The sequence below is a fragment of the Emydura macquarii genome, unplaced genomic scaffold, assembly GCF_026122565.2.
Source record: "Emydura macquarii macquarii isolate MOO-44397 ecotype Brisbane River unplaced genomic scaffold, CSIRO-AGI_Emac_v2 contig_1348, whole genome shotgun sequence".
NCBI lineage: Eukaryota > Metazoa > Chordata > Testudines > Chelidae > Emydura > Emydura macquarii.
The window spans coordinates 7,285,947-7,358,035 of NW_027131485.1; the positions used below are offsets into that span (position 1 = coordinate 7,285,947).

Consider the following 72,089-nt stretch of genomic DNA (forward strand, 5'->3'; position numbering starts at 1 on the left):
GAGGAAGAGAGCGGATGAGAAACTTCTGTGTATGTGACTGAGGAGGAAGAGAGAGTTGTAAGGGAATTCAAGGTGATCTGAGGGGAGAAGGATCACATTGTATTTTGCCAATTTACACTTGAAATCAGCGAGGTCCTGTACAAAGAAAAATGGAAGCAGGGAGTTTGAGGAATGTGTCAAACGTGGCAAAAAAGGCAGAGAATTTGGAGAAGTAGAGTTGCTTAGTAGAAAAATGAGAGAGCTGAAAGAGGAGAAAACTAATTTGTAATGGAGAAGACACTTTGGTCACATGATTTCCACCAGAGAGACACTGCAGCATGAGATCAAGAGCAGAGGAAGTGGATGTTGGGGATGAGTCAGGGCTGAGGGTTGGCAGGGTAGATCTTGTGCTGGGGTGGGGTGAGAGGCAAAAGAATCAAGGTGTGGAGGTCAGTGAAGCACGGAGAAAATCAAAGGAAGAAAGGAAAAAGAGTCAGGGAAAAGGCTGAGAGCAAACAATTTAATGCTGATGGAGTGGAAGTCACAGAAAGGCTGAGTAATAGAACATGAGGTTGGGGGCGCTGATGGGTGATGTTGAAAAAGACCACCTGAAAGTCAAAGAGCGGAGCCCCAGCAACAGAGGTCAGAGAGAGCAGAGCTTGGTGAAAACCAAGTTCAAGCCCTTTTGATGAGTGGGAGAGTTGAACCATGGCTGTGGGTTGAATGAGTACGAGTGAGGAAATGTGCAGCTAAGGGGTCCAATGGGTCATCAACAAGGATGAGTGAGAGAGACAGAGGAGAAAGGAGAGCAAGTCTGGAGTTGAAATCAGAGAGGAAGGCTGATGGGGACAGTAAAAAGGAAGGGGGAAAGGAGAGGAAAGTCAACTGCAGTTCTGCTCAAGAGAGGAGGAAGATAGGGAAGAGGAAGGGGTTGGAAGTGGCAGAAAGAGGGGAGGAGAAGCTCAACATCCTCATCTGGTCTGATCCAGGGTAGGGAGTGAGCAAGAATGAGGGTAACTGCAGAGGCAGACAAAGGGATCACTGTGAGAGCCAGGAGCTGGGCGGAGTGAGATATTAAGAGGTCATGGATGACTGAGATCTTTTTAGAGATGGAGTGGATTTTCCAAAGATGGAAAGCGAAGAGGAGGAGGAAGGGGAAAAAGAAGGATGGGCATAAGTTTAGGAATGGTGGCATGAGTGGGGCGGAGACAGGTGTGGGACGTGGAGAAAGTGGGGATGGAAGGAAGGCCAGCGTTGAGGCAAATGTCTCTAGAGCTGAGGAGGGAGGTGCCAGAGGATGTGGATGTGGGATCTGGATTTGTGCTGGTGGGTGTTACTTGACCAACTGGGATCTGATATCAGTGCGTTCAGGAATTGACATGACACTCGTTCGATATTGACAAAGGCTTTAATTACTACACTTATAAAATGAGCCCCCAAACCAAAAGTCCAGTATATATTAGCTGCAAAAGCAATATTCCTCACTAATGCATGAAAGAGGCGGTGGTTTCAAGTCTTGACAGCTTCTCTGAGAGCTTGGATCCATAGTCCCAGAAAAAAGCTGGGCAAGATGACAGTTCTGTTTCTGGAATGATTTCTCAGTCTTGAAGGCGAGGTGCACTTGCTAGTGGGATTGTTTCCCTTTTTATACTCTTAAATTCAGTGTTTTCAAAGCATTTTTGGTAATTACAAGAGAGAACAAAGGAAGTTTAAACAAAAACAAAAGGGGAAAGACTTACATGTTTCTAAGAAGGTGTTAGCCACCTGGATTTTGTTTAATCAACATTCCAGCACTTGTTTGTCACAAAGTTCCACCCTTTCCTAACAAAAGAGTGGTTAGGGTTTGTTGAGTTGAGAATAGATTGATACTTGAGGTGGCACCCATCAGAAGATAGGATCATAAGGTATCCTCCAAAGCTACCAAGCCTATGAGGTATAAATGAGTTAATTACAGAATAGAATTTCATTAGGGAGGCTGGTCAGTCAAGAGGGACCCTTAATCATAGAAAAAGCACCTTGATGACATACTTAGAGGAGAAAAACAGCACCTGTGATGCAATAAGAAGCAATCGCTTCTTTTCAAAAAGGAATTCCAGCCGCCACCATACTTTTGCAAAATGCTTCTTATTAGTAATATCTGGTAGCTTAATTTTATAAGTAGGCCCAGCCTAGCTTGAATTTTATAGTCCACAGTGAGAGAGGGGCAGAGTACATAATGGAGCTACTTCTATTCCAGGGATCCAAAATCCAAGTGGTGACAGATAACAGACGAGAAGGAGCTAAGTCATCTTTGCTTGGTCAGGAAACCATTCAGTTCTGGACTTGATAAAAGACGCAGTGTTTCTGAGCAACTTTTGCAAGGATACCCATCTAGGGATACCCATCACTAGACCTATTTACCAGGTACCAGAGCAAAAATTGCCAAGTGTTCCGCTCCAGACTAGGCTCCCTGGAAATGCCTTTCTTTTCTTCTTCGAGTGCTTGCTCATGTTGATTCCATTCTAGGTGTGTGCGCATGTTACCAGAATCTTTTTCCCTTAGTAGTATCTGTAGAGCTGGCTCTGGTGCCCTTTGGAGCCTGTGCACATGCTGCGGTATATCAGGCGCCACCGGCCCTACGCCCCCTCAATTCCTTCTTTCCACCTGTGACGGTAGCTGGAACTGTGCTGCTTGCTATCCCAAGTGCTCCCATTGTTCCCTCTAGTAGTTTGTTAGATTTTTGGAATCGTTATTGTTAGTTAAGTGCTGTAAATAGTAGTTAAGCTAAGTTTTGTCCCATTAGGGACCTTTGCCCTGGAGCGGGGCATGACCCGGTCTCCAGGTTTCAAGCCCTGCATCTCCTGCAGCAAACCCTTCCTCCTTAGTGACCCCCATGACAGTTGTCTAAAGTGTCGGGGGGAATCACACAAGAAGGAGAAGTATAAGATCTGTAAGACATTCAGGCCACGGACTCAAAAAGAGAGGGAAATCCACGTGGAGGCAATGCTGAGACCAGCCTCTGAGCCGTCCCGCTCTACCTCGCTGCCGAACATCGCATCAGTGCAGAGCGCCCCACCGGCACTGGACCCGCTGCGGCACCGCACCTCCTCTTCTCTGTCGAGGAAGAAATAGCGATCCGACGGGCTGCTCCCCTGCATTGAAGAAAACCAGGGATGCAAGGTCAAGCGTGGGACCCATATTAGACCAGCCAATTGAGGGACAATAGGAGAGGAGCTCACCACACAGGAGTGTGAGCTCACCAAGAGAGCCACCCCGACTCCTGGGAGTGGAAGGGGGCCTGTCCAGATCGCAGTGCCATCGACATCGGAGGTGTTTCAGGCAGTGCCCTGCCTCTGCCTCCTACCCCTCAGTCTCTCTCAGTGCTGGCAAAGGAGAAGCCTCCGATCTGTAGGGGGATCCCACAATGGGTTGTTCTAAAGAGCTGCACCGCTCCCCCGAACAGCGGCATATATCCCCTCAGACCAGGTCACCGCAGAGGGAGTCCTCATCACGGCACAGGTCCCCGAGAGCATGTTTATGGTCCCCATCTCTGAGATGTTCCACAGTTACTGAGCATCATCGACAGACTGTCTCTGTTGCCATCGTGGTACCAGTCCCTGTCTGCGGCACTGAGCGCTTCGCGTTTGGAGGGACGGCACCGATCCTGCTCTACATCTTGTAGGTGTTTGCTGGATGGGAGTCGGCACTGTTCACGCTCCCTGGCAGTGAGGAGTTTGCTGCTACACGGTGCAGAATCCAGTCACCAGTGTGGGAATTTTCAACTATGGAAGATCAACCGATACTGGGTCACCCATCTTCAACGCGGCACTGGTTCCACTCATCCTCCAGGCATAGATCCTCATCATAGATCCAGCCATTGCCCCCTCACATGGTCATCGGGCAGCGAGTCCCCTTCCTCACGGTAGGACAGATAGGTTACCACCTGCTATGGGTAGCACCATCCCCCAAAGGCACAGGAGCGGGGTCCCTGCCCATCAGCTCCTGGTTGACCTCAGGGCCAGTGGCCAGTGCAGTGGCTGTATTGGGGACCCTGGGAGTTTCCGGTGGCCCCGGGACCATAACCGTACTCTTACAGATCCCCTGGCAGGCAGTCCGCGCTGGTAGCCCTGGAGGGAGCTCACGTTTTGGCGTCAGAAGAGGATTCCGACCCCCAAAAGGGGACTTCTGCGCCAGCTCCCTGGCAGCAGGAGGAGATGTTGCCACTTCCTGTGCCAGCACAGTCATCATCGTCTCCAGACGAAGCGGTCACGACAGGGCCGTCTGACCTTCTGGATGATTTTGGGGCCCATCAGGAGCTCCTTAACAGGGTGGCCTCGAATTTAGGCTTGGAGGCTGAGGAGCTCAGGGAGACCTTGGATAACTTCTTCAATGTGCTGGTAGCTGTGGCGCCGGTGCAGGTCACCCTGCCAGTACACGAAGAGGTGCTTAAAGTGGTTAAATCCCTGTGGCAGACGCCATCTTCCTTGCCATTGACTTCAAAGAGGGTGGAAAGAAAGTACTATGTCCCTGCCAAGGGCTTCAAGTACTTGTTCACTCACCCTTCTCCGGATTCCTTGGTGGGGCCAGCCTAGCTCAATTCCCAAAAATAAGGACAACAAAAAGCTGGACTTATTTAGGAGAAAAGTTTATTCAATGGCGAGCCTACCATTCCGTATTGCAAACCAGCAAGCACTACTGGGCATGTGCAATTACAACCTTGCACTTTGGGGAGACTTTGGGGAGACCTTGCCCCAGGAGCAGGCCCCAGGAGCAGGCGCTGGACTTTCCACCATCCTAGAGGAAGGTCGAATGGTGGCCAGAACTGCTCTGCAAGCAGCCTCGGATGCAGCGGATTCAGCTGGGAGATCTATGGCCTCTGTTATCTGCATGCGCCAGTGTTCACGGTTGCAGTCTTCTGGTCTCTCCCAAGAAGTTCAACAGTCCATACAGGACCTTTCCTTCGACGGAAATGATTTGTTTTCTGACCACACTGATGTTCAGCTTCACAATCTGAAGGATTCAAGGGCCATGCTGCGCTCCTAGGGCCTTTATACACCTCAAGCCTTGAGGCGGCAGTTCTATCCCCAACAGCAGCAGGGGTACCAGACCCACTCTTTGCCCCCTGCAGAAGGAAGGACAAAGATAGAGGGTTTAGGAGGTGTCGATCGACTGCAGCTTCTGCTTCAGCTACCCAGCTGGGGCCTTCCAGGCACTCAAATGGTCAGTGCTAATTCTTTTGAAGGTGCACCCAAGGACACGTTCCAGTCTCTGAGCAGGATCCTCCCTCCTGACCATTCCTCAACCGACTCGCTCCCTTCCTATCCGAATAGGCCAGGATAACATCAGACCGTTGGATCCTTGGCATCATTTCAGCGGGATATGTCCTGCAGTTCTCTTTCACCCCCTCCTCACAACCCTCCCTCCCTGTCACTCTTCAGGAACCCCTCTCACGAGCAACTTCTTGTGCAGGAGGTGGAGAGTCTTCTTGGACTGGGGGCTATAGAGGAAGTTCCGCCAGACATGGGGGGGAAGGGTTTTACTGCCAGTGCTTCCTCCTCCCCAAGGTGAAAGGGGGTCTCAGGCCCATTCTAGACCTGTGTTGTCTCAACAAATATCTCGAGACTGAAGTTCCGCACGGTCTCCCTAGGCTCCATCATCCCTTCCTTGGATCCAGGCGATTAGTATGCCGCCCTCGACCTAAAGGACGCATACTTCCATATTGCGATCTTTCCTGGCCACAGACGTTTTCTCCACTTCATGGTGGCTTGTTCCTTCTACCAGTTTATGGCTTTATCCTTTGGCCTCTTCTCTGCCCCAAGGGTGTTTACAAAGTGCATGGCAGCGGTGGCTGCGCACCTAAGGCACCAGGGCATGCATATCTACCCACATCTGGATGACTGGCTGATCAGACAGGTACCAGTCTCAGGTCCGGAGCAGTCTAGACCTCATATGCATCACCTGCTGCCATCTGGGCCTGTTAATAAACGAGCAAAAATCAACGTTGATGTTGATACAGAGGATAGAGTTTATTGGAGTGGTTTTCGACTGCCCAGGCCAAGGCTTTCCTACCCCAGCCCTGTTTCAAAGCCATGTCTGGCCTTATTACACGCCTTCACGTGTGTACCCTCACAACAGCCAGGACTTGCCTGCAGCTGCTGGGCCATATGGCGGCTTGCACGTACATGCTGAAGTTCACATGCCTAGGGCCAAGGCCATTCCAAACATGGCTGGCCTCGACGTATGCCCCGAGCAGACACTCTCTGAACCAAGTGGTCACGATACCTCCCCACATCTTGTCCTCACTGGGCTGGTGTCAAGAACCCCGCTCAGTAATGCAGGGTATGCCGTTCAAGGAGCTAGCTCCCTCAATCACTTTGGTGTCAGACGCTTTGGACTTGGGGTGGGGGGCCCATATCAACTCCAACCACAGCACTCAGGGGATTTGGTCGCAAGAAGAGCGGAAGATGCACATAAATGTAAGAGAGCTAAGGGCGATATGCCTAGCTTGCAGGGTGTTCCTTCCTTTCATCTTGGGCAAAGTAGTATGGGTTCTGATGGACAATACTGCCGCAATGTACTATATCAACAGGAGGGAGGGGCTTGCTCACTGGTCCTCAGCTGGGGGGCAGTGTGTCTGTGGAATCTTGCAGGGAGCCACGACTTTCACCTCATAGCCTCCTACCTCCTGGGCATCAAGAACAATGCAGCAGACCGCCTCAGCAAGTCCTCTTTACCCTGCCACAAGTGGTCGCTCCACCCAAGGTTGGCCAGTATGATTTTCCGGAGGTGGGGTTCTTCCCAAGTGGACCTTTTTGCGTCCAAGTTGAACAAGTGTCACCAGTTCTGTTCGATTTGTGGGCTCGGTGATGGGTCGCTGCCAGACGCCTTTCTCTTACAGTGGACAGGAGCTCTGATGTATGCATTCCCGCCCATCTCGTTATTACACAGAGTCCTACTGGAGATCAAGAGAAACAGGGCAGATATTATCCTGATTGCACTGGCGTGGCCCAACAACATTGGTTCAGTACTCTGCTGGAACTGTCACTCGCCCCCCTGCTAGAGTTGCCCCGTTGGCACGATCTCCTCTCCCAGGACCAGAGTCAGCTCCTGCACCCAGATCTGGAGTCTCTGCAAATGGTGGTGTGGAGACTGAATGGCTGAACCCTGACCAACAGGCATGTTCATCACAGGTTCAGCAGATCCTGATGGGCAGCAAGAAACCTTCCACTTGGGCTTCGTACCTTGCTGGGCAGCACCCCAAGGATTTCTGCCTGAATGGTCATCAATTCAGGCTCTTTTTGATTACTTGCTGCACCTTAAGCTTCAAGGCCTAGCAATTGCTTCATTGAGGGTTCACCTGGCGGCCATCTCCACATTTCACCCTCTGATAAAAGGGAAATCAGTTTTTTCCACGCTGTAATGGTTAGGTTCCTGAAAGGAGTACAGAGCCTCCATCCTCAAGTTCAAGCCCTACTATCCCTTTGGGACCTGAACCTAGTTTTGTCCAGGCTCACGGGCCTCCCTTTGAGCCTTTAGCTACCTGTCCATTGTTGTTGCTCTCCTGGAAGGTATCCTTTCTAGTAGTGATTACCTTGGCGAGGAGGGTAGCTGAGATTAGGGCACTTACCTCAGGACCACCATACACGATCTTCTATAAGGATAAGGTCCAGTTGCGGCCTCACCCTGCTTTCTTACCCAAATTAGTGTCGCAATTTCATTATAACCAGGATATATTTATTTCAGTGTTTTTTCCCGAGCTGCATGGCTCGGAAGAGGAACAGAGGTGGCGCACACTTGATGTTAGGCATGCTTTAGCATTCTACATTGAACGAACTAAGTTGTTCTGGAAGACCACGCAACTTTTTGTTGGGGTGGTGGATAGGATGAAAGGCTTTACCTGTCTCTTCCCAGCGAATTTCCTCTTGGATAACTTCCTGCATCAAGTTTTGTTATGAACAGGCGAACGTGCCTCTGCTGGGGATCATCACAGCCCATTCCACCAGAGTGCAAGCTTCCTTGGTGGCCTTTGTGGCACAGGTGCCTGTACAGGACATCTGTAGGGGTGCTACTTGGTCTTCAGTGCACATCCCATTACACCATCGTTCAACAGGCATGGGATGATGTCAGCTTCGGCAGAGCAGTGCTGCGAATGGCTCATCTATGAACTCTGGGCCCATCTCCAAGGTACTGCTTGTGAGTCACCTAGAAGGGAATTGACATGAGCAAGCACTCGAAGAAGAAAAGACGATTACTTACCTCGTAACTGTTGTGCTTTGAGATGTGTTGCTCATGTCCATTCTATTACCCACTAGTGCCAGCCCTACAGATACTGCTAAGAGAAAAATATTCCGGTAACCATGCACACATGTAGAATGGAATCAACATGAGCAACACATCTTGAAGAACAACAGTTACAAGGTAAGTAATCCGTCTTATCCCTTGGGTACCAGGACTACTCTGTCTTCCACCCAGTCCCTGTGATACTGACAGTCTGAGGAAACTAAAGCAAGATGCTGAATACAGGATCATGATGAACCTCTCACTGCAGGCCCCCCCCCAATCACTTTGCTTGCTGTGCCTAACATAGTTTCATAGAACAACAGTCAGATCCTACAACTGGACACTGCATTGTTGTTACATCTGATACCCTGGATACTAACTGGCTAACAAACATCTACTAAAAGAACATGTTCAGCTGAAGTTCAGAACATTTTGCTCTAAAGCATAAAAGCCTCAACTAGACTGACTTAAGCCTAAGTGGAAGAAGTTTTTTATTGTGGCATCTCAGCTCACTGTCACCACTACCACTACTTCCACCTCCTCGTTTTAAAAATCTATCCATTTTCACATAACACTTTCAACCTGAGCACTGTGCTTGCATGCATGAGGAATTGACATAAAACGCCTAATACTCATATATGCTGGTTATGTTACTGGATATAATATAGCATACTGTTTAAATGTAGTGGTTGTGTGTAGAATATTCTTGTATTATGGTAGGGCAGGGTTTTTCAACGTGGAAGTCATGAGCGCTATGGGGTTACAGAGAGCCAGAGCTCTAAGATGAATTGACATAACCCTGGGAGACCTCCACCTACCCCCAGCAGTATGTCATCCCCTTATTGAGAACCACTGATCTAGGGCATAGGCACAGTTCCCATACTAAAAGAATTCAATCTTAGGCATGTGTGCACTAAGAGTAAAATTCATGTAGACAACACATCCTGAAGTTCTATAGTTACTGTAAGGTAAGTAATCAGTCCCTCTCTTTATTTGCCTTCTGGTGCCTGAGTTTTTAGGATACACTCAGCTCATGACTTCAAGCTTCTCTCCAAAATCAGGAAGGCTTAAAAAATTTTAAATGAAAGTTAAAATTTTTGCATAAAGCCCCACCTCCTTAGAGACAAGTGATTAAGTCAAACATCAAATCTCATCATAAAAGAATACAATATGGTACTACTCAATCAATCTGATGATTTTTGGAGGCCTAATTCATGGTTTTTGAATGGTTGAAGTTTAAGTTCAGACTATTCTGTGGTTATATATCCATTTTGTTTATTCCTCTGTTGACTTTCCTTCTGGATGTTGGCTTCATCCACTTCACTATGGCCTATAGCTGCTTTTCTATTTGCTAAAAGCAGAGGGACTGCTATGGTTGAACTCTGCAGGGTGTTCAGGAATGGCTCTGTCCACACTACCTCCCAATGCACTTTACTGAACACTGGAGCCTGAGGGATGTGTTGTTTTCAGTGTAGGTGCCCGAGGGGGCTGCCCTACCCAGGAGCAAGTGTCAGCCAGCCCCCTCATGCTTTGTGCTAATTCCACAATGCCGACTTCCCCCTTCTGCATCTGCTCCTGCTTTTCTTTGTGCATGAGTCGCTTTTGGTAAGCACAGGCCCACAGCCCACCCCACCTTCTAGGACAGTGGTCCCTAAACTTTTTTGGTTCTCTCCCCCCTCCCCCAAACGGGTGCGTAGTGCACCCCCTCAGGAGCCATGGGGGGAGCCTGCAGCCGTGGTCCCAGCCAGAGCTGCAGTTGGGGACTAAGGCTGGGGCCAGCGCTGCGGCGGGTGTGGCCACCCAGGGCTAGGAGCAGAGCTAGGGGTAGAACTGGGCTGGGAGCTTGCCTTGAACTCCCTCCCTGCCCCTTCGGGGGGAAGGGGGCTGGGCTGGGCCTCGTGGATGGCCCCCAAATGTTCTGCCGTGTAACTACTGGGGCAGGCACCCACGTCAGCTGCAACGCTGGAGGGCAGCTGTGAATGGGGGGGAGGGGTCTCTCCTCCGTAGATGGGGGGAGGGCGGCTGTGAATGTCGGAGTATCTCCCCCCGCCCCCCGAAATGTGGGGCGCCTGTGAGGAAATCTTCCCATTTTACCCCCAGCAAGACAAAAATGGACAGGAGAGGGAGACTGGGGGGGGCGACACTAGCGAGCGGCTACTTAACTGCTCCCCCGAGGAGATAAGGAGAGGGGAAGCCGCTCCCTGATTGGTCGCTGTTTGTATTCAAACAACAACTGCCATCCAGCAGACTGCCGTTGTAGTTGGGCGGAGAGGGCGCTCTGGGATTGGCCGGACCTTGCGTTTGAGTCGGCCAATCACCTTGGCGGGAGCCAGCAGCTCCTCCCTCCCCGGGCGCGGCTGCCGCATCCCCCTGGTCCGCGCCCGTAGCCCCTATCCTGGGCACGAGGTGGTGCTTCCCAGCCGCAGGTCGGAGGCGGACGACGGAGGCTGGTGGCTGCGCAGTGCTGCGCTGTTTGACGGCTGCCGTGCAGCGAGAGGGGGGGCGCGGCCAGAGAGGAGGCGGTGGAGAAGCAGTAGCGGCTGCCGCAGCGTGAGCGCCCCACGGACGCGCACAAAATGGCGGAGGGAGACAATCGGAGCGCTAACCAGCTGGTGAGCAGGTCCTGCGGGCGGCCTGGCCTGGTGGGGCTGGGGTGCACGGGGCCCCGCAAGGGGGCGTGAGCATCCGCGGCTCCTTGCGCCGTCCTTCTCTCTGTTCCCCGGGCGCGGTCTGGGCTCGCGGGGAGGGACGGGAGGTGGACGTGGGGCTGTTTCTCCCCTCCACCCCCCATCTTCAGCCCCCAGCCGGGCGAGGCGAGCAAGTGACCAGCGAAACTGCTCCCCCGCGCATCCCGCAGTGACGGGGTCTCGGCCTACCCTTGTGCGGGTGGCCGGGCCTGCCCACGGAAAGGGTGTTGGGGGCTGGGTGGGACCCTTTCGCGGACAGAGGCGGGGCTCTCTGCGGTGGGGACAGAGTCCTTTGGCAGCAGGCCGCGGCTGTCCCGTGGGCGCTGGCCGAGCGGGCAGAGGGCGTGGGCTCGGAGAGGTGGGCAGCCGTCAGCTTCCGTGTGCCTGTCTTCCCCGCCCTCGCTGACCCCCTTAGTCCGTCTAAAGACCCCTCTGCCCATCTAAGCACCGGTGGCCGAAGGCCTCCGCATCCTTTGGGGGATCCTTTGGTCACTGCCCGCAGAAAGGCTGAATGCGCCGGGCAGCTTTGTGGTGCTAGCAACTGCCTCGCTAATAGAGGGGACAGAAATGAGCCCAGCGCTTTCCTCCTCCGCAATAAACAAACGCCACGCACGAGGCCTGGACCTTTTGTAATTGGCCCCGCCCTGTGTGCAGTTTTAAAACCAGTTTTTTTTTCTGTAGGGTTTACGAGGGCAATGCACACAGGCTTGTTTTCTTAGCTTGTAAACTCTCTGGGAGAAGCTACCTGCCTTGTTGTCATCACCGAGCCTCTCTTGAGGGTTGTTCACAGTTCAGTGTATTCTGGGTGTGACTCGGTGTTTGACGACTGTAAGAGGACACCAGGAGGTGCTGGGTGGTCAGTAGGACAGTTTAATGTTAAGGGAGGGATTATATGTACAGCTGCAAAGCTAAGAGTGGAAGAAGTGAAGATGAGGGGTAGGTGATAGCAGGAGAACAGGGGAAGGATTAGTTCAGTTACAACACTGAATGAAAGGTGAGGCATGCTAATATTATGGTGAGAGCACTAAAGAGAATGCTAAACTATAATTTTGAGGAAGTGTAGTGGAAAGGAGGCAGTGGGAGTGGAACATGAGAAAGTAAAACTTTGATAGTAGAGTAAAACCAATCAATTCTGGTAGGCACTGTGGCCCTGCAGTTTGCCTGACTTTGAGTTGACAGTCCTCATTTTGAGACCTTCCTCTAAACATCTATTAAAGAGATGGTAACTAGAAATCATGCAGTTTAAAATTTAAACAACAAAACTGAGAAATAATTATGGATACTCCCTTGGGCATGTGTGTTTTATACCTATATTTTAAGACTTATCCATTTGGAATTTTTACAGTGTAAGTTGAAAAGAGGAAAAATTACTTCTTGAAAATATAGGAGGAAGTAGTGAAACTGACTAATATAGGTGCTGCTAAATGCACAAACTAAAACAAAACTGGAAAAATATTCTCATTCACTTCTGAGAAGAGAACTGAAACAATAGGCAATTTGAATTTACTGTCAGTCAATATACAACCTCATGGCAGAGGAATCCTCTAGTCTTGAAGTCTGATATTTTAACCAGAGTGACTAACCCATTTGTCATTATTAGTACTAGAGCAGAGGGTTCCCAAACTCTGTGGTATAGGATCTTCTTGGAAGTGACATCCCAAAAGCTCCTTTTTAAAAAAAAAAAAAAAAAAAGAGAGAGAGAGAAAATGTTTCATGTACAATCATCACCTGCACTGCAGCACTTTAGAAAATGCTTGGGAAGCAAAATGCACTTGCGTGCTTTGAGCCATAATGGTGAATGACTTGCTAATCATACTGGCATAATAGCTTGGTTTAGTGGTGTACGCAGTGGATGTGTGGATGGGCACTGTATGCTGTCACATGAGTGGGTGATTTTTTTATTTTTTTTTGGCTCTGCTAACTTTCATTTTCCATCAAGCTGCACAACTTGAGCTGTTGAGGTGAACCTGCAAAGTTTCATATAACACTATCAGAGCTCATCTTCAAAAAGAGACACAAATACAGGGCTGGTTCATAATAGCTGCAAAACACACAGCTGTGGAGATTGGTGAGATAAAAGTGCTGTCCCAAATAAAGCCATGGCAGAGTAAGCTCCTTCTGCACTCCCTGCCCTGCAGAGGCTGCAGATTGGGACCTACAGGACTAGGAGGCCTGGGGCACATTGAAGATTTCCTCCTGTCTTCCCAGGGAAGTGTGTGCACATGTGTGTTTGGGGGTGGGAGAGGAGTGGTGGCAGGGGGATATCGGTTGGGCCAAACTGTCTGGTGGATAAAAGGCAGTTGTGAGACTAAGGAGAGCCACATGGCTCTTCTGCAGCTGAACTGGTTAACTGCAATTTGAGCAGCCTCCTAACACTGGGTGGGAGTCCCTGTGCAGTTTGCCCAGGATTGTAGGTTTGATAGGACTCTGCTTGGGAGGGAGCTGCAGCTGCTGAGGAGCTAGAGGCCACCTGGAGTAGAAGCTATCTGATGCCCAGGTAAAGCCAAGACTCCCTCACTTCTCTGCCCCTTCCTTCTGAGCCTCCTGCCCCTTTTACTTATACATAAACACACACCCTTTTTCTCATCAATGGCACTTTTAAAAAATTTTCTGAGAGCTAATCAAAATGTCTTGTATCTTACTGAATTTTTTTCATTTAAAAAAAAAGGAAGCAAAGTGAACTTTGGCTCTCACACAGCAATAATCCAAATAAGAATTAACAGGAACATCAAACAAAAATTAGGCAAGATAGTCAAGCCATTGACAGTAGCTCAACAGCATATCAAAATATATTAAGACATCATTTATTATATACTTACTTGTTTCTTGTAATTTGAATAATAAAAAAGGCCTAGTGATGGTTTCATTGTGTTTTTGTTGTGCTGTTTACAAACTTGAGAAAAATGATGTTATACTTATAAAACTTTTAGATGAACTTTTTTGTTGGAAAATATTGAAATGTATCATTCTGATACAACTTTCATCAGGAAGGTTTCTTAAGTCCAGAACTGAAGTTCTAGTCAAAATCAGAGACCTTGCCCTCCAGAATAGCCAATAACCCTGGTTATGGCACTCTCTTGGGTTGTGGGAGACCCATATTCAACAAGTCCCTGCTCTGCATGATTCACACTGGGTCTCCCTCATCAGGTGAGTGTCCTAAGCACTAGGCTATTGATTATTTCAGAAATATGTATTGGGGAGGAGAAAGGTCTTGCTTTTATTTTAGTTTGGAACAAAAACATTGAAATCTGAGAATTTTTTATTTTCTAGCCAGCTGCTGGGAAAATCTCAGTCTCGCTGTTTTGATTGAAACTGAGTGTGTATAGTTTTATCCCTTACTGTTTTGGAACTGACTGAGGAGAATTGTGATATAAAAATGTTTTTCTAAGTGAAAAAAGTAACTTAACCATATGTTGTATCTTAATAAAAAACTTAGTTTAGAGTGGCTATACCGCCCAAGGTCCTTATTTAATATAATTTTTATATATATAATAAGCACTTTACATGCAAAAATTATTTAGTTTCCTAATGAGTGATAAAGTGTTTTTTTTGTTTTGTTTTGTTTTGTTTTTTAAATGCAGGCTGCAGAGACTGCCAGTTTGGAAGAACAGTTGCAAGGATGGGGAGAAGTAATTCTGGTATCTGACAAAATCCTTCGTTGGGAGAGAGCCTGGTTTCCACTTGTATTGATGGGTGGTATTTCGTTTGCTTTTCTGTAAGTGATCAGAGGATGTTGCGCTCACATCTTCAGATAGCAAAAATGTAGTGAAATGTAGCAAGTCTTTACATTTCTAAAGATGCACCTGTGCAGGATTCTTATTTCAAAATCTCTCTTTATGCAAGTAAAGTGGAACTCCCCAATTTCTAAAGATTAATCTTTCTGAGAGCATTGGTAACAGGAAGGAGCACAAGCCACATTGCACGCACAGAGACTAGTGGCAGCTCTGATTATGTAATCCCAAAAACCTCAGAGGAATCTTGCTGCTGTGCTTCAGACCTTTGTGTCACCAGTAATTTAGTGCTATTGTCAAAGCACTTCAGATCTTTGTACTTAAAGTTCGATCAATTTCAGACTGCTTGTTTTCTTAGAATGTCACTGTCTCAAACTCTCAAAAGATGGGGCAGAATGATGTACCTCGCTGATGAACAGATTCATTCTATTTTGTGCCATGGGGTTAGGCATGGAGTGCAGGGGTGTCAGACATGTGCCTACAGATGTTATAACATTTGAGTACTCAAGATGACATACCTCATAGAAGACTTGTATCCCCTGGAGGCTTTCGTAACTGTCAGGAAGCTGGCCAAGAGAGCATTCTCTTGGAGTGGGGAGGAGAGAGCAGTGTCTAGAGTTATTTGTAAACCTACTCATGATGCTTCTCCAAACAATACTGAGGACCTGTGTCTGAGGCAACCAGGCCCCATTGTGGGCAAAAAGGCTCCTGAGGCTGGTATAAAAACAGTTCTTGATTCCCCATAGTGGGGTAAAAAGCTATTCTGATAGAATTATCTTTATACAAATATAACTGCATCTGAACTAGGAAGTTCTACCATTTCATCTAGAATCCTAGAAATACAAAGCTGGGACAGACCTTGAGGTCATCTAGTCCAGCCCTCAGTGCTGAGGGCAGGACCAAGTATACCTAGACCATTCCTGACATGGGTTTGTCTAACCAGTTCTTAAAAATTTCCAGTGACTGGAATTTTATAACTTCCCTTGGTAACCTATTCCAGTACTTAATTATCCTAAAGTTTTTCTTAATGTCCAACATAAATCTTCCTTGCTGCAGATTATGCTGATTACTTCTTGTCCTACCTTTAGTGAACATGGAGAACAAATGTGTGCATATTTATTCTTTTGTACTTGGGAAAATAACTCAGACTTTTGTAGGGGTAGAGTACTACCAGTTTCTTGCATCTTGAGCTAGCACCTACCATGGCTTGTGTTTTCATAAAAGCTCCTTGGTGCACCAACACTTTGGGTGGGGAAGGTATCCCCAACCTGCTGCCCTCAGGATGGTGCTGTGCATCCATTGTGCTAGGGAACTGAAAATCAAGAGTGACTGACTATTCTTAAGATGACATCTTTATCGAATCAGAGGTATAAGTGAAGTAACTTCCTGAAAGTGTGTAAACATTTTGTATTGCTAAACAATCTGCAAAGTCTTGCTGCAGGTTTTAGTGTTAACTAGTTTGGCATGTACATGATTGTTTAAAGGTTGCTTGTCATCGTAAGTACAATCATCACTTGGCTACTACCTGAAAACTAAAGAACTGGTATACTTTTCAGTACTTATGTCATTATTATTGCATTTCCCTTAGCTTAGAGTGGATAATGGAAGTAGTTTCATTTTTGTAGTCATTCTCTTCACTTGTATTCAGTGCAGCGATATTTCAATGGAGGGTACTGCAGGGGAATAGTGAAGTGTTTCATAAACCAACACACCTCCCCCCCTCATTTATTAAATTTGTTTAAATTTAAATTGTGTTGAACTCAGACAACATCCCTTTAAATGCACCAATTTAAAGATGTAGACTAACTGAATGTTCAGAAATTCAGAAGCAAGCAATTTACATTGCCTTTTCTTTACAGGATGATCTACTACCTGGACCCTTCTGTTCTTTCAGGTGTCTCTTGTTTTGTCATGTTCCTGTGTCTGGCTGACTATCTTGTTCCTGCCCTTGCTCCCAGAATTTTTGGCTCTAATAAATGGTATGTAAAATCAAAACTAGAGAAATAAACCGCTCTTAGTTCACCTATTTATAAAAATGAACATTGTCAAAATGAGCAGTTGAGTATCTAATATCAGGTCAGTTGTGTATACCATAACATGTAAGGGTCAGGTGCTTATCATCTACTAACCAAAAGATGTTAGAGTGAGTCCATTACTAGGAAATCCAGCTTCACTTTATTTTAGAGGATGGGAAAGGTGGGGTACAGCAACTATACCTCCTTCCACTTAAAGCTGTCTTTAAAGATGGGAATGTTGCCTTAATCTGCTTTAAGATGTTGCCTGACTACTAACTTTATTCTTTAAAAGTTAACACTTCACGTCTTAACAATTCAAACTTGCACAGGGAATAATTGGTGTTGGATATGGCCTAACTAAAAATCTAGAAAGGGGAATTTACAGCACATGGATGAAAATTGTAGATACTAAAATGGACGAGTAATTCTATTCATAAATAAGGATGAAGAAACTAATATACAGGGACCTAGAGCAGAAACATGGGTGGGAAATAAACACTTCAACTTAGGTAAGAGAAGTGAACTTTTACAGAAAGAGGTAACAATAACCTGAACTCCATTGGAAGGAAAACATAGAGAATTACATGTTAAACTAAAAAAACAAAATCTAAAGTGGGAGAAATGGTTAATGTCATGATAAAACCATATGGCTGTTTAAAAAAAAAAAAAATTATGCAAGTATGAGCTAATGTAGCCAGATCTGGTAACAGATAAAACTTAAGTAGTGGTGTGCATCTCTTGTGCATTCTCTAATGTAGCATTATTCAAGCCTTTTGAATTAATTGCCCTTGAAAGATTAGTACACAATTTAGGAGAGATTCAGTGTACAGTGAATTCTAAAGCAAGTTCAAAGTAGGCAATCAATTGATAAATGCAAGGTGCTGTATAAAATGGGCAGTAATTTAATTAAATGTAAAAGTAAACGAAATTAAGACCAGGCTTCAGTGTAAATAACTTTAACATCATTGTTAAGATCTCTGTATGTTCTTTGGTTTTACTGAAAGAGCAATGAATTTTACATCATGAACTTTAAATTTGCCTTTGGATGGTATCTTATGCTTAAAATATTTCACATAGTACATTTATTTTAAAAAATTCCTTTTCAAAAAGGACCACAGAACAACAGCAAAGATTCCATGAAATTTGCAGCAACCTGGTAAAAACTCGTCGCAGAATGATTGGCTGGTGGAAACGTCTCTTCACATTGAAGGAGGAAAAGCCTAAAATGGTACTCTTTGCACTGCCTTCTCTCCCTTGGGGATTTTTATGTACTGGGGGACAGGAGATTGAAAACATTACTTAAATTATGATTCTGATTTATTCATACTTGAAACAAGGATTTTATCTCTTTATAAAATGGCAGCTTGTATTTAGATTTGGTAATTCTGGTGGTTTACAATGCAGGAAACTCAAATTTTATGGATCTACCCAGTGAGGGTTCAAACCACTTCTCAATGTAAAGGCCATGTTCTGAACTCAAACTCTAGTTAACCTGAACATTAAGGCAAATACAATAATTTTTGGGAAGCCCAGCTTCTGAGACTATCTGAGATACGACTTTCAGTAAGTACCTGCCATCTGAAAATCAACTCCTTTTAAGGTGTGTCAGTATAGGCACACCTTAGAATATCTTGGCCTAAAAGTAGCTTCACACGCTGCACCTGCCAGTTTCCTTATCAGTTGTTATGGTAGTGCAATTACATGTAAATGTTTATCTCCCGCATCTGTGAAAGACACTTGGAAACAAAAGGGAACAGTTAATATACTGGAAAACTGAAAATACGAGAATATTTGTCTGCAATCTCAGACCAAGTATTTTAAGTGGCACTTTTAACAATAGTGTGTATGGTTGTGGGAAAGGAGAGGGGCACTTCCACCTTAAAGTATTTGGAAGTTCTTTTCCCTTTTTAAATTTGGGAATTAAAATTGTGTAAGAACTCCCAGACAGGACTTCATTCAATAACAATGTTTTCTCTCTCATTCTTAGTACTTCATGACCATGCTTTGCTCTCTTGCTGGGATTGCTTGGATAGGACAGCAAGTTCATAATCTCTTCCTCACCTACCTTATTGGTAAGTGTTTATACTTTGCAGAGTGGATGCAAACAAGAATATTTTCCCCTCTTCTGAAGAGAAGAGTGACAGCTGAAAGTTCACACACTTAACTACTAATGTGTTTGAAATTCACTGTCTTATGATGGACCTAATTCTATCCCCATTTCCATTGAAAGTAAAAGCAATATATAGGGTTCAGTGAGCATGTGGGGTTATATAATGAAAGGAACTTTTTTTTTTTTAAAAAGTACATACTGTCAAGTAATTTATGTTCCATCTGATCTCATTTTAGTGAGTTTCTTGTTGCTGTTTCCTGGATTAAACCAACATGGAATCATTACAAAGTATGTTGGAATGGCAAAAAGGGAGATTAACAAACTTCTCAAGCAAAAGGAGAAGAAAAATGAATGAAGCATCGCTTGCTAATTAATCTATAACATAAGGTGTCCCTGGGAACAGTTTCTAGAATTCATGTATACTTAATGTTATAGAAGCAGTTATTTTGCTCATTGGCTTTAATTTAAAATTGGATCCCTATTCAGCAGAAATGCCCTTCTCACAACAGCTTTGAGTTTGTCTGACTTTTGCACTGGAAGTCATAGTTTTGTAGCCTGCTGGTGATCGTACATGGAAAATCCCCATTGTATGTGATGGGTGGAGCTCCACTGAATTTATTTAACATCTACACCATGTGGGAAGTCCCTTAAGCAAGTACTAAAACATAAGAACTGGCACTTTTGTAATGTATGAAATGAAGTTAGTAGTGTTGCCCCACCATCAGGAAGCTACTGATCTATGGGTACAGAAAGTAGCCAAGTATGTGCTCTGGTGTGGAGACTTTTACTACTGATTCTAGTGGTAAGAGACCAATTAACATTCTTCATTCCAATTCTGCTCTTTCTGCAGTCACTTGGACAGAATTATGGCTGAAAATAAATCTGTGACCAAGCTAAAATTGTATTTATTTTTTTCTGTTGGGTATCTTAGTCAGTTGAATAAACCATGGTTTATTTCTGCCTAATAGGGCTCCTCAACAGTTAAATTTGAATTTAGTCACTAGCTGTATTATAACTGTCAACTCATTGCACTGAAACTATGTAGAAAGTGGGCTAGGGTATATGTACCCTAACAGTCAATTATTTTGAAAACTGCTGTAGTCATGGAGCCATGTAATGTATTTGGTTTTATGTATTTGTCTTGTCCATACAAAATCACTTTAAAGGTAGATGTATCTGTCTTTTGTAAATAAGCCTGTCGTCTTAGTTATGACTTCAGTTTTAAAAACTGTACTTCTGTTTCTTTAAGTAAAAAGCTGAAAGATGTGTTAACATATTAAGGTATTTTAGAACCCTTTGAACATTGTTTTAAAATGATCTATCATTGTTTGTCTTAACTGTAAAACAGAAAAATGGTATTACCCTTTAGTTTAAAATATAGACTGAAAGAACCACATTGAAAAGTTGCTCTTTTGCACATTCCTGGTGTGTGTTCACAATGTATCTGATCTTTGCCAGGGTGTAGAGTAGAGATCTGACCATACTTCCACCTCACAGATCTATGGGCATAGGCAACTATCTTAAAGAATAGTCTCTCCTACTGAATTACTGCACTCGTTTTAATGAAGGTCTGAAAGATAGATAGTAAGCTTTCATATTTTTAATTTTTTTCTAAAGAGTAAAGCTTGTCAGTCTAACTGCTGCTTATTCAATCTGAGAAGTAGTGCCTATGCTGCTGAGAAGCCTGGAATGTCATGGGAGCAGAAGAGACTGTACTGTCTTTTCTCTGCAGCAGATGGAATTCCTTCCACTATTGCTTCTCATAGTCAGTCATAAGCAGCTGCTGCTACAAAAGCTATGTCAATTTTCAGGAGCTGTAAATAAATCTGTGGGAAAAGAGCATATATGAAAGCGACAAAGCAGGCCAAACCAACAAAAAATACAAGTTTTGAACTCTACAACGATAGAAACTGCTGGGAAAAATGAAGCATTAATGTCTCAAAGCTGACACTTAGCTAATTTTGGGTTCCCCATATAATGAACAGTTATACTCCATGATGTAGAATTTTCCTTAGACTCCATGGCTGCAGAGAACCTTTTAAATGTAAAATGATGTAGGGTTAATAGTTTAAGCCTGTAAGCAGCCTGAAATAGTAGCTTTGAGAGAGACAAAGTTTTCCATCTTAATCAATTTTGAAAAATGTACCCCAGTGTTAACTAGCTCACTTCTAAAGATCTCTGTAGAAAAACTCAGCAGTCCACAATTCCAAATAGCCTCTAATGGCTTCCCAGATGCTAAAAATCTCTGTTCTCTCATGCTACCAGTCCTCCAGCTTTTCTCCTCCCAATTTTCATAATGTGAATGAAATACACAATTCTATAGCATAGTGAAGATTAAATTTGGGGGGTGTTTAAAAAAAAAAAGATGTTAAATGGTATAAGTAATACTGCAGCATTCATATTCAATAAAAACTATCCCTTTTTTTAAAAAAAGTAATTTGCTGCAGAGTCTCCAGACAGCTGACACACAATTCAAGTGTTTTACCACACAATCTAGTCTTGTAAGGGATTACACTGGCTCTTGACTATGAATGCTTTCATGTGGCTTAAACTGGGTGAAGGACCATAGTGAAAGATCATTTTAGGGGAGCATAAGGTAACTTCCTTTGTTTTGCAGTAACTGTACCTGGCATTCATTTTTGTGCACGCTACCACCAAACTATAAGGGCAATTTGGAAAGAAAAATACCTTTGTTGGGAAAGAGAGATATTTTGGTATCATAAGAGTAGATACAACCCCCCCAACTACTTAACTTATTGCATCACCTTCTGTAGAAGAGCTTGGAGAATGGCCTTTTCACTTTTTTAGAGCAATCCACTCCACATAACTATTTCATCACTCCATTTGCTTTTTGGCCCTAGTCTTAAGAAGGGGCTGGAGGTGAGGATAGCATCTCCCTAGAGTTGTAAGAGGGGTTCAGGGAGCGAAGCGGACACAGCCATCTCATTCTTTTCTTCCAAGATGTGGTTCACCTGCAGAGAATGGAATAAGACAGCTCTACGAAGGATTCCAAAAAAGTGATACCTTCTTGATCCCAAGAATGGCAGAGCTGCTATATTAATGATACCCTCTTGCAGAGTTTGTGGATTGGGGGGGAGGGGAGGTGCCTGCACTTCCACCTCTCACAGCATGTGTCATGTTATCTTATGAATGCCTAAAACTACGCAAAGTAAAACTGGAAGTTTCTTAATAGTAATTAGGTACCTGTACAGAAGCAGGGAAAATAGTGACTTTGTTTTCTTAACATGAAGGTGTCCTTTTTAAATACCCACCAAAAAAAACCAAGCTAACTAGATTTGTGGTATTTCAGTAAACATGAATTCAGAGAGAAATGCTCATTTTGCACAAGGGGTAACACTATCTTCACATCCTTGATTCTACCATTCTCTACCATGTTTTCCCCCCATCCCTTAAAGGTGTTTATTTCCCACTCTGTTCTGTAATTGGCTTATCGTGCTCAATTTAGGATTTTTTTTCTCTCCCCACATAACCCTTCTGTTGGCCTCAAACTTACTTTCTCACTGAGTCTTAAGAAATAAATTGCTTAGTTTTTGTGTTTATAAATTTATGGCTGTTAACATGTTTAGTGAAGTGTGCAATTTAAAAAAAAAAATGGAAGATGAGGTTTAAACAGTCACTTCTACTCAATATACTTGTACTACCATATATCAAGCACATGATCTAAGTGAATATACCACTGTGACAAATGGAATATTACTACTGCAATGAGGGTGAGAGGGTTAAATCCTGTAATGTACTCTAGGTAGGTAGCCCCGTCACAAAGACAACTTTAGTATCTGCTTACATTTTTTCATGTCTCTGGAGACTAGTGAGTTTGAAGGCTGCTGTTGTACATTACATTTCTCAAGAAAGAGCTAAGATCGAGAAAGTTACATATGAGAAAATATAGCAACCAGAGAAACTGATTCCTCAAAACTCAAATCTGACTGTTTCAACAAAACACACAACCACTCCCCTACCTCATTAGAAGTGGTATCATACTACTTATGCTATTAAAAGGAGAGATCATAAAAAAACCCAAAAACCCTAAGGTAGAAACTTCCTTTCAGGGTTTGTCTACCTGGAGAAATTTACCAGCCTAGTTATACCAAGTAAAGTATAAAGAAAGTAAATTTCCTTGTGCAGACAAGCTCTTAAGTCTCATACTGGCTTTTGAGCCACACAGGCATGAGGTTAGGCAGCTAAGTTTTTGTATTTTTTAATCTGATTTACAGCCCCAGTGGTGGTAGTCTCCCATTCTCTCTTCAAGTGATTGCTCATATTCATTCCATTCCATTATAGGTATGTGCGCACCCCGTGCACAGATTGCCAGAACTTTTTTTCCCTTGGCAAGCTGAAGGCTCCCTGCGTGGAGATGCCGGTGCCGGAGTAATCTCGATGGCACGTGGCTGGGGCATCTCTTGATTCCCCCGGGCTGGGTGGCGATACGGGGGAGTCTTGGTGCGTGGTGTCTTTATCCTTGCGGCACTTTGGTGCCGCACCCTGGATTGACGATGTCAGTGCCGAAGGAGCGCGCCACACCGAGACGCTCGGTGCCGTGGGGGAATGCGCCGGTTCGGAGTCCGGTCGGAGTGCAGACTCCATAAGGATAGCCTTCAGCCGCGCATCTCTCTCCTTTTGGGTGTGGGGCTTGAAGGCTTTACAGATTTTACATTTGTCCTTGCGGTGCTGCTCTCCGAGGTATCAGAGGCAGCGATTTTGAGGGTCACTCATGGGGAAAGCCTTGGCACAGGCGGTGCAGGCTTTGAAGCCAGTTGAGCCAGGCGTGGCCCAACCTGAAGAAAAACCCCTGAGGGTTTCCTATCTATCTATCTAAACTACTAACTACAACTACTTAACACTACTTTAACAGTAAACAGTCTGTAATGACAGCAATCAGAACAAAGGGGATGCTACTTGCTAGGCAAGAGGCAAACGTTCCAGCAACTGTCAACGGTCGGAAAGAAGGAACTGGGGGCCCGTGGGGTCGGCGGCGCCCTATGTACCGTGGCATGAGCGCAGTACTCCAGGGGGCGCCTCAGCCAACCCTATGGGGCTTGCTAAGGGGAAAAAAGTTCTGGGAATCTGCATGGGGGCACGCACACACCTATAATGGAATGGAAATGAGCAACACATCTCGAAGAACAACAGTTACTGGTAAGTAACCCTGTTTTATAAGGCTTTCTGCTTGCTCAGTACCCTTTGCTGTCACAGTTTCTTTCAATTTCTTTTCCTGCTGTTTCAAAAACAATTAGAGATTTCACAGAGTTTAAGGCCAGAAGGGACTACTGTATTAGGCCTAGTCCAGTGATTCCCAACCTTTGAGAGTGTGGACCCCTTTTCAACCTCCAAATGTTTCACAAACCACTACGTGGTACGAGTTGTTTTTTACACGCCATTTTTTATGGAAATCTAACGTAATAACCAAGAGATGATATGCACTCAGTAATAATTAGTAATGTACACAACCATAAATTATGTAAAATTCTTATTCATCACCTCAACAAATACATTTGTAGAGCATAGCAGTACATGTGAGAGAATGTATTTATATTGAATAACTTACTTAATGAGATGGCTGGCGCTGTTTTGCTGACTTCAAAGACATGTCAGGTTGGAGCGATGACAATTTTAGCCTTAAATCTGATTCTACATCCAGCCTACTTTGGCACTTTGATTTTAATGCAACATGCGCGGAAAATCCACTTTCACAAACATATGTTGCAGCAAAAGGCATCAGGTACTTTGCTGCTTTGTCAGACAGTTCTGGATATTCAGAACCAACGTATAGCCAGAAGTCAGTCACTTATGTTTGTGTAAAGACTAGCTTTAAAGAGTTGTCACATGAAAGTTCTGTTAGGCTGTCTTGGTCTTTCAATGTCAGATTTTTGAGCATGTCATCAAAATTCACAAAGGGGTTTCTATTCCAATCATTTTTTAACTCGGGGAAAAGGACGGTGCTCGTGCAGCTGTACTTTGAGGTTTTGCGGGTGTTTCATAATGTAACATTTTACTTTGTCTGGAAGCTGCATTTCCAATGTGACCAAAAAATCTGAAAGATTTGGAAATGAATAGGTCAGTTGCTCAAGTCGATAGGACCACAGATCTAATTTTTTGATCACAGCTTCTATTTTGTCCTGAACTTGGAATAGAGTCACGGCTTTTCCCTGTAGGCTTAGGTTAAGCCTATTTAGGTGGCTGAAAACATCTGCCAAGTATGCCAACTTAGCTAACCAAGGAAAATCACTGAAGCAATGTGAAAACAAACAAAGTCAAGTAGAAAATCCTCACTTCATGGTGCAACTCAAACAGGTGTGTGAGTACCTTTCCTCTAAAGAGCCAGCGGACTTCAGAATGCAGAAGCAATTGACGGTGATCACTGCTCATCTCATCACATAGAGCTGCAAATATTCTTGAATTCAAAGGACAGGCCATGATGAAATTGACTGTTTTCACACATTCCTCCAAAACAGTCTTCAGGTCAGCAGGCATTTTCTTTGTAGCTAGCGCCTCCCTGTGGATGCTACAGTGGATGGATTTTGCTAACAGTGCCACAGCTTTAACACAAGTAACAACTCCACCGTGTTGGCCTGTCATAGCACAAGCCCTGTCAGTGCTAATTCCAACACATTTTGACCAGTATCATTCTCTTGTATGAAATTATTCAAAAATGCAAAAATAGCCTCTGCAGTTGCACGTGTAGGCAATGATTTGCAAAAGAGAAAGTCTTCATTCACCTCTCCACTGAATTTATACCTGATGAATGTGAGGTTTGAAACGTTTGCAATGTAAGTGGAAGCGACTTTTCTGTATTCTCGTTATCAGCTGTTCCTTAATGTTCTGGGCCATCTCTCCAATTCTGCATTAAACTGTGTTATGTGACAGCGCAATTACACTCATTTGCTTGCAAGCCTTCTCTCCTAGCATGATACTCACCATTTCCTTTGCTGCTGGTAATAATATCTCTTCTCCAATTATGTGCGGCTTTCCTGTCTTTGCTATGAGTAAAGCCACCCGATAAGAAGCTTCCATAGCTTTTGCATTATCACTGCCTGTGGCTTTACACTGCATTATTTTCTTGCTTTCCTTGAATTCTCTAAATTTGTTGTCAAAAATTTCAACTGGCTTACATACATACTCACTATGTTTTGTTTCTAAGTGCTGACGAACATTGGTTGGTTTTAAGCTTTCATTTGATAGCACTTCATAACATAGACTGCACAATGGTTGTGGCTCCTCTTCAGTACCAGGTCCATGTGAATCCCAATTCTAAGTACCTATCACTGTATTTCTGGATTTTTTGTTTAGTTTGCTTGTGTTGCAAAATTTCATTTGATGTTCCACTGTCACTTTGTTCATTTGCAGTTTCTTTCCTTTTTAGCATGCCTGTTTTAATCCACCGATCCATTTTTAATACTTTCCGCTACCTTCACTACTGAGCTGCCTTGTATGTACGAGGGGGTGTGTGATGTGAATCCATCACACCCTGGTACCACAGATCAAAATAACAATAATTAAAAATAATACTATATAAACATTCTTGTAACATAAATTACAGTACTAGGTTTTTAGAAACTATATGAAATTATTTTTTATTTGAAATTGTACATTTCCTTGGTGAGGATGTTAATATTTTTCTATTCCGCGGACCCCCTGTAGTAGCCTCAGGATCCGCGGCCCACAGGTTGGGAACCGCTGGACTAGTCTGAACTCTTGTATACCACAGGCTATTACATTTCACTTATTTACCCCTGCATTGAGACCAGTATTGTTTGTATAACTATAGTGCTAAGGAGCCCATTGTGGTAGAAACCGTCCAAACAGAGAGCAAAAAGTCTCTGCCTCAAAAAGCTTATGCAACAAGTAACTTGTGTTGGTCCAAAGAATATTGTCCAGAAAGGGAGGCACCCAGTCTTTTCTCTACTAGATGAAAATGCTCTTACCTACTTGATATCTTCTGGTGAAAAGGCACTTACACACTAATCAAGTAATCTCTCAATCTTCTTTTTGATAAAACAGATAGGGTTCTTTTAAGTCTTTCACTGTAAAGTATTTTTTCCAGTATGAATCATTTTTGTTGTGCTTTACTGTACCCTCCCCAATTTTTCAAAATTATTTTTAAAATGTGAGCTATCAGAATTATATGTTGTATCCAGTATCAGTCTCACCAAATAGAGAAAAAAATCACCTCCCTACTCCTGTTGTTATCCAGGGATTGCATTTGCCCTTTTTGCCACAGCATTGCACTGGGAGCTCATGTTCAGTTAAATTGTACACTCTGCCCCCTAAATCCATTTGTCACTCCTTTTCAGGATACTGTCCCACCTTTTGTATGAATGGCCTGGATTCCTTGTTCATGGATGTGTAACTTTGCATTTGGATTTATTAAAACATTTTGTTTTAATGGACCCACCTTACCAAGCAATCCAGATAATCTGTCCTCATCATTATTTACCACTCCTCCAATCTTTGTGTCATCCACTAACTTTATCAGTAGTGATTTTATATTTAGTTGCAGATCATTGATGAAAATATTGAATAATATTGGTCTTGGCAGCGATCCCTGCAGAACCATCCCCCTTTGAGGAGTCATCCCTATTGAGCGCTACCTTTTGAGATCTATCAGTTAGCCAGATCTGAATCCATTTAAATGTATTTTACTGATGTTGCATAGTGCTAGTTTCTAATGAGAATGTCATGCTATGCTAAATCAAACAGTTTACAAAAAGTATATTACAGTAGAACATCAGTTACGAACACCAGAGTAACAAACAGAGCCATCAACCCCATACCTCAGCTGGAACCAGAACTATGCAGTCAGGCAGCAGCAGGGATGGAAAATAAAATAAAAAAGCCAATACAGTCCAGTACTGTGTTAAACATAAACTACTACAAAAACTAAAGGGAACGTTTAAAAAAAATTGTGACAAGCTCCCCCTTTGTGAGTTTTTCTGTGTGTTTGAGGCAGCGAGCTTCCTCTATCAATCCCCTGACTGCAAGGCACAGAGCTCACCTCAAGACCCACCTAGGGTAGCTTCCCCACCAGAATCCTCTGACCGCAAGGCAGAGTTCACCCCATGGTCGTCTAGGTCGCCGCTTCCAGCACAGGGCGGCTGGACTGTGCAGGGTTCCCCCCTCCCCAGGACTAGACCATGTGGGGCACTGAGCTCCCCACTTCCGGCACCCAGGGTGGGGGTGGAGCTTAGCCTCAGGACTCGCCACAACTATGCGAGCCCCGCGCTTCTCTTCCTGTAATGAGTCGCCCCTTCTACCCCTCCCCCGCCGTGAGCCGGCAAACTCCCGTCGCACCTTGGGCGCCCAGACTTCCCAAAAGCAGCAGGAAGGACGAGCATTGCAGGCACTACCTTGAAGGAAATAGGCGGTGAGCTGTGACTAGGTAAGCGGGCATTAGGTTTGTTCCTTCACACTTGCCGTTCGTATCATCCGCCTCCTCCCCGGACCGGAAGTATTGCGGTTGCTATTGGATACCAAGCGGAAGTATCGACTGCCCGGATTCCGGAAGGGCCTGACGATAGTGGCGGGCGCCGCTCTCAGCCAATGAGAGTAGAACAGACCTGCGAGCGCTTCCCTCCGACTGGGAGGACGGTTCTCGCGAGATCCCTGGTAGCTCTTTCGCACCGCCCTGAATTCCCATAACCGCCCGCGCGCGCCCGGCCTCTTCCTTTTTCCGCCATCTTGCTGCACCGGTGAGTCTCGGGGCTTGTTGGGCCCCGGGCGCTATCCGCCGTGTACCGTCCCCATCCTGGCATTGCGCGCGTCTTCACCCGCTTTCCCGCCAGCCCCGGACTCCGCCCGGCCGGTGCAGCCTGTTTTGAGGCGTCTACGCCCGCTAGGGCCGCTGCCGAAGCCGCCTGAGTAGGGAGGGGGGAGGTGCCTTCTTAGCCTGGGATCCGCTCTTCGGAGGGAGAAGGGGGAGGGGATTTCGGGTGGTAGGTTAGGCTGGAGTCGAGGAGCGTGTCGGTGGGGAGTCAGGCAGGGCCCGGGTCGGGGTAAGATGGGGGTGGTAGCGTGGGCCCTGGGAGAGGCGGCGGTAGGAGGGGGCAGCACAGGGGCGGGTGGCAGTGCAGACGTAGGCTGGGCCGTGGAAGAGGAGGAACTTCATTCGGGGCAGCGAGGGCGCAGACTGGGCCGGGAGCGCTCAGTTTCTCGGGGTTCAGGCTAAATATCCGTAGTTCATCTCTTGTTCAGCCGGTGGGTGCTGACTGAGCTTAGCAGCAAATGCCTCTGCACCGTGCAGATAAATATACCCGGCAGGAGCTCATCCCGTGTGGGAACATGGCTTGATACAGTCCCTCCGGACTCAAGGCACCTCAGAGTATATTGTAGCTCAGTACCCAGGTGCTGGCAGTGCAATGGCTCGGTAGGCAAATGGGACGATAGCACAATGCCTTGTTTAACTGCGGGATGTGTTGTACTGGTTATCAGAAAGAACACAAGCCTAAGTACCCAGTCCCTTTTGTGAAAATGCTACAGTGTCTTCAGCATGCAGCTGGATTTCCACTAGAAATGGGGAATTGAGCAATGCTTAATGCTTTTACTTAGAATATTTGTCCTTGTTTTGGACAGGGTGTAATGCAGGATAAATAATTCTTGAAACCCCCTATCAAGACTTGGGAGTAATTTAGTAACATTCTTTTCCTCCTCTCTCCCCCCCCCTCCCCAAGTGGAAAGCTATGGTAGTTGAAGCTTTTTTAATGATTTTATAACCATTTTATAATTTAGACAGGACCTAAGATCTTCCTCAGTATTCCAGTGCAGATTTGACAGGCCTAAATCCTACATGAGATTTTATCCCACAATAATCAATAGGTCAAAAAATACTGTAGTTAGAGACTGCTTCAGTTGTGGGGTGCCTGATTTCAGAAAGTACAATTAGTTTCTGGAAATTAGGTCTTTCTCATATTGAACACCTGAAATCACTTGTCCCTTATGAATAATCCTGACCAGGATGTCTTGCAGCATCTTTAAATGTATTTTTAAGTCTAGAGTGTAAGTCTTTTCATCTTTGAACATACCGTATTGTAAAACACTGTGTAAGCTTATGCTGTATATGTTGTATAAACTTTTTGTGGCATAAAATGTAGACTGTTGAACATTGTTATTAGGGGTTTGAATTGTGGTGGACATACCCAAGTAATTAACTTGACCTGCTTGTTATTTGCATAAAGCATCTTGAAGCTTTGTTGGAATAGTAATATTTGCTGTTCTGAGTTTATAAATTCTGAAATTAACAGTGTTAGCTTTTTCTAAAAGTATTTCTTCTTAAATGTGAAACTAAGAAATTAGCACACGTAACTAACTTTGTTCCACACACAGGCATCATGGTGCGCATGAATGTTCTGGCCGATGCTCTTAAAAGCATCAACAATGCAGAGAAACGTGGAAAACGCCAAGTTCTCATTAGACCGTGCTCTAAAGTAATTGTCCGGTTTTTAACCGTGATGATGAAGCATGGTAAGTTATCAGAAAGTGAAATGCATATCTGTTTATTTCAATAAAAGGTTACATAAGAGGCACCAAAGTAGTAAAAAGCTCAAATACCTTCCATAGGAACGGATGTTTGCATCACTTGCAATGTTTCAATCTGAAGTTTGAAAAAAATCACAAGGGGGTGAGGGGGGAAAACGGGCAAATACTTATTCATGGTCTTTTGATTGGTGTTTGTAGTGAAGGAGAGCATTCACTGGAAAAACTTGGGTATGATGCCAAGGTAAAACCAACAATGCAGTTTTTTGGGAAGCTATCCATGATTCAATTGGCCAGTGTTCAGTGTCTGAGTGATTCCTTAGATAACACATATTTCTTTTCCAAGGGAACTTAAATTACATTTAGTCTGACTCTTTGTGGGAAAATGAGCTGATCAGTTACTCTGTTTTTTGTAGAGTAAGCTAATCAACTTCCAAGTTGAAAAGAGTACTTGGAGAGATATAGTACCAATCTTACAAAGTTAGTGCTACCTCAAATGCTGTATTTGAGACCATTGTATATGGAGAATAATAAATGTGTATTCAGTAATAGCTGAAATGTGAGGACTTGTCTACATGAAAAAGTTGCACCAATTTTAACAGTTGAGTACTAATAGTTTTAATTATGATTTTTTTAAAAACTAATTAAGTCATTTAGGAATCTTAAACCCCAAATAAGTCAGTCTTACATCAAAATAAGTGTACAAGAAAGATTGGAACCGATTTAATAAAATTGGCATATGAACTGATTAAGTTAAACCATTGCAGCTCTCTCATGTTAGACAAGGTTTAAATGTTAAATTTTTTTTAACTTGTCTGCATTGAAAAAGTGCAGAAGTTTGCATAATAAAGGTTTTGCTTGATTTAATCATTCACAGGTTACATTGGTGAATTTGAGATCATTGATGATCATAGAGCTGGAAAAATTGTTGTTAATCTCACAGGCAGACTGAACAAGGTAGGGTTTGATTTAGTGCTGAATTCTTAATTCTTTCTAGAAAGCTGTTTAATTCTGAGAAATAAACACTCTTCCTATATTGCTTGCTTATCTCTGGAGGAACTCGGTGAATGTGGTTGTGTAATGATGGATTATTTGGTAAGGGCATGCGAATGGAGGCTACTCTGAATGTGGCTTACATGAAAGTTTCCTTGAGTCCTAATGATTGATTGTGCTGAATAGAAATGTGATAGAGCAACCATGACAAAGTAAATGAAATGTGTGTGGGAATGTGTACAGGGAACTCTGCTTGCCAGCACCACTTTCTCCTTTATTTTTCCTTAGAGGCCTTCCTCTAAGTATTGTCCGCACACCCTGTCTATATTTGGGTAATCTGATATTCCAGTTTCAGACAACAATTCAATTATGAAATACTCAGTCAGCTGGAAATTGAATACTGAAGCATTTAAACTGACTTTGTTTGGAACATGTTTAAGAAATACAATCTTGTATCCAGGTGATGCATAATACTAGAAAATGACTAGAAAAAATTGTAGAAGCCAAGCCTTTCTGCTTCTGGATTTTGTCTGCAGTGAACTGTTGAGCTGTGCATCTTTTAATTATGTCAGGGTACTGCATAACTTCCTTTCTAAATATCTATGTAGTGTTACTGGGTTGTCAAAAAGATTTCTTTAGCTTTATCTGGAAATCCTCTGTGCTATATTATCTGACAGTTACCGTCACAATCTATTCTCTTATAATAGATTCCTCCATTGGTTCAGAACCATTTCTCAATAAAATAGTTTAACAGAAAACACTGCACATTCAGTATGTCAACATTCTGAATTGGTAGCAGACAAAGGTGACCCCTCACAGGCATATTTTGGAGCGCTTCCATAAAGAACAGAAATCTGTTCACATAAACATGTCTTTCAACTGGAAATTACTTGTCTAGAATAATTGAGGATTATAAAAGTAGTAGAATCTCAGAATTCAACCAGATGGAACTTTCTAACAGTTTGGAGTCTGTTATATTTTAGGATCAGGTTTGTGCTGTCGCTGACCTACTTGGCAACTGTTTTTGAATGATGTTTGGCATAACCAAATACGTTTTTCTAGAGCATTTCTGTTACTTGGTCCAGTGAAACATAGAACAGTGCAACAACAGCATACTTTTTGTGCATGCTTAAGTAGCGAAGACTTGTTAAAATAAATGTAAATACTGAAATAAATGGGGAAAATGAAAGCAGCTGTCTGCTCCCATTTTAAATGCCAGATTTTTAGCATTGATGGTTACTGACAAGTCAACACTTATGACACTATATCTTGGCTAAGTACATGTTGGCAGTTCTAACTACACTATGTACTTCTGTTTTTTAATAATTTGCATAAGATTAGTATAATAAACTTGAAAGTTTCTTATTTAGGGGGTGAATTTCTAGGCATGTTCTTAATTTCTCAGACATACTTAAAAGTTTGTGTCCAGGTAACTAACTTTGTAGATATTCAGTTCTTATTCACCATGGTGAAGATCCTGGGGATAGACTCAGTTCCATGGTAAGAATTCTGTGGCGTTAATGTTTTCTTTCAAGTAGTATATAGCATGTTCTTGTCCTCTCCCAGAACTGAACTGGCCACAAAATGGCATTGCCTTCTGAGTTTTTAGCTCTAGCAGCAATGTAATTTCAGCCCTATCTAGTTGAAAGGAAGAGGGTAATATCAAAGCAGCTCAGCACTGAATAGTTGGATCCTCTGCTTAATCCATCGGACAACCTGAGAGTATGCACTGTGGATGAAGTTGATGGAATAAGGGAAAGCTATTCTTGGACACCTTGATCTTTCCCTGTCAAACAAGTTGGATACTTAATTGGTACTGTTAATCCTCTTCTCATCAATGATTTGGAGAGAGACATAGCTCTGAATGCCTTTAAATGCTGAAACTTGTGGAGAGAGAAGGTGGGTGAGGTAATATCTTTTATTGGACCAACTTCTGTTGGTGCAAGAGGCAGATTTTTGAGCCACACAGCTCTTCTTCAGGTCTGGGAAAAGTACTCCCAGCTTCACAGCAAAATGCAATGTGGAACAGATTGAAAGCGACCCCATTCAAGGTAGAGTGGCCTGTTAACACCTCTGCAGTCATAGGACAAAAAGGGGTAGTGGTTAATGGGTTACAGATGGTTTTAATAAACCATATATCCAGTGTCTTTCCCAGACATGAAGAAGAGCTCCATGTGGCTTGAAAGCCTCTCTCTCACCAACAGACGTTGATCCATTAAAAGATATTATCTCACCCACCTTGTCTCTCTAATATCCTGGGACTGACACGGCTACAACTACAGTGCACGCAACAATGGAAGAAATATGTAGACGTTATACTGTATTAAAGCTCTTCAGCTTCTGTTGGGGTTTTGTTTTATAGTGTGGTGTGATCAGTCCCAGATTTGATGTTCAGTTGAAGGACCTGGAAAAGTGGCAGAACAACCTGCTGCCTTCACGTCAGTTTGGGTAAGTGTCAGTCATGCAGAGTTAGATTGTTGAAGTTCATAATGAGAACTGCTATGAATTGTTCTAAGTGAAACTAGTTGGTGCAAATAAAAACCTCTTCATGGGCAGTTTTCATAGTTACTCTGCTAGTTTCACTTATGAGATTACTCTTTGTCTTGAAGATCTCTATTCTGATCCCTTCTTGGGGGACATGCTTAAATCAATTTTCATATAAGTGTTTTTTACCTACTGCTAAAAATTAACACACAGCCCACTGGATTTAAACAGTGGTCTCTATTTTTCAGTTTGTGCATGTGACAAGACTTCAACTAGTCTATTTCACTATTTCTCTTATATAGCAAATCATTCCCTCCCTCCCTCCCTCCAAATGTTGGTCTTAATTCAGTAATAGACAGACACTGAAAGAGAAAGTTGTAATAAAAATACATATTAGTAGGCATTTGGGTATTGGTATAGTATCAACAATTACATTACATTCTTTTTTTTAATTCTCTAGATATCAAATTAATGACTTTCCTTTTACAGGGGCTCTGCTGTTACATTAAATCAGTGTAGTAGTATCCCACTGTTTTATGAATAAGTGAACAAACATACCAAAGCAAGGAATGATGCATTGCAAAATGTACAGTTTATATTAACTGTTAACTGTAGTTAAACATTACTCTAGTATACTATTACATATACTTCAGTATATTGTGTCAATTAAATAGAAACACTCTTGTGAGGCTAGTTTTGGCAGAGAATCGACTTGTGTATATAAAGCATGCTAATTACCATAGAAAGGTGTTAGAAATGACTAAAATTATCTCAGCTGTCTGCAGCTTAATACTAATATCAAGTATTAGCATCGGCGTGAGCAGCTTTAGGAGTCCTACAATGTAAAGTTTTCAGGCTCTGATAGCAATCTTTGGCATAATGCCATCTATATACTTGTTATGAGCAGGTAATTGACCTGGGGTTGAAAATGGTGACATGGGCCAGAAGGAAAATTAGGGCTTATGACACTGCTACCACTGGTTCAGTTTTACAGTGCTAACAGTGGGAAAGTCAAATGAAAATTCCTAGTGTAGATAAGGCTCATGGAGATGTCAGGAAATTCGCTCTGAGTATCAGCAAAATTTAAATTAGACACTTGTGCAAGCTGAAATTCCCAAACATTTCAAAATAGCATATTTGTGTGGTTTATATAACTACCTTTTTGTTTTTACTGGCGGCGGGCGGGGCTTCGGCGGCGGGGGGATCTTACGTGTGGGGCGGTGCCCGCCGAGTTGTGGTCTAAGATGTCACGTTTCCTTATCATTGGCTAAAGAATCTGAGACTGTTGCACTACAAAAAAAAATGTGGCTAGATGGTTTTTTAGCTTTGTATGAGTGGTAGGGAAATCTACCATAATATGCTACTGAAAATACTTTTTCCTTAATAGGTACATAGTACTGACAACCTCCGCTGGCATCATGGATCATGAGGAAGCAAGGCGAAAACACACAGGAGGCAAAATCCTGGGATTCTTTTTCTAAAACTTGTAAAACAGGCATACTAATAAATTGTTCAAATGGACTCTGTTTGCAGTCAGTATTAATGGTTTAGAACACTTCCTTTGGGAATATTTGTTGATTCAAATGCAATATGTAATAATACTTAAAAGCTAATGATATATTCTTTAAAACATGGAAGACATTCTACTGTAAGTGAGCCAGTGCTAGAAGATTTGGCATCTACTCCATTTTGCTTAAAGTTTTCTAATTCTACCAAGCTGTTAATTCCAATTCAAGAAGAAACTAGTTACAGTCAATTACTCCAAAATGGCCCCCAAATCATCTGTGTAAACTCTGAAATGTTGAGCTGCACATTATTATATCCTGTGATTGGACCACCTCTGATTTGGACGTATGACTACTGCCTAGGGTTGTTAATGTGGATTGTTTTACCTTAAGGTTAGGTAATGAAAGGTGGTTTGCCAGTAACTTTCAAAACTAATATTGTTTTAAAAGTTGCTATGAAGACAGTGCCTAGGGATTAGCAAAGTACTTTTGTGTGCTTTGAAACCTAAATCCTAATCTTACAAAAGTTTCTACAAGTCCAGGAAATAAGTAGAACAGTAAAATAATCAGTTTGTTCCTAGGTTTTCCAATTAATTTTTTTGTTAAAGCTTGTTTTTAAAAAAAAACAAACATATTTATGTGCCTCTTCAAGGTAGCCATGCAAATTTATAGAGTTGTGAGGTTCCAAGCTTGTTGAACCCATTCCAAAATGGGAGATCTCAGGATTTTTCCATCCTATAAACAAACAGAGCAGGCAGCAACACAAATTGGGTTAGCATCCAGTTATCTGTCACATTTTTCAAAGTCTAAGTAACCCCAAGATACAAGATTAGAGTGCTGGCCACTGAAAAGCCAGTGGATTTTTTTTAATGTCATACAGGAGACGGGACTGATGAGCTGATTTCAGACAGTACCAGAGAACATGAAGCAGGCTTCCTTGCTGATTGCAAAACCTTCAGCATCTGTCCAGTGACTTGCCACTTTGTTCACTTTCTCTGGTGTCCAGAACCATTTACGATCTTAGGGTATGTCTGCATTTAAAAAGCTACAGTGGCAGCTGTGCTGCTGTAGCAATTCAAAGTAGACATTACTTATGCTGATGTGAGGGGTTCTCTCATTGGCATGGGTAATCCACCATCCCAAGAGGCAGTAGCTAGTTTGAGGTGCCAATTTTTCAGTCCCCTGACCGGCATTGTCACACACCTAATTTTCTAGTGTAGGCCAGGCCTTACACTTAAGACTTGAATAGATTTGTTGGAAATATCAAACATCTTTACATTTTTAATAATTAAATACATGGTTTTCCTTAGTATGTCAAGGAGATTTCCTTTATCTTGGTGTCCTGGGCATAGTTGCAACCACTGTATTAAAAATAATTGTGGATCAGATGGAGGTTTTCCACTGCAGAATCTTAAATTGAGTCTTATGGAAAACTAACCTTTTTCTTAGCGCTTGAGTTGGATAACCGAAGAGTAGCAGTTGACTGATAAATGCGAAATAATGGTGCTGGTGTTAAAATGTTTCCAGAAAGAAAATTGGAAGACTACATAGTCCTAAAAACAAGTTCTCAATTTATTTTTTTGTAAGCATGGGGATACTGGTTTGTGCTATTTAGTGGTGATGGATGCAGCTCACCTTTTGAGCTCTCAGTCTTACTAAACAGATTAATGTTCGTAAAGCTCTTGAGATCATCTTAAAATATTCCATTGTTTCCTTTAATTCCTTGCTTCATGTCACCCTTCAGATTGCAGATAATTGAAATGTAGATATTACACCAAAACTGTGGTGATAGGGATTCCCTTGAATGGGGTTCACTGTGGTTTTAAGCTCACTGACTTGAATAACTTTGTTTTCTTTTGTTTGCAGCTAAAAATGAAAACCAGTCAATGGCATGTTCATGGCTCTATCCAGTAGTCTATCTGCATTAGAGGTGCTTGCTTTAATCTTATACAAGCAGCTCCTTGATGTGATCCTATCGTAGAAATTTCTGAAATGGAAGAATATTTTAAGGTCTCTGGATGATTTCTCGTTATAGGCTAAGGCTATTTTATGTATTAGAGTATATTCAGTTTATTTCATGATGCAATACTACTGACTACTACCTAGAGCACCTGCTCCTTTGCATTAATGGTCCCTGCACCAGATGCAAGGGAGGGGCATATAGGTAAATAGTTGGCTCTGGAAGTAGCATCCCAAGGATAGATTTTACCTACATAAGTTTATTTAAGAGCACGAGTTTCCAGAATTGCCTATTATGGACCACATTCTGATATGGGATCCTTTCCCATTCATGATCACACAAAACCCAGATGACAATTACAGAAATTTTGTACATATTTTTAGCTGTCTTTAATGTGATTTAGCAGGTAAAAGTAGGGGAGAGTAGCCCCAAGTTACCATGTGCACAAGCATTGGAGTGATTAGGGAAGGAGCAGTATTGTTTGCATATTTTTGAAAAAGGATTTTTGAGCTGACAAAGGGTGACGAGACTGCAAAAGCAACTGTGGAAATAATTTTCTGTGGAAGCTATTTGTTTGAATATCAGTCTCATCCTCTTATTAGCGGATACTGCTTTGAAGTTATAATCCTATATCCGACATATCTGTAGCCACAAATTGAGATGTCACAATACAACATACACTTAAAATACAAGGAAAAGCTAAAAGGAGGTAAAATGAAGAGAATCTTGAAAGCTGTAAAATACTAAATCAAATTTCATGTCTAGGATAGTTTTTGCTTCAGTAATAGTGCCCATTTAACTGTGCCTAACATAAGATTTCCTTAATGTCTGGCTGTGATTCTATTAGCCAATTGCTGCAGGCTAGAGATCCAATTAACGATTTCTGAAACAAGGTTCAGCAACTAACATGTTGGATTACAGCACCCAGCATAATGCCTTAGTATGGAACTGCCTTAGAAGGTTTTGTAAAAACCTTCACTTCTAAAGCAGGCTGTACAAAATGGGAAGAGATGGATGTTGAAAACAAGTGGCTGTGCTCAGACCATCTAGATATCTCCTAACAAGTGAAATGCTAATCTTTGCAGACTATTCAGGAGGGCTTCAAATCCACTAGCATGCAAGTTTTCTGAACTTGCATGTGTGCTCCTCCCCTAGGCTAGCATGAGGTGGGCTGGCCTGACTAACAAACTCGAAAGGTGGCATCTAATTACTATTCATAAACCTGCATGTTACCCCCTAATCCACAACCTTGAGTTAATTGTCTGGAAGTGTTTCTGGAAGCAGAACTTGCTAGCCTATGTGAGGAATGGTTAATATTTGTAAACCACTAATAGAAGGTCTTTCCACATTTATAATGCATTCTCGCATGTCCCCACGATTTACAAGGGTGGGTAAGCATCATTAATCCTATTTTATAAGTGGTGTAATGGTCAAAGAAGTTAAATAGCTCACCTAATACCACCCAAAAAGTCTGGGGCAGTCAGGAAATGAATGATTGCCTGCTAGACATGTCTTGTTCTTTTGATCACATGCACTACCCTTTCTTACTGACTGGGCATCTTTTTTTCCCCAGAATTTATTGTTTAAAAAAAAAAAAATACAAGCACTCTGACTTAATTTGCTAGATATGAAGGGAAGATGCTTTTTCCTAGTACATCTCTTGCAGTGGGAGATTCTGCCAGCAGGTGGTAGCATATGAGTGAAAATCACTCAAGGCTTTGAAAGATTAAGCTAAATTGTGAGTGGCAAGTACCATCTATTCTAGGTGTTCTGATTTTTTCCTTGCTCTGGAATCGTGATGGAGGTCCTGTCTTTTGACTCCGTAGCTAAGAAAAGATCCTGACTCTTACCTCACATCAATGTACTTCTATTGAGTTGATTCTGATTGGCATCAAGCTAAGTGAGATGAGAATAAGGACTGGGGAAAAAAAACCTTTTCAAGTTGCTGGACCAAACTCAAGCCTGATGTAATTCCATTGAAATTGTTGGTGTTACACAATGGCTGTTTTTTCTGATCCCTTATGTTTTAATTACTTTGTGCAAGAAGTCAACCAAAGCAGTTCTATGAAGAATGGCCCACTTATTCAGGTTCTTAAAAATGAAGACTTATGGGTCAGTTACCGGAAATATGTGTAATAATTTCAATGTCTTTCCTGTTAGTGTCTTTGAGATTCTAGGAGACAAATTCAGCAGTGACAAAAACTGATGTATGTTAGCCATCAAGCGTAAGATGTATAAAAGTGGATATACATGGGTTTAAGTGGCAAAGCTTTTGACTTACACTCAACTTGCAGTGATGAAACTTACTTACCAAAGGGGATAAGAGTGGGTATATCAGAAAGTGCAACTAATAAAACTGTAAGGTAAAGCAGCCCTCTTCACTTTCTCTTATGTCCTACTTATCTTTTGTACTACATCCAAGCCCCTACTTTGCTATGCAAGTCCCAGTTGGCCTACCCAGTGAATGCCTACTCAGTGCAAGTTACATTCCTTTACTGCTACTCCCAATTCTCGACCCACTTACACCGTTGTTTACTGCTGCGTTTGGCTCAGACTTCTGTAGTCATGACACATCGTGGCACTATGGGTACATGTCGGAATGAGTTTCAGAATGCTACATCTGAGACATACCCAGTGTGGTTACTAATATAGTAGGGACAGTTTAGATATAGATGTTAATAAAAGGTATGATGAAGAGCAAAATTTCTGTTACTCAAGAGTACTGAAGTTACACTCCAAGACATCTGCTTGCCTATGGATGGTAGGGGTACGTTAGGTGAAATCCTGGCCTCCTTGTAGTCAACAGTAGAGCTCTCATTGACTTGAATGGATACAGGATTTCATCCTTTACTGGGAGTGGATTGCAGTCTTGCTGCCAAGTGTCTGTTGTACTTTACATAGGAAAGTTCTTGTTCTGTGACACGTTATTTGGCAAAAAAGATAATTTTGAGAAACAAACTATATTAAAGCACTCTCCCTGCCCTGCTGATGACTGACTTCCTTAGAGTTATACAAGGGCTGAATTTCTAGGCTGTTTGAACTGATGAATGTTTGGTATTTCTAATTGCTCATTTTGTAAACAGTATGTCCATTCAGTTCTTTAACTGTGTGGTAGGTGAGTATCAAACTTCAAAAGCAGAGAAAGCCATGGCCTGGTGGGTTCTGCTGTTGAGAAGATGCTGAGAGTCTCTCCCCTTCAGTTTGTCTGTGGCACTTCATATGGTATGGATGGCAGATGCTTCTCTCTTCACATTTTGTGGGACTATTTAGGTTTGTGAATTCTGAGGAGTGAGCCCAAATATACTGCACATTAACTGGTCTTTCAATTCAAGTAAGCTTCAGCTCAAAGGCCTGCATCTCCACTTCATCCATGTCCCAAAACACAAGCCACAAATGTGAGGGTAGGGTATCTTTCCTTTTGGTGGAATCATGGGGGCGGGCCCCCTGTCGTCTTCTGTCTTCTACATAGACAAACACAGATGAATGAAAGATGATGATATGCAATAATATTGCACTCTGTGGATCATTGACCTGAGTCACAGATGAACTGTGTTCTTTCCATTGATCCAGGGGCTCCTGTAGTTTTCCAGTTCTCTTTCTCACAACTCTTTGCAGTTCTTGGTTTTTATAAAGACCAGGTGCTTTTCAAGCTATCACCTGCCTGATGGTCCTAGCCTGAGCTGGGAGACAGATGAGTCACAAGTGTGGCTGGGACACTCCTGTTAAAGGGGCAGCGAGACTGTTCTTGTCTGCCTTTTCTCCCCAGGAAAGTAAGTATCCTGCAAAAAGCTAATGCAAAGAGAAAAAGTGAAGGAGTTACTCAATTGGTTCAGGATTACAAATTACAGTCTCAAATGACAAGGTTTCTTGTGTTTTCAAAAGGCTAATTCAGCCAATTCAGATTTATAAAGAAGGTTAGCCAGTGTTAAATATCTCACAACCAAATAAATCACATCCAGATTTGACCAGGAGCTTGATAAATTGCTCAGTAGGTTTGGTAAACAGAACCTGAATGTTTAGTTCAAAGGAATGGGCTATTTATTTCAAGAAATTTCAGAAACCGTCTGTGTTCATTCTGAGAGTCACTGTTGAAATGCTTTCTTTTCTTCAAAGGAACCTATTTTATACATGCAGTTCCATTTTAAAACACAAATAGAATGATCTAATTTGACATAATATTCCTGCTGTTATTTACCATAGCAGACAGAAGTATCTGCATTAAAGACTAGTCTCCACTTTAAGTGGGAAATTAGTATATTAAAGTAAGTGAAGATGAAATAGAATCTGTTATTCTGGACCTTTTGATTTTAGATACCAGAGTGACATTTCTTTGTAAAGATGGCTATAATTGAAAAATGTTTCTTTGTCACCTGAGTACAAACAGCTAATTTTATTTTGTTTTTATAAATTTCTGTATTTCTATCATAAAGATATACCAAAATGTTGGCAGAGTGCATCAGGAAGGATAAAGAGTCTCTATTGAATAAGGTAATTTATTTGAATACCAGTCTACCCCTTCTGCTAAAGAAAACAGGACCAATGACAATAGTGGGGGAAATGAGGATACCACAGTAAATAAACTATTGCACTTATACTGGCATGTAAATATGTAGCGTTATGCAAATGAGTGCTAAGCAAATAAGCTGTATCTTTGGTGAAACAGCAGAAACAAAGAATTTACTGAAAAATTCCATTGCTATCATCATATACAAAGGAACTAGACATAGATAGGGTCCCATCAAAATCATTGAGAGTTTTGACATCCATAGGAACGGGGTTTGGACTAAAGAGTAACCTGTCAACTCCTCATGGGAACTCTATGTAAATATACAAAACTACTATCATTTCTGCAAAGGTGGTCTTGTAATTTAGATTTGCCAAGACCTGATACAGCACAGTACTGGGAGTTGGGAGTTCTATTCCCAGCTCTGCTATGCACTACTTGTGGGGTCTATGAAAGATAATTTAAACTCTGTGCGATAGTTTATTGATCTGTAAAGTGCGGATAACAATAGCTATTTTCCGCGGGCATCATGATGTGTTGAGAAAGCGTGTTACATTCCATAGTGTGTAATCAACTAAGTTATGCTGGGATGCTATATCTTGACTAATATGAAATCCACCGTACTCAGAGTTAAAACTTTATAAGTAAAGGGAAATGACCCCAATGACTATATAGCTTGTTGTGTAAGTTCTATTATATAAAAGGAACCTACAAATTTCTGGTAAGGCTCTGAAATTCAACTGGTACTAGGCATTGGTGATACATTTAAACAAAAGAGCCTTTTAATAGCTCGTTTGGAAAGAAATTGTTACGTTTGTGTATTGGAAGCAGATGGCATTTTCTTGTTCATTTTTCATAATGGTGTTAAGATATAACACTGTGCTAGTTACTTGGATCGCTAATTAGAATGGCCTCCAAAAATTAAAAAAATGTGCTGTTTTCAGGAATTCATTTTTACTCACACAGCACACACGCAAACACAAAGATGAGCAGATGTCTAATTAATAACTAAATTACAACCTGTTAAAATGTGATACTTTTGCTTTGAAATGATAATATATTAGTCACACTTACATTATATAACCCGGTATTCGACCGGAATTTTAATGCCTTGAACACATCCAGCCATACCTTTGTTAATTTTTCTCAAACTCAGGACTGGATGTGTTAAATACTGTACAGCTATTTTAAGTGATCTGAAACAAATTGTTCTAGCTGCATTTCTGCCTGAGTTTGACAGCTGAGAGAAAACTGTGGGCCAGAAATATACATATAATATGGTATTGATACAGGTGGAGAAATAGTGCTTGTCATTTGGCAATAATGTTCCCCTGAGTAATTCTGGGTTAATAGATTCTAAGGCCAGAAGAGACCATTAGATCATCTAGCCTGACCACCTGTATAACACTAGGGCATAGAATTTCATCCAGTTACTCCTGAATTGACCTGGATGAAATTCCTAAACATCTGGAGAGAGAGACACACATTAATGAACAAACATAAACTGGAAGCCTGGCTAGCAGGGAAAACTGTTCCACTGATCATTTTATCCTTACAAAAGTTTCATGCATCAAACTTAGAACTCATAGATGTTAAGATTTCTATGACACCAGTTTAGAAATGTGTGAATCTGTTTTGAAAAAAAATTCTTACGAATGTCTAATCACTCAGCTCCTGTCTAACCAAAAAAAAAAAAAATCTGATTTCTATCTAACTTCTTTAGATACAATAGCTGGCTCAGTTTGCTCCACCTGTATTTTGAATTCTATAATTTTTTTTTGCTCAGATCCTCTTTATCTAATATACCAGTCAAATATGCAACTGTATAATAAGGATAATACTTTACACTTACAACGCCTTTAATTTGAGCACCTCAACTTTTTTTGAACAGCCCTCCCAATACCCATGTCTCTCCCTACCCTTGTGAGGTACATAGGTAAGAATTATTACTCCATTGTACAGATATGTGACTTGCCTAATGTCACACAGCAAGCCAAATGGCAAAGGTAGGAATAGGATCCAGGAATCCTGACTCCATACTCTGTGTTAACCCTTTGACATACTCCTATTCCTTGCAATGTTAATATCTTCTGCTGAGATTAGCTGCTACGTTATCCTGTCTGTATTTCAATTTATTTTAATTTGCAATTTGATTTACTCTTCACAAGTCTGCATATTCTGATTTGTTTTCCAAGCTCTTTCAAATGTAGTTTCATACATACATTGAAGTGGGCATTTATCTAATTCTTCTATCCAAATTCACGGTCCTGAAGACAGCATCGGGATTAGTTTGATGAAAATAATGATAAAATCAAAAAGATCCTCAAGGAAAAGAATGATGCTTTTATGTCTTGGCAAAATGACAAAGAATCGTCACTGAAGACGGATAAATTCAAGTACTTGCAAGCCAAGTCTTAAAGACAGCTTTGTGTCCTACAAAATAAGTGGTGGAAAAAGAAAGCAGAAGAAATACTGCATTCTGCTGAGACTAACACCACATGTGTTTTATGATTGCCTGAAGCTGTTTATGGCCTGTTGGAATCAGGACCAGCTCCACTAAAGAGTTCTGATGGCTCTACCTTAATCAAGCAAAAACAAGGCATCTCTGGAAGATGGGTGCAGCACTTTACTGAGCTTCTCAACTAACCCTCTACTGTCAACCCCGTCAGGTGCTAGAGGAACTGACCAAGAAATGAATACACCAGTGGTTCCCAACCTGTGGCCTGGGGGTGGGGGGGCTTTCAAAGTGGCCTGCCACTCCTCTCCCACTAGCTGCAAAAGGGAACTGTTGCTTAAGGACCAAGGCAGAGCGTGTTGCTGCATGGCTACAAGACCAGTGCAGGCTCCTTGTTGCAGCCAAGGGGACGGGAAAGCAGCACTCTCCTCCCTCTGGCTGTAGCAGGGAGCATGGAAAAGCGCTCTGGCTGAGTCCCTAGGCGCTAGTGTCCCTGCTGGAGCCAGAGGGAAGGGAGCACTGATCTCCCATCTCCCTGGCTGCAGAAGGGAGCTACTCCCTAGGGACCCAGGTGGAGCACATGGGGCTACAAGACATGTGGTTTCCCTGCTGCAGCCAGGGGGACGGGAGATCAATGAGGAGGGAGGCAGCCTCCTCACTAAACTTCTAGACAGATGCAGTGGGGAGACTGGTGGCCCTTCAGGGTTGTAACAATGATATCTGTGGCTCTCAAGCCAAAAAGGTTGGGAACCATTGGAATACATGAAGACACTGCCCCGCCATGTACCACTGAGGGAGCGAAAAAAGCTATAAAATAAAGTCAGGTAAATCATCTGGCAAAGATAAAATACCAGCTGAAATCTTTAAATTTTCAACCCCCAAAATAGTAATTTAGCTACATGAACTCATTAAGGATGTTTGGGAAGCTGAGGAAATTCCTCAGGACTTCAAGCTGCAGTCATAGTTACACTATGCAAAAATGAAAGTTGCAAATCTGACTGTGGTAACCATTGAGGTATCTCCCTGCTAGCTGTAGGTAGTATAATCCTTGCCTGTATTTTGCTCAATGAGCTAGTCAAAACGGTATCCAAGAAGTTTCTACCAGAGATCCAATGTAGATTTAGATCCATTTGGAGCATCACAGGCATGATTTTCATTGACACAGTCAGGAAAAATGTTTTGAAAAGACTATGGAACTGTGGTGTATTCACTGATCTACAAAAAGCATTTGATACTGAGCAGAAATGTCCTCTGGGAAATTATAGAAAAGTTTGGTTGCCCCACCAAGTTTAATGTCACACATCAGCTCCATGAACACTTGACTGGTCAAGTACTCTCAGATGGTGGCATTTCTAAACTATTTCCCATATCTAACTGGGTGAAATAGGGCTGTGTGCTTGCACTGGCGCTTTTTGGTCTCTTTGCAGCCGTTCTGAATTATACAATGTATAATATTCAAAAGGACACCTACATACAGTTCAGAACGGATGGCAAATGCTTTAATCTCTGGAGGCCTACTGCAAAGGCAAAAGTTCTTGATGAACTTGTATGTGAAGCTTTTTTTTGCAGACGATTGTTCTCTACTTAACTCACAATGAAAGTGACCTACAACTTATCCCAGACGGGCTCTGAGGCAAATAAACCGTTTGGACTTACCATCAGCCTGGAAAAAATGAAGTCCTCTTCAGCCAGTTCCAACAACCATTGCCACTGAGCCAAACATCCACATCAATGGTATAGAACTAAAAAGCATCAATAACTTTACATAACTTGGCAGTACCATGTCAAGTGACTGTTCCCTGGATCAACAAATATCAAATAGAATATGACAAGCAGCCAGCCCTTTGGAAGACTGCACCCTAAGATAATCAACCAGCACACGGCCAGACAATCAACAAAACTAATGATATACAATGCAGCAGGGATGACATCCCTTGTATATGGGTGTGAAACATGGGCCATTTACTGCAGGTACGTTAAGTAGCTTGAAAAAATTAATATGCTGTGTCTCCATTCTATCCTGAAGGTCCACTGGTAAGCCAGAGTTTCAAACATTAACATCCATGGAAGAGGAAAAACAACCAGCATTGAGGCAATGATCATCAAAGCTCAGGTTTGATGGACAGGTCATGTTAACAGAATGGGAAATGACAGACTCATGGAAAAAAGTATTCTAAGGGGAGCTGAAACTCTGAAAGCCTCAAATGGGTGGCTAACAAAAATGCTTCAAGACACCCTTAAGCAGAATCTTACCTCATGCAGCATAAATATTGATAGCTTTGAAGCATAGCCAAGGATAGACCAGAATGGAGAGCAACTATCAGTAAAGGTTGTAACACTTGGAGATAGGAAAACTGAGAAAAAAGGTGCAAGTGTCATGCCATGTCTTCACTGAAAGCCTCCATATCTCCGTGTGACATCTGTTCATGATCTTGCTCCTTGTGGATTGGACTATAGAGCTGCATGTGATGCTGTGATGTCATCACTGGATTCAATGGACAGCTGTACTACTGAAAAGAGGAGTGGATAAGAGACAAATGATGAAAAATAACATTTATTTCATCATAAAAACAACAGATATCAGCTTTCGAGTCAGGTTCACTTGACAACTGATGCAGTTGTCTGTACAGAAAAATGGCTGCCTCTAACAATTTGTTGTTCTTTGAGTGATTGCTCATGTCCATTCCAATATAAGTGAGTGCACCCCACCATGCACTGGTTCCTGGAACTTTTTTCCCCTTATCCCACCCTGTAGGGTTGGCTCAGGTGCCCACTGGAGTACCGCACTCATGCTGCGATATATGAGGCACTGCTGGCCCTATGCCCCCTCAGTTCCCTCTTTCTGCCCGTGACGGTTGCTGGAACTAGCCTTGGGCTCGCAAGTACCATTCTCCATTGTCTGAACTGTGTTTTCTGTTATTTTTTTAGTTAAGTAGTGTAGTTAGATAGAGTAGGAAAGCCCTCAGGGGCTTAGGTTGGCCGTGCCGTGCCCGAGTCACCTGGCTTTAAGCTGCGTGCCTCCTGCAGAAAGGCTTTCCCACAGAGCGACCCCCACGACTGCTGCCTTAGTTGCTTGGGGGAAGAGCACAGAAAAGAAAAATGTAAAATTTGTAGGGCTTTTAAACCATGGACACACAAGGACCGTGATATTCGGTTAAAAGCCATTTTAATGGAAGCAACGCTCCTCCCGGCCTCCAAATCAGTCCATTATTCATTGGCGCTGAGCGTGACCTCGGTGCAGAGCACACCCCCGCACTGACTTTGACCCGGCACCGAGAGGCATCTGCGGCACTGAAGAAGAAGAAGCGGCAGCGCACGGAGCGTGGACACTCCCTTGCGCCGACGGTATGGGCAGGGTCGAGTTCGGAGATGCACCAGCCATGACCTGTCGAGTCCCCTCTGGTGCCTGCATCTCCGAGCAAGGAGCATCCCCCGACTCCTGGGGGTGGGGGAGTGCCCCTGCCGGCGCCGTTGACACCGGAGGCTTTCCAGGCAGCAAGAGCCTTGCTTACGCACCTCCGCTCCCCTCCCCTCCCAGCCGAGGGACAAAGGGCTGGTGTCCCGGGGCAAGCCCTCATTGGGTCCTCCCGAAGGGCGGTGGAGACCCCTGGCAGGGGTGGAACAGTCTCCCGCCTAATGGCCATTGAGGGTAGAGTGAGGACGCTCCCCTAACAGCCGCTCTGAGTCCATCTCGTTGAGCAGATTCTCCCCTCGGCACCGAAGTCGGTCCCTGACACCGGAGGCAGCGCGGAAAAGGTTGCATTGCTCAAGGTTAACCATGCGGCATGGGGATGGTTCCAGGTCCCAATCCCCGGTACCGTGGTGGTCTCCTGCAATCAGGCGGCGCAGGATCAGATCAAGGTCGGAGAGCCCATTACCAAAGGGTTCGCCCGCACCGGCGCGGCGCAGAACCCGGTCGCCCTCGCGGAAGCACAGCACCCGGTTGAATTATCTCACGGGTCTCATCTACTTTCTACAGAGAGTCAATGGATGCTTGTGTTGTAACATACTTCTGTCTTCCTACAGCTCTCAAGTGCTTGATCTATCTATTACTTACAACTAGCTTATTAATACGGGTAGTCCTATTGAAATAGAGGGGGATTTATTTTTTATTGTATTATGATAGCACTTAGAGACCCTGTCTAAGATCACAGCCCCATTGTGCTAGGCAGTGTACACGCACTGTATGAGAGAGTCCCTGCCCCAAAAAACTCTCACTGTCAATAAACAAGACACACAGATAGTGAGAGAGGAAAGGGACCCTTAATGTACAGATGAAAAACTGAGGCACAGAGAGATCAAGTGACTTAGCCAAGGTCAGACATGAAGCCTGTGGCACAGCCAGAAGTTGAACCCACTCTCTTGAGCCCCAGCTCTATGCCTTATCCACATGTCACCTTTTGCATTTTAATGTTAGATTGTAATTTCTATTTGTGAATCATGGTAACAGTAGATTTGCCACGTATTCAAACATATGATGATATTGTGAGATTATTTTTTTTTAGGTTCAATCTTTTACTCCCAAAGTGTCATTTAGGACATAAAGAATATTAGTACCATAAGCTGGAATTATCTGAAAACATCAGCTAGTTTGGCCAAGCACAGCATGCTTTGGACGAGGCTCCACCTAAACGCAGACAGGAGCCCATTACAGAATTGGTTGCAGGCAGAAAAGTTTGTTTCCCTTTTTTTGCTCACTGAGGTGGGTCTGTGAGGTACACATCTTGTTCTTGGCAGGGTAACAGGGTATATTACCTGATCATATTTCAGTGCCATGCAAACAAAAGAATGCAGGATACTCAACATCTCAAATAGCCAACCACACCCAGTACCCAGAATTTCAGTTCTTTTTACAGTGACAAGAATTCTTTAAGATAGAAATCAAATGTTCTTTGACATCAGGCAAGTTTGCTGCATATTTTCATGGAACAGGTATGTTACTCCATCTATTCTGGGCTGTGACTCCAGCATGTGATTTGCCTCGTCAGTTTGGCCATAGACACTTTACAATGGGTCAAGTGGGGGACATTCTTGCTATGTGAGTTGGTTATATGTGCTGGGTATCAAGCCACAAACACGTTACTAAATTGTAAGTGAGTCGGGGGGATTGTAAGCTGATTTTTAGTTGCTTGACCACAGTTACTCCATTTTAGCTAGCCCCTTTGTTTTTAGAGACAGGCAAAGCCATTCCACTCTGTGCACAGATCATAGAAAGTTCTTAAAAATGCAGAAGGAAATAAGCCTTGGCTAAATTCAGCAAGCTATGCAACCTTAATAAATAAGCTGTAGTTAGCTGCAAAACATCTGTAAAAGTATCTTATAAATAATGTATGCCAAATAATATAGACCAATAGTTATAAAAAAAAAATAAGTTTGTGCCCTTGTAAGGAGAATATGTATGCTTTTGTCATTTGTGTTTAAATAGTAATAAAGTATAAAGCTGTCTGTAACTCTGAATTCGGGGTCTTTTTCCACTGTCCACTTGTGGGCTTGAGAATTGACCTTCTGCAGAATAAACGCTGTTAGAGACTGTCCAGCCTGAAATCCTGTGTGAGTTTCTTATCAGTGCAAAGTAACGAACCACACTTAAAATCTTTTCCCAACAGTATCAAGCCACAAACATGCTACTAAATTGTAGTAAAGTGATGTAAACTGCAACTTGCTATTAAGTCCAGTTAACCAACTTTGTAATGCGGTTTGAAATGAAGAATGGTGTGTTTGGGGGTGCTTGCGTGGTATTCCTCTTGAGTGACTTTGCTCTTTAGTCATCATGGCCTCTTGTGCAATGCCAACAAGAGCCTCATTACTCACCTGATGTCCATGATACCATACTCAGCAGAACCCTGTAGAGTTTATGAAATGTCCCTTTGTGAGACAACCATTTGTGATTTACTGTCTGGACTGGATCCATTGTAATGTGGGGTGAACTTGAATGTAGCAATTTTGGACATGACAGTTGTTTGAAGAATCAAAACCATGCCTTGATAGGGCACTTAAAGAGCTTTAGAACTTTGCTACAGTTCTGAGTGAAGGCAGAAAAGGTACCAAGATGACATTGGCAGCAGTGCCTGTTGAGAGCTAAGCCAAATATTTACCTGCCTTTTGTCAAAGAAGGAGCTAACTGAGTTTTCTGGGAAGACCTATACTGGTATTTTACAGCAATGCAGAAAAGGTAGTGATTTCTTCTGCTGATAGATGAGTAATGTGCTGTATTGTGTGGCTCTTACTCATTTTTCACTAGGCTGATCACCACCCAGAGGCCTCATTGCTGAAGGAGTGTCATACACTTTTGCTCCTCCTGAAGAAATTGTTGGGGAAAATCTTACCATCATTATTCTGCACTTCCTGAAGAAGCCCAGATCTTTCCTGTTGAGTTTTTTTGCTGGAAATATCAAAAGTAAAATGTGCTGACATATACTGACTTTTTGAATATATGAGTGAGTGTTTGATATTGCCTTGTAGTGGCTAGGTAGATGAGACTTATTACTCCAGTAGCTAAGGGATTTTTCCATTAGCTCAAGTAGTACAGGATTGTGTTTTTGAAGCTGAAGGAGCAGGGTCCTAAGTCTAACTCCCAAGTGAAGGTATGTGATTTCTCTAGCAATTACACCTGTTAGCAATGCATGGATTTATTGCTGCTTGGCAACTGGCTGTTGCATTTGAAAGCCATTTTGTGGAGGCCACCATCCAAGAGCAATACTTAACAATGGAATATGTACGCTTAATAAACCACTCATAGTTTTCTATTCTACAAGAAGATAATTGATTGGAAAGATTGTTGGGAAGGGCCTTGTCTGATTGTAAACTATAGAAAAAACTTAAGTGAGCATCATAAAATAAAGACTTCCCATTCACAATCCAGTTCCTGATCTAGAATACATTCTTTCATTCCTGGTTATAATACTGATTTCTTTCTCAAACTCCATCCTAAAGGATCCTTGTATATATTGTACCAGGCATTTAATCACATTGTACCATTCAGCCTAGGGAGAACTATGTTCTTTCAGAAACCTGCAATCACCTGTCTATGATCCCTAGATGTCTCTATTGCCTAGGAAGTAGATGAAAATTTGAAAGACAAAGGAAAGTGTTGGACAGTCACAACATGTTATCTTGAATAGAAATGTGCTATATGAAAGGTTCCATAGTTTTCTATTCTACTGGCTAAAATAGAGTGAGGTTTGATGTGTCATGGAGGAAAATGTTTGTGTAAACTTTTTTGTTATCACCAATGCAAGCAGATTTTGCGAACAGTTGGAATTGGATAGAAACAGAAAAAGGAGATGAGTAAGCTCAGAAGCAGGATGTGGAAAGCAGGTAACTAACTGAGATTAAAAAAAAATTAACTTCTAAAAATTATTTTTAAGCCACCTTCCCAATTTCATTAACTCCATGGTTAGAGCCTCATGGACCCTGGAGTTTCTGTGCCAGTTGCTTTGGGGACATTTAATCAGATCATCATTCTTATGGTCTGATTTTTCTAATTTTTTGAGTACTAACAAAGCCCATTGCAGTCAATGGGAGTTGCCAGTAGTCTTTGAAAATCAGGTTTTTGATGTTGAGGTCAGTAAAAAATCATAGAAAAATGGTGAGGAATGCTTTGGATATTACCAGGGTTTCTTTTCCTCCACACCCTTTTGCAATTCATGTTGATGGTCACTCATATACTTCCTCAAAGTATTTCAATGGCAAGAGTAACTATTATCAGGCAAAAATGAACTCATCAGAGCATAATCCATGAGTCTCTGTGTGGACTAGTAGTTAGGAGTCCTGGTTTTCAGTTCCATACTCTAGGATCAGTTACCAGCTCTGCCACCTACTCACTATGTGACTTAAATGCTTGTGTCCCTCAGGGTGAAACTAGTGTATTAATTCTTACCTTGCTGAAAGACAGGTTGTGAGACTTAGCTTGTCTACGCTTAAAACGCTACATCTGACCTGCTATAGTGCTTCAGTGTAGACACTACTTATGCCAGTGGAGGGGTTCGCCTATCAGCATAGGTAATTCACTTCCCCAAGAGGTGGTAGCTAGAACCAAGAAAGAATTCTTCCATCGACATAGTGCTGTTGATGTCACTTGGGTATGGATTTTCACACTCTGGACCTAAACTGCTGTAATTTTTTACTGTAGACCATGCCTTAGTGGCTGATTGTGCAACCATCCTGTATTTGTGTAGTCTTATTGATTTCACTTGGAATTCTCAGGTGTGTAAAACTGCAGGATCAGTCCCTCTAAAGTTGCAGAGCATATTCAGATTTTCAAATGAAAAGTGTGATATATAAGTATTAAGTGGTGGTGTTAGTGATATTAATGCACATCTACTGCTTTCCTTTCAGAATGAAATGCTGGTTCACAATAGGGAGGTTCTAAAGGATTGTAGGCTTATGGTCATACTATACACAGAGAAGATTCTTGCTAGATGGTTGCAGCATAACACTTTATTCCTTAGAATTCAGAACCCTAAGGTACAAGAACCCATCATCAGAGAGAGAAAACAGGCTGCTCCCTAAAACAGAGAGGGCATAATTCACCCCACCTTGCTCTAGGCAAATCTCTTCAGGACTGACTCTAATCACACACTGCCCCCTCACCCAAAAGCAGCACTTAGAAACCCCTTTACAAATTCAAAGTGATAACTCACAATTTTAATACATTTTTATAGACCCCCATAGACACACAGACTATCTAGAACTCAGTGTTTAAAGTACTAATGGATTACCCAGATCTGAAATACTTTGGTTGAGTGAGAGTCAGACCATGGTAACATTTCATAAGAGACTAAATGAAACCCCCTTGCAGAAACTAATGGGGGGAGGAAACAAATAAACACAGACATCTTAGTGGAATTACCAAGATAAATTCTACCTCAGAGATCTGAATACAACTTCCTCTCACTTCCAGTAACCTCCAGAAAGAGTGGGGCAGATAGGCAGCTACCAACATAAATCATTTAATGAAAGATGTTGTAATTGAATGGGATTGCAAATATTATGGACCAGATCCTGAGCTGCTCTATACTAGAAATGTTACACTGGTCTGGTAAAACTGTGCTGGGCAGTGGGGGTGATTTTTACATATAGCTACACTGGTACAACCCTAGGGTTATTTTGCTTCCCAAATCAGAATAAGCTATTTTGGGATAAGCACTTTTATACTAGTGCAAAGGAATCCACACTAGTTGGGTTTTGCCTCTTTAAAGTATATCAATAGAGTTAAAGCAGAACACTTTCTAGTGTAGACAAGCCCTCTCTGGTCTGGCCAAGATCCCCTCAGTGCAGGATCTGAGCATGGTATAGATACAAAGGTGGCTTTAAGCCATTTTCTGATGCCTGCCTGCCCACAGCCCCAAGGAACTCTCCTGGCAATCTGGAATGACTGTGTTGTAGGGAGGCCTCAGTCATACCTTGTTTTCTCCAAACATGACCCTATGCCAGGGGCTGGAGAGGAGGTGACCTATAGTCACTATGGAGTCTCTGGCCAGATCCTCAAAGGTATTTAGGTACCTAACTACCATATATTGCAATGAGAGTGCTGACGTACATTTCATGCCACCCAGAGATTCCTACACGGGGACAATGCTCAGGGATCAAGTTTAGCAGGCTTCTGTTGCATTGCCAGAAAAGCACAAAGCAGCTGGAGTGCACCTGAGAACTGGGTCCACTGGATGCATTATAGTTACAATATGGAGGGGGAAAAAAGCCATTTTATGTCATTGGCCTTTCTTGTTCCAAAATGTAGCTGGAAGAACTTGTCCCTCACATCCGCAAAAGAGGAATCCAGGGCTGGCAGGTGAACACTACAAAAATAGAACAATATTGCTACAGTGGGTAACATGGCCCCCTGACAGCTGAAGTCAAAAGGAATTAAACCGAACAAAAATCTGCTTTAATTGCTAACTCTTTGTCTACTGCCTGCCTAATTCACTAAAAATAAAGGTCTTCTCTCCAGTGATGCTCAGAACTGAACTAAGCAGACATGACAGGGAAATAAACATGCTTGGAGTAAATACTGATATGAATGACACTTATTAGCTACAGCGTGGCATATTTATCTCTCATTAGGTAGCATAATAGCAAAGTTTGACAAGAGCAGAGTGCTTCATTCTTGTATTGTATTGTATTATATATATATATATATATATGGAGGCCCCTCCCCAATAGATCATCGAGGGGAGCGGGGCATGCAAATGATTTTCTTGGGTCTCTATAATTAGCACTGACCTTGTTTATTGGGAGCTGTGACTGAGCAAACACAATGAGCATAGCTGTGATTTGAGATTTTCTCTTCCTGTGTCAAAAAGTGACTGCTTGTTTCAACCAGAGGGGGTGAAACAATGGAGATGTGCCATGGGGGAAGAGCACAGCAGGCTGCTCAGTCAGTTATGTCATTCCCTCTCTGGCTTCCTATGTATAGTACGTAGCCCTTCTGCCAGACGGAGTCGGCAGCAGCAAGGGCTGGGTTCTATATCTAGGGGTCCCTGTCAATGATACCACACGAAACTGGCTCAAGCCCCCACCCAGTCACCTGGGAAATCACACACTATCCCCTGGGTACCCCAAAGGGCAATACTTCCCCTCTCGCAAGCACAGAGTCTGAGTGTAGAAAGTAACCCTTTTAATAATAGAAGGGAAGTAACACAGCACTGGTTTGGGAAACAATGCAAACAGAATTCGTGAACTCAATGAGCCAAACCCATCCCAGAGTACTGGGGTGTGTCCTTCACCTCTCCCTTCTTGCTTTCCCCTGTACTCACCATTGTAGTTGCAATGTCCACCTCTCGGTTGGGGCTCAGCCAGTCCCCCTCTGCAGGCTCCTGCAGGACGCAGGCTTGACCAGGCCTCTTCCACTGCTGCCTCCTGCCACCTCCGGGCCTCCCTGAGTCCCCTCTGCTGGCTCTCCCCATCTGCTGGCACCAACTGCTCCTGGCTCCTGCGATGACCTCACACCCACACCCTTCCAGCACTAGACAGCAGAATTGCCAAGTGTGGAGGGGATTGCACTCTGCACCCCCTGCAAGGACATGCAGCAACTGTACCACCACTGTATAATGTGCCCCAATGCTGTGTCGGTGCAGTGCAGGCCTTTCCCTTGTATGCCCAGTCTGGCCCTAACCAAGTAAGAGCCTTGACGTGAAGATATCTGGTTGAAGCACATGGGAATGAGCACATTTATTACAAGTAAACTCTAATCCGAAGGGATTGTAGATCATGAATGTAAAAACTTTGATCCTCTGCCCTGGCCAAACCAGGCAAACCTTTGAAGGCCATGCACTATGTAGGCTACTTTATAGTCAATGTAATGTGAAAAGACCCGGGATCCTGGGTGGAAGGTAAGATCAGTTATTTGGGTATTAAGTATATTTGCTTCTGGATGATGGCTGCCCTAGGCATCTCCTGCTTCATCTTATTCTTTGTTCTTATTTCTTTTTCATTATATGTATATAGATAATATTTTTTTTGGTAGTGCCCACAATGTGCTAGCCACTTTCCAGACATTCAAGAAGGGACAGTCCCTTTGCCAAGGAGCTCACAGTCCAGTCCACAGAGAGATAGGTAGAGAGGGGTTAGGTGAAAAAGAGCAATAAACCAGGAGTTCTGTACATGTCAATTGCATTCACTATCTGCAGCATAGAAGTGGGTTTTAGGACTTGATCCAAAGTCCGTTGAAGCTTTCTATTGATTTCAATGGGCTTTGCCTTGAACCCCTAAAGAGTGATTTGATATGCTTAGGTCAGCTTCGGTCATTTGGTAGCGCTGGCCAATTTCTTGGCAGATGTATCTTTTTTCAGTCAATGGTATCTTTTCCTTACAACTTCCATTTCTTCCAGAGTCTCTGGAGGGTGAGTGTTGGGGCATTAAATTGAGTTTTTACTTAGTATGTGGCCATTGAACCAATCTAGAGCCTGATTTAAAATGAATTTTTGTTTAGAAATTTCAGCTGATTGAACTAAAAGAGGTTGAAATCGAAATAAAAAATTTCATAAATATTGGGGGTGGGGAGGAAAGTCTCAATTGACCCAAACTGAAACTTTTTTGACACAGGCATATTTTAAAAATTTTGACTTTTTGTCCCAATTTGAGATGGGATAAAATTTTTTAACTCTTGAAAATATTCAAGGGATGGAAAAACTGTTTCCTGCCCAGCTGTAATTCCAACCCTTTAATCATGCAATCATAGATATGTAGGACTGGAAGGGACCTCAAGAGATCATCTAGTCCATCTCCCTGTGCTGAGGCAGGATTAAGTATACCTAGCCCATCCCTGGACAGATATTTAATGTAGGGTTCTAAGAAAAAACTGGAGTATCCCCTTTGAGTGAGAGGAGCCTGGAATGTCACAGGGGAATTGTGAAAGCTGAATAACAATATTTCAAGGAGCTTTAATAGAACGATGCCTCTCTAGATAAGTCTAGATATATTCTGGTAAAGGTATTTAATCTACCGTTATTCGTATGCTGTAGTACAGATGATTCCATCATTGCTGAGCTGTAAGAGGAATAACCTAGAGACACGTGCCCATGAGTAACAAACTTTCCATTCCCTAAACGTTCATTTGATTGAGCGCTTGGTTCAGAAATACTATAAAAATGCGCAGCCATAGCTTGACATACCTCATTAGCAGGTGTCCGACTGCTTATAACTTTCACTCAATGGTTGTTGTAAGTTGTTTGTTTTCTGTTGATCTTCTAATGAAAATGCCCAAAGGTGGTGGTGGTGGTGGTGATGGGGATGGGGAAACAATTACAAAAAGTGGTGCTTTGATTGAGAATAAAAATGCTGACCCAGCAAGGGCTTTCAACAGTGCTTACTCTATTCTATGCTTCTGACTATATATTATCACAAAAGACTTTGAGATGCTGTTCGGTATGAAAGGCCTGGTACAAATATGGACTTGTTGCTTTTAGCATGCTGTAAAGCAACACAGGTCTTACCCAGAGGCAAAGCAAGAGAGAAGAGCAGGTAGCAGGTGTTGCTACTCAGATTGTAAGCCTCTCCTACCAGGAACCTAGCAAACAGACAGAAGGACCAAAAAAAATAATAACTGACCTAAATCATAAACACCTCTCTACAGTTCAGAGGCAGTGTGGTCTAGAAGATAGAAGGCTGACTTGAGAATCAGGAGACTTTGGTTCTATTTCCAGCTCTGTGACCTGGGGTGAGTCATTTCACTTTTCTCTGCCTGTTTCCCTTCCTGTGCTTTGACTACTTAGATTCAGGGCAGTGCTTGTCTTTTACTATGTTTTTACAGAGCACTGTGGGGCCCTGATTTCAGTTATGGCCTCTGCAGTGTTACTGTAAATAAGAACAATAATAAAAGTTCTCAAACAGGTGAGGAACATGTGGGATGTTAGGGATGTGTCTAAATAAGAAGCTGAAAAGAGCTAACTTGATAACTGAGCAGCCAGCAAAATTATGAACAGGAAGGAAATATAAGTAAGGTCTAAAATTGACTCCAAGTATGAAAAAATCTCTGTAGGGGACTGGAACTGCTGTGAGATTCTCCTTGTGGGGTGTTCTCAGAGTTCTTCTGTCAGGGAAAAAGGCAGCACCCCCTTAAGGGATAGGCAATGTAGGCCTGTGCATAGGACCCAGTCCCAGCTCCTGGAGACGTGATTCCATCAGACTCAAGTTTTTTTTTTTTAAAAAAGTTTCTAGTGTTTGCAGTTGTGAAGAAGTTTACAAATGTGCTCCAGGTGTAGCCAACTGTCACTGTGTCTACCTGAGTCTGCAAGCAGCCAGAAGCAATAGCTCTGAGAGGCATGAACTTCCCCATATATCTCAATGTGGTGTTAACTCCCAAACCCACTGCTGTAGAGTGGTCCAGCTCACAACAGCCCATTATAGGAGAGGGTGTGTGGCAGGAGAAGAAGAGGGTAGGTGGGCCTGGCTCATCCACACCTGCAGAACATGCTGGCTGCAGAAGCACCAGGGACCCTTGTGTTTCCACCATGCTATTCCCAAGGAAAAAGGATCCCTGCTGCTTCACCTTGGGGTAGGGAGAAAGGGGCTGCCTTGCCACTACCATTGCAAGTGGGAGGGACAGTACACTTGGGGGTGGAGTCACACGGGGACTCATGGTGTGCCTAGAGCTCTGGATTGTTTTATTTTGTTCCTGGGAGAAGAGGTTCTGTCCTCCTGCAGAAAAAGCAGGGGATCTGCTTAAAGATTCTCCAAGACCTACTGGAGGTTAGGGGCATCTGTGCTGGTTTTGGACCCCTCCCTGCAACATCCCTAGCTGCCTGGAGCTTCCACAGCATGGAAAAAAACCTCTCAGATATTGCATCCAATTTCAAATAATAAAATATAAACCATATGGGGAATATCTTCCAGGAAAAACAGGACTTAACATAAACAGATTGTGGTTGAAACAATTGTGTTTTAAAGATAATCTCTGGCTCCAGCAGTAGAAATAAAAATTGAGGAGCCAAAAGAGAGTGGTTGTGGGAATGAATCTGAATGAAATGAAGATGGAAAAACACACAGAAAAATGTAGAATTGCCTTAGGCAGAATCAGAACCATCTGTTTAGAACAACAGCCGAGATTGTATAGGAACCATATGGTGAAATGTAGAGAATCAGACTAATGGTCAGGATGAGGTGGCAACTAATAGTGGAAGGAGTAGGCAGACAGGGTAGGAGCCATGCTGGCGCTTGTATTCTTCTGGTTCATTACAGTCCTTAGTGCAGGTACAGTAATTGTAAATATCACTTAAAAAGGAATATGACAGATGGGCTCAAGCCAGAATGAGTGTCCAGATTTCAAACTCCCCAAAGTTTGGGAGATGTTCAGAGCCTGGGTTTTAGTTCCATATACAGAGAATGGATTTACTTGTGGGAAATTTAAATTGTATAAGGGTGACTCTGGAAGTCAAATATGTCAGAAGCATCACTGTTTATTTTAACTAACAGTGCCTGCTGGAGCTGCCATGCAGTGTCACAAGCTATTGCTCTTTCATGAAGCTATACGTGTTGAACACGTGTTGCTCTTTTCAATGAATGTCTGTGCCAATCTGTTCACATTAGAGGGTTATTGTTATGCGTTAAGGACCTGATCCAAAGAGTCCCATTGACCTCAGTGGGCTTTGGATCAGGGCATAAGGGCTCAAATCGGGAGCTCATGCCAAGTGATCTGACTTTGGCGAATAATCCCATTGACTTCAATATTACGACGACTTGTGTGACTAAGTACTGCTTAACATGAGCTAGCGTTACAAAACTGGGCCCCCAAATATTAAGGCCCCCCCACTTGCACTTTAGATGATCAGATATTAGGAACAAAAGTATGTGTTTGGTAATAGAAATAATAAAAAATAAATGTTACAGAGAGATAAGATATAATTAGTTTTTGTGTTATTACCTACATTTAGTCAAGAAACACCAGGGTAGGGTAGATCTTCATTTGGTGTATATTTGCACAGATCCATTGAATGTGGCCTGTAATATACACAATTATCCTAAAAATGTCAATCAGATATATCAATAATCTGTGTTCTATCTCCTAAAAGAGAAGCAACGGGGGACCGCCCTAGCTGCCACTAGCACTTGGCAGACAATAGAATGTAAAGGTTTATGTAATTCTTATTCTGCTGCTGCTAGCTGTGTTCTGTTCAAGAGCTGGGATGATATTTTTAGGTGGAAAGGAGAATCGTGTCCCAACTTTATGCTAATAATGGATTTTTGGTGCACTAACTGATTTTCTCAGGCTGTTGAATTGATTAAACAATTGCCTAAGGGTTAGAACCAAAAAGACTTAAGTGCCTAACTGCCACTGTAGGCACTTAAATCCAACATTTAGGTGCCACTGAGATCCTCAAAACGACTGCTCAGCTGCCGCTCAACTCTGGACATGCCTATAGTCCCTCAGGGGCTAAATTTCTGCTGTTAAATCCCCTGGGCCTCTAAAAATCTGCCCGTGAGCATGTGCACAGCCCCCTCAGTCTAAGCACCTGGGCACCGAACTCAGGCCTAGGTGCCAGTGGGATCCTTTTACAAGATGTAACCTTTTTTATCTCACCTGTGGGGCCCAATCCATTAGGTATGCTCTGAGTGTGCCTAAGCCCACACAAAATAGCCAGGGGAGGAAGCAGTGATGCCCCCCCTGTGTAACGTCCAGCCCACTGGTTAGACCATTCACCAGGCGGTGGGAGCCCCAGGTTCAATCCCCTCCACCCCCTAGCCATTGAGCTAAAAGTTAAGGTGAGGGGGAGCATTCTCCTCGGTTTTGTGAGGAAGGGCCAAGGGCCTAACTTCAGGAGATGGTTTGTGAACTTGAATCCTGAGCAGAGCGAGGGGGCTTAGGCATTTCCTAGGGGCTAGCACAGGCAGCTCCCTGCTCAGTGTGCTGGCTTTTGTGATTCCCATTCTTAGGCACCTATTTCTTTCCATGCCTTGTACAGGGAGCGTAACTCAGGGCTGAGGGTTCCTCTGGGTGGTAAGACAGGTAAAAGCTCTGTGTTGCAATGCCTACATCCTCTTGTGGAACTAGGACAAAATTCATAGAATACCTGACTCCCCCTTCTGCTGTCAGCTTATCCCACACAATTTTAATACTACCTGTTCCCTACAAAATGAACCCTACAACAATGAACATTTATTAGGTAAGGTCAATTAAGTCATCTTCAGCAGAAGGTGTTTGCACACACACACACACACACACTCTCTCTCTTTCTCTCTCTCTGCTTGCAAAGAATTGAGGCAGGAATGCAGTCTATATCTCATGATTTGTGAGTACTGAATCTAAAAATGTATCTGAGCTGGAAAGAAAGAGAATCCCTTTTCTACAGATAATATGTTGAAATTAACTAAAAGAGACCCCAAGAATTCTCCATTAGTAAAATGAAGTTGCAGAGACAGCTCATTGTTTTGAAACTGACAACTGGACAAGCTTTCTCCCCAAATTAAACCCTAGTTTATCACGGAGTAAACATGCCATGCACTTAAATGAACCAGAAACACAGCAGACACTTGCTTTGTGGTTTTCCTTTCCTGGGTTATAGTACTTTGTCACTAATCAGCGCATATAGTACAGAATATTTTTAATACCACCATGAGATAGATATTATTCCCATTTTAGAGATTGGGAAGAAAAGTGCAGGGAAGTTAAATACGAGGTCGGAGGCCACAGAAGGAGTCAGTGTCAGAGCTGGTCTTAGAATTCAGTTATTCCTGGTGCTCAGTTTATGCTCATACTACATCCTTCTCTGACAGGTGATTCTTGTCCTGCTTCCACAGCTGCAGATGGCCCTGCCAGCAGTGTACCCAATGTGATTCCCATTGTATGGCATTGAGGCCGGTTTGGCAGAGCTCACATAGGAGTCCATACTGCAGAGCAATCATTGTATGCTCCATTGCCCTGTATACATATTTATTCTTTGCATGAGTTAGCAGCCAGGCCAGAGAGTGGGGGGGTCACTTGGGAGGTATTGTAAAGCAGTTTATTCCCCTGGGGCTGAGTGCACTGTGATGAGCCCAGCTCCTGCTGGCCCAGAGACAGTGATACATGCTAAATATTAACCTCTTGCCAATCATTTAACCCTTTGATACCAACCACTACCCATAACAGCCCTTTGTGGTTCAACATTGGGAGAAACCATAAATCCCCTATGATTTCTAAAATCCCCTTGTGTTCTATGGAATGTCCCTTTGAAGCTGCAGCAGCAGTATAAGCTGTGAGTATCTTTCTCCAGGCACCAGATTATGGAGATGATTCCTAGCTAACAAAGACGAGAGGGAATGTACTGCTAGGGCTGTGAATGATCCAAATGGATAGATGCAGGTGACCCCTCGCTGCAGCAGGCTGTCTGACAAAACATCCCTGGTTACGTGAAGTCACCTGACATGTGCCCTTGCATAGTATCATGATCAGGTTTTGTTGAGTCTTATTCTTACCACAGTACAGGTCACAAATGCCCCAGAAGCAAAGAAAAAAAAACAAAGGAGACCTGGAGGACCGGTAGTCAGACACTGCATTTAATGAATGCAACAGGCTCAGAAGTATCTAATGGCTCTAGCTAGGCATTTATACCATACTCATTACTGTAATATCTTAATGCCTATGGTTGCAGTGTCCACCTCCCCTGGGGTGTACCTAGGGTGACCAGATGTCCCAATTTTATAGGGACAGTCCTGATATCTAGGGCTTGGTCTTATATAGGCACCTATTACCGCCCACACCCCTCCTGATTTTTCACACTTGCTATCTGGTCACCTTAAGTGTACCCTCTTGAATAGGCAGCCTTCCATATTCAAAATGCCCTTTTAAGATTTCTTCTGAGTTTCTCTTGTAAATAACCCCTTCTGCTGGTCTCCCCGACCTCCAAACTCTCTGTTGTCTCATGTGATTCTGCAGGACAGAAAAACATCACTTAATTAAGAGCTCATGTATCCAGGGGAGCAGAGGTGACTCAGGAAAGTAGATCAGGGTTTGCAAAGCTGTGAGCCAGGGGCTACCTCTGACATTAAGGAACATCCAGACTTACCCGAGGCATTTCCAGAAGCTTTCAAAAGATCAGAAATTCAAGTCCGGGGGCTGTTGTCTGTAGCTAGGCACTGGGTTTTATTTTAAGAGCAGCTATGGTGACCTGTACAGAAGATCTGGGAGGGGAATAGTCACCAGAGGTGGGAGATTAAAATAAAAATCAAGATGAGTCTTTGACCAAGCCATTCATTTCTTTTTAAAAACTAAAAAAAAAAAAAAAAAATTCTGTTAACATTTCTCTTCATCATTCTGATAATCTTCTTCAGTTCTACTGGGCCTGAAATAGATGCTATCCTTATAGCTTTTCTGACCTCTTTGGACCCAGAAATGATCATCAATAACACAAAAGAATTATCTAAATTTCAATCCAGTTTCTAGACTAGTGAGATTTAGAGAAGCCTTAAAACGGGCAGGGGCTTCACTGAATAGACCCATTGGAGATGGCTGAGTGGAGAGGCCATACATCTTTTTTTCCTCTTTAAAAGGAGCCATTCAGCCTGCTTTAATTTTCTGCATCATGGTGAACATAAATATGTAATGTCCACCTGTGATATGCTAACCAAAGGCAGCATTTAATGGCAAACTTGCACCCCCGGTTTTTAAATATAGAGCCAGATTTTCAAAAGTGTTCTGGGTCAGCTTTTCAAGGGCTCAGCACCCATGACTGCAGCCAGATTTTTCAAAGAAGCTCAGCTCCCATTTAAGACATCTAAATAAAAGCCAGATTTTTAGAGGTTCTTGGTTCCCAGTGTGCTGAGTTCTTTGAAACGCTGTCCAGGCTTATTTTGGTGCCTACATGGGAGCTGAGCAGCCCTGAAATCTCTAGTCCCAGTGTGGTGCTGAGCTATTTTGAAAATTCTGGCCATTGATCAACACAAAGACTCACACCCGGCTTCAGCCTTGTAGATCTGTGTGACGTCTTTCAACCAGAATCCTCACCCTCCTTAAAAGTGGGACTTTAGGTGCTTCCTAACACGCACTTTTCTTTAGTAGTAACTGACTTACTCTCAGGCCATCCCTTATAGGAACCTTTCACAGACTGCTTTTCTGGCAGCTGGCCTGCTGAAATTTGTCAGCACTAAACAGCTGCATTCCTGAAGCAGCCATTTGGTGGCTGCTCCCACTCTTCCAGCTGGTACGTAGTCCAGATTTGTTTCCCCCTTTCTCTCATGAGTGAGGAGAAGGCATATCATCACGGCAATGCAAAATCACCTCAAACAGGTATTTGTTTTTTCCGTCAAACCTCTTCCGCCCTGTGATGGGCCATGATGAGTACAAAGAAGTGCAGAATGAATTAGTTGGATAGGAGAGAAGTACTAATTTGGCATGATTTCATATCAGCATTGTAGCATTTCAGTGAACCTGATTGCTTTTGCTTTGATCTAGAATGTTAAAGCAGATGTATCCTGAGCCGCCCATTCATACAGAATAAATGGAAAGAAATAAAGTAAGGATGGGTTAAGTAAACAGTTAAACTGAGGGGGGAATATCACTCACTCAAAACGCCTATTTTCAGAGGAAATGCTAGTATCTGAGGTACGTTTTTCTTAGGAAAGTGGATGGCTGATCACTTGCTGATTGCCTGTTCTGTTCATCCCCTCTAAAGCACCTGGCATTGGCCACTGTCAGAAGATAGGCTACTGGGCTAGATGGACCATTGGTCTGACCTAGTATGGCTGTTCTTATGCTGTGGTGGTTGGTAATAGGGAAACAACCTTTCCCTTCTAGGTCCCCAGTTCCAATCCAGCCCAAGTTAGGAGTGACCAAAAATCATTACTCTCTGTTGGTCTCTGTGATGAGGAACAATGCCAATGCAGAGTGGTAAGGGGGTTCCAGAGGCAGATTTTTTCAGAGGAAATCCTGGCTGTATGGAACAGGGAGATCATCACATGTGTGATGCTAAAAGCCCTTTGCAGTGAGAATCCTGTGGTTTCAAGGGGGCAACCCCCCACTATTTTGTTCCCCAGGGTGTGCAAGAGGCCAAGGCCTCTCAGCCAAGGAATGATTTGGGGATACTCTGCAGTAAAAACCTTGTGGTGTATTCCTCTGCCAAGTGCTGTCTCCTGCATGGGTAACTGTTGCATTAACAGAGAGTTCCACAACTTGGTGGCTTGTCCATCTGTCTAACTACACATCTATCCTGCCCTGATCATGGTATTGTCAAAACATACATGGCACCCTGTAACCAGGCCTTGTCCTGACAGAGTTCCCACATCTCAACAGAAATTGGCATTGACTCAGTAAGTCAACTGATTAGTCCACCATCCTCAGTTGAAGGTGCAATTAAAGCCCATCCTTTCAAGACAGTGCACCTGCACTTACTTCAGTGGATGTGCTTTAGCAAAGGTCATGAGCAGTTCATGCACTAAAGATAAAAGTTGCATATTGGATGTGGAAAAAGATCCCAAGGGGTGGGGGGAGAATTCCCTCGGTGTAGAAGAAGTATAGGGCTGATGTAAGTGGCCCTTTGCCGCCTTCTCCCTTTGCAAGGCCTACTACCTGGGGAATGTGTTGGAAATGGGAAGAGGAGTAGCCATAGCACTTGGTGTTATGGAGATTTGGGTCTGCCGTGCCACCCATAGGCAGTTGGGGAAAGGCTTCCATAAATTATACCAGTCCCAGGGGAATCCGGGCTATGGCTCCCATGGAGAGTGTGCCCATCTTTGTTGTGCTTTGCAAGCCTTCCTCTGCTGATGTGACTTGTTTGCATTAGCTCCAGATAACACATGCTACTGAAGTGGAGTATGGTTTGTCCTTAAGGGGAGCTGCACCTGGGCAGAACTTCTCTAGAAGGAAATATTCCAGGATTTTGTATAGAGGATGCAACAAAGATTTTGCTGAATCTTATAGGGATTTTCCAGGCTTCAGTAGGGAAATAACATTTGCCTGATGCTGGATTTCAAGATTTTTTTTCCTTTTTGGTGGCAAAGGAAGAGTGGGGCTAGCTACCTATGGCCCCCATATTTTTAAAGCTTTCTGGCAGGCTGTTGTATGGTCTAGCAGTATTCCCTGACTTTGTTCCTCAGCGGGTGTAAAAAAACCAACAGAGCTTCATGGATTTCAATGGGAGATAATAGTCCTCCATGACACCACAGGGTGAGAAGGTGCATGTCTTTGGAAACACTTCTGTGGAGCATCGCTGATTTACAGCAGCTGACCATCTGCTCAGACTGTCTTAATGGCTTTCCTGGTGGTAAACTGTATCATATGCTGCTAATAACCTTCCCTCTGTAGCCTTGTAGTCTGTGATGCTGGGGCAAAGGGGGGGTATTGTCCTCTTCTTTCCCACTCACACTTTCCAAATGGAATAGCAGCTTCATTGATACTTTGTGTTGCCTCCCACACAGAGAGTGGTGTCTTTGAGGGTTCCTCTCTGTTCCTGGCCTTGCTAAATTGCTAGTAAGATGCACATTTTCAAAGGAGCAATAAACATGTTGTTAATGAATGAAGTCAGAGTAAGAGCCATCAGCCAACTGAACAGTTCGGGCTCCAGCTATTGTTTATTTTTGGCAATGTTCTCCCAGGTTCTCCCATTAGCAGGTTCAGTGTGTCACGGTGAGGCAAGGATTAGTTCTTTAAAGAAAATGAGTCAGACCCAGAGCAGGTGTCAGGCAAACTCCTGACCATGCTGCGCAGATTCACGCTAGCTGGGGCCTGGCCCACACTTCCTTTTTATAAAAAGGAAGCATTTTCTTTATGCATCCCCTCTAACTTTATCCTGAGCTTCGAGGACCAAAACAACCCCGCCCCCACAAAACATCCGTACAGTTGAACAAGTTCCCTGGAATCACACTTGAAATATTTTTACATTTAAGGGCTAAGTTAAAAACAGACTGAGACAGGGAGGAAGTGAGATCGGGACAAAAGACAGGATGTGTGAGTGTGTGCAAGAGAGAAAGAGACATAGATACACAGAGAAAATGCATTATGTAGCTTAAATGAAAAAGCAGCCAGATAGAAAGCTTAGCTTGTCTTTTGTTGTAATCTCAGGCACACTGTGATTAGTGGAAAGAAATTTTTCCCATCAGCACCGTTCTAGGAAAAGAAGAAAACTAATTGGCATCTGCCACCCACTGTTTTTAATGCATTTTCTCTTAAATATTTTCTGTGTACTGAGTTCAGCTGTCAAAAAAGCAGCTTTTTCATGGGCTGTGAAATACAATTCAGTACGAACACAGCTCAATACAAAGGTCACCCCGTCAAAAAATGTTTTTCCTCAGCAGAGAGTATAGTGCCAAAGAGGCATTTTGCTGTATACACTCCCCATTTTATTTTGTATTTCTTAAGTGGTAGACAGCTGGAGATTGTAATTTTTCTTTGATGAGCAGAATTTGAGGGAGCCTGGGTTTTTTTTCTTACTGGAATATGGGCTCTTTAATAGCTACTTATGACAGGTAATTTTCTTCTGCCTCTTGTTTCTTTTATAGCTCTTATTATCTATTGTTTTTCAGATTGGCTATTGTTCCTTATCATATTAGTGTGTGTTTCAGTATGAGTTAGAGTTTTAATGGTAGTTAGGCTCTCAGATGCTAAATTTACATTCCCCATCAACCTTTCTATTTACCTGATGCATTTCAAACATGAAAAGACTTTGGGAACTTGCATACAAAACAAGAAAAGCAAATCTTCTGTATAGCACATCGTAGGGTACGGCCGGAGGTTAAAAAACAGCGTCAAGAAAGATTTCTAATGATACCCTTCCACGCACAATTATTCCAAATGTTTAGAATAAGGCATATTTTGAAGTTCTAACTGAAGCTTTAAGCATCCAGAGTTGTTTGTTTTCTGCATGTTCTTCTAGACGTGCTTGTAATATAAATATGTGAACAAAACAAGTCTGATTCTTATCATCTTTATGCTACACAGCAGCCATTACTATGTATGGAGGATTTACTCGGTGTATATTTCACCAAGTGTTTTCAATCATAGTGCTTATTGCTATTAATTTGGTGGGTCGAAGGGGGGCAGATTGTTAAATAAGGAAATGGTCTCCTTTGTTGTGCTGACTGAATTCACCATTATTAGATACTTTTCTGAAGAAACATCTGAGAGGCAGGGAAAACAATGATTCCTGATTAGCTCCTACCAAGTAAATGTCACGTAATCTTCCAGTGCTGGCAAAGGAAAGATCAAGACATTTAAGAACACAGCAGCAGATGCTCCCCCTCCCCTGAAAAAAAGCTACTATTTATTTTTCTTGGGAAACACAGTCTTTCGAGATTAAATTATTATAATTTTGTCTGTAATTAGTCCAAGTATATTGACTTTAGGCCTGCCTATGTTTATATAACAGCTACCTGAAATGAGTGAAGCGCACAAATGATCATAAATCTTTAATCATCCTATTGTGTAGCTCCACAATGGAGCTCTTATTTGGTAATGTGGGCAGCCTTGGAGTGTTGATAGTTTCAGACCATGCTGTAGGTGGGACTGGAAGCTCTGTATCTATAAGCACAAGATGCTACTGCCTGAGCTAAAGAAAGAGCTGTATGGGGATAGAATTAATAGCAGACTCACAAACTTATTAGGTGGACCAGCGCTGTAGGGGAACACAGTGCCACTGTGGATTACAATTCCATCTGTCTTGCAAGTGGAATTCCACTAAATAACATTGAGTTCTTTTTCAAAAAGACTCTTCTGGCAGGACAGGAACATTTTAAGGCTTCTGAGGCTTGATTCTTCTAAATATTGGCTATGGAGTTTTGGGGGCAAATAGGATTGGCATAAATGGTACCAAAACAGCAGGAGTGTGAATTTCAGTTTATGTGGGCAAAAAGTTACTGAATACAGTGAAACCTGCTTTGAAGAGTCATACTAGCAAAAATTGTTGTTAGTGCTGGTCTTTAACTAAAGTTCTGAATAAACTGTTCTGGAAGTAGCCTGGAGATACTTTAAAGTGATTGCTTTAGACAGAAAGTTGCTATTGGGGGCAGTCCCCCCACTGCACTTTTCACTATGCAATTTCTGTCTTCTCTTTCTGCAAGAGTGCTGTGCATTTTAGAAACAGAATTGATTTTAGCTTGTTGTTTGTCTAATTACTATTTATTACAGGACAAAGTAGTGTACATGGTAATGTCAGCTTCTGATTTCCAAAACATTATTTTAAGCACTGCTTGCCATAATTCCAGCCTATCGACTGACATTTATTTCTGTAAGCCCCTGGGGTTCCAGTTCTCTCACTATGGGATACAGATAATGCTCTCTGCTTCTCACTTGCTATTAGTTTCTGTCAACCCCATGAAGAGTTCTCACATGGTATGAAGCATGGTCAGTTCCATTTCTGCCTGTTGGGGTTTTTGACGTTTTATCAGTGGAGTGCATCATTTATTCTGTAGGCCCAAACACAACTTAGTTCTTGGATAACAGTTTGCGTTGAGCTTGGCTATCTGTTTCAGGCAGGACAGACTGCTAAAGATCTCTGTCACTTCCAATAGTTCTAGTCCAACCATTGCGGAGAAGTTCCCACTAGCAAAAAGGGCACCAACATAACCTATTTCCTGCAGTTCAATTCCAGTACTACAGCACTGGGTCCCCTGGCTGACTATATATTGGAAAAGCAGCTGGCAGTGCAGTGCTGCCTTTTATAGCAAATAATGCTCAACACCATCAGAATATGAGCTGAATACAGAGACTGAGAATCACAGAATCCTGAATTCTCTCCTTTCCTTGGGCGTGGTGCTAATATTATTGCAAGTCTTTTTTGCTCTAGACTTATTTTGGACACTAAATTGTTGATTTGACCTTAATTTTAAGTAACTGGGATTAAATAACACTGTAACATGTCTGTTTTCTAATACAGGTATGTGCCCCTAACTCACATTTGCTTTTCTGGAATTCCAAGCCATTTTCTGGGCTACTTTTGCTTTTAGCCATTCCTTTGGGTCACTCGTCCTGCTGAGTCATGGCAATGTATTATCAAGCAAGGTGGGTGAGGTAATTTTTTTTACTGGACCACCTACTGTTGGTGAAAGTCACAAACTTTCAAGCTACACAGAGCTCTTCTTCCACCAACAGAAGATGGTCCAGTAAAAGATATTACCTCACTCCTCCCTTGTCTCTCTAATATCCTGCGACCAACAAGGCTACAACACTGGAATTGTCAAGCAATGTACTCGCTAGGTGGCAGTCACTGACAATTAATGCCTAGAGCGAAGCAAAACAACCCTGTAAAAAATATATTCTCACCCTTGGCCTGGGATGGCATGCGCAACTGATAAGACAAATGCAATCACAACAGGTAAATGCCAAACAAAGCAGCATTTTAGTTTGACTTATTCTCCGACTTTTAAGCAGATGGAAATTTCTATCTGTCCATCCCCACATTACCTGAGTACCTCAGACATAGACAGTGAGTATGGTGAGCTTTGACTGACTTGCCACACAGAGCGTTTGTATGATTGTTACTTCTAGCTGCCCAAAAGATGGTGCTTGTGACAAACCATCCCTGGTTTAGAGGATTCCTCACAAGGGGAAGCCTTTCTGTTGCAGTTACAGATTTTCCCTCTCTCAGGAGCCACTTCCTTTACTTGCTCCAGGACATCTTGGGCTTCAGCTTAGTTTGTCTGTGAGACAGGTAGTTGGGTGCACACAACGAAGGCTATTTTTTCAAACCCTTCAGTTTGAAGGGTTCTCTACGGTTTGAAGAGCTCCTTGATAGTTGAGTGAGAACTCTCCTGTTGCAGGCTTTAGCTGTCACTGAGACACATGGAAAGGAGCTGTATTAAACAGGGTATTATATGTAATTCATTTCTGAGTTGGAAGGATGATCCGGTGGTTAGGACACTAGTCTTGGACTGGGGAGTCCTGACTTCAGTTCCATGCTGCACTGATACACTTCCTGTGTGACCATGTGTGGATCACTCTCTCTCTCTATTGCTTATCTGTAAAATGGGTATAATAGCACGTCCCTACCTCCCAGGGGCATTGGGATGATAAAGGCATTAAAGATTGTGAGATGTTCATATGGTGTGGTTATGGGGGTACCTGAGATGCTTTTTGTTCAGGGAGCAGTTGTCTTCAGTGATCCTTCACGCTGCATCCCTCCTAATCAGACTATTATGGGCCAGATTTTCAAAAAAGTGCTGCTCTCATTTAGGCATCTGGCAATCTGTCTCCATGTGATTGTGCCCAGCTCCCAGGGGCAGCTGGCTGCACAGTGCTCTTTGTCATCCCTCTGCTTGGCCTGACAGGTTTCCATTCATTCCGTGCTCACAGCTTGCAGAAGTGTTTCCAAAAGTTGCACTCTCCTACCTTCCTCAGCAGAAACCTAAAGCCTGGTCCATCTGCCATGGAATTCAGTGAAAGTTTTGCCATGGATGTGAACAATGTGCTCCTCAAAGTCCTAGCTGTGGTGCCAAGGGGTTTGAGAGGGAGCTCTGCTTCCTTCAGCGTCTTGAGTTCTAACTGATCACCATCGCATAACGTGAGCCTCTGCATAACATGGGTGCTGGTTCCAACTAGCTCGTGCCCTACGCTCCGAAAGGCACAGTTCCCCTCACTAGCAGCACATGCACAGGTGACACTAACTCAGGTATGGCTTTGCAGTGTGCTCAGTCTGAGGTGCTGATCACCCAAGTTAAATCTGGGGAAAACACACCCACCGGGTGTGCTGCTCCACTGATCAGGCGGGACTGCGCCCTGTCTCCTCCATCCCCCACCCCCTCCTCCCACTTTACAGAAGAGTGACCCTGGGGCAATGCCTGGACTCTCCATCTGTGGTTTATTGCACCCTGTCATGGACATGCACAATCCAGCAAGATATATATAAAACCTCCTTCATCTTGATTCTACTTGTGATGAACACAACAGGAAGAACAGTACGAGTAGCCTCCTAGGGAGATCAGAGAGATCCTGAGTTAAAACTAGCTGCTCAGTTATACATACACTGGTCTATTTACCCAGCTGTGTGAGAATAATCCTGCCAACAGTCTGTGGAGCCCTTGGGTAATTTGCAAGTCCCAGCAGCAAAGAAATGAAATGTTGGCTTGTTCTGGGAGTTTAGAGTACCAGAAATGTGTGGCAGAATTTTTACCATGGACCACATTCCCCCCACTCTCTACATACACAACCTGAGCTTTTAGTAAACAAATTCCGTGGCAAAACTGTGCAGGACTGAATTCACTGTAGACGTTTTAGGGCTTGCATCCAGGAATTCTGCTAATGTGTCTGTATTGGCTAAACATAATGGACACATTCACTACTGCATGCAGAGACTTCATTTAGTTGGATACCAGGCTACAACAGTGGAGCCATGGATCTTACGATATTTGGGATGTTTCTTAAAGCCCCAATTCCTGGAGTCATGTTACTTCATGAAAATATTAGCTTTTAAAAAAAAGGTTCAAGTTTTTTGGGAAAACTTCAAAAGATGCCTTGAGGGCATGCTAGAGGCTCAGAAAACATCATTTTGGGGGGATGCTTTTAAAGCTTTTGAGGCCTGGTT

At 42.9% G+C, this 72,089-nt stretch overlaps 2 protein-coding genes and 1 long non-coding RNA gene across 3 annotated transcripts; 2 read left to right on the forward strand and 1 right to left on the reverse strand.

The window, feature by feature from the left end:
- Positions 1–10,588: 10,588 nt before the first annotated feature.
- ARL6IP1 (ADP ribosylation factor like GTPase 6 interacting protein 1) lies at positions 10,589–20,187 on the forward strand. The gene is made up of 6 exons (XM_067551049.1): positions 10,589–10,850; positions 14,507–14,640; positions 16,516–16,635; positions 17,782–17,899; positions 18,659–18,743; positions 19,018–20,187. Exons 1-6 carry the CDS (start codon positions 10,815–10,817, stop codon positions 19,134–19,136), a joined length of 612 nt encoding a protein of 203 aa, XP_067407150.1. The 5' UTR covers positions 10,589–10,814; the 3' UTR covers positions 19,137–20,187.
- A 227-nt stretch (positions 20,188–20,414) lies between these two features.
- LOC137155076 (uncharacterized) lies at positions 20,415–27,825 on the reverse strand. Its single transcript, XR_010920346.1, has 3 exons — positions 27,795–27,825; positions 21,547–21,753; positions 20,415–20,607 (listed from the first exon to the last, which is right to left on the reverse strand). It is a non-coding gene; the product is annotated as an uncharacterized lncRNA (long non-coding RNA).
- A 364-nt stretch (positions 27,826–28,189) lies between these two features.
- On the forward strand, positions 28,190–35,266 carry RPS15A (ribosomal protein S15a). Its single transcript, XM_067551050.1, is given in 6 exon segments — positions 28,190–28,426; positions 28,428–28,488; positions 30,119–30,256; positions 31,146–31,225; positions 33,624–33,709; positions 35,133–35,266. Coding segments are annotated over 6 exon segments (546 nt in total). The 5' UTR covers positions 28,190–28,339; the 3' UTR covers positions 35,227–35,266.
- The last annotated feature ends 36,823 nt before the right edge of the window (positions 35,267–72,089 follow it).

Bases quoted from the DNA above. Each gene is read 5' to 3' on its own strand.
- ARL6IP1 (XM_067551049.1), top strand. From the start codon at position 10,815: ATGGCGGAGGGAGACAATCGGAGCGCTAACCAGCTG. The intron at 17,900-18,658 runs GTACTCTTTGCA...TCTCATTCTTAG, and splicing joins AGGAGGAAAAGCCTAAAATG to TACTTCATGACCATGCTTTG. The intron at 18,744-19,017 runs GTAAGTGTTTAT...ATCTCATTTTAG, and splicing joins CTTCCTCACCTACCTTATTG to TGAGTTTCTTGTTGCTGTTT.